General features: G+C 42.8%; 3 protein-coding genes across 3 annotated transcripts; 2 read left to right on the top strand and 1 right to left on the bottom strand.

The window, feature by feature from the left end:
• The first annotated feature begins 15,415 nt into the window (after nt 1-15,415).
• On the top strand, nt 15,416-33,721 carry LOC133386852 (armadillo repeat-containing protein 12-like). The gene is made up of 7 exons (XM_061630621.1): nt 15,416-15,459; nt 22,378-22,520; nt 24,517-24,674; nt 26,265-26,399; nt 29,011-29,184; nt 30,388-30,459; nt 33,083-33,721. Exons 1-7 carry the CDS (start codon nt 15,416-15,418, stop codon nt 33,719-33,721), a joined length of 1,365 nt encoding a protein of 454 aa, XP_061486605.1.
• Nucleotides 33,722-36,911: 3,190 nt separating this feature from the next.
• On the bottom strand, nt 36,912-43,881 carry CLPS (colipase). Its single transcript, XM_061630401.1, has 3 exons — nt 43,798-43,881; nt 38,173-38,295; nt 36,912-37,590 (listed from the first exon to the last, which is right to left on the bottom strand). Exons 1-3 carry the CDS (start codon nt 43,879-43,881, stop codon nt 37,465-37,467), a joined length of 333 nt encoding a protein of 110 aa, XP_061486385.1. The 3' UTR covers nt 36,912-37,464.
• Nucleotides 43,882-54,587: 10,706 nt separating this feature from the next.
• On the top strand, nt 54,588-70,628 carry LHFPL5 (LHFPL tetraspan subfamily member 5). The gene is made up of 3 exons (XM_061630620.1): nt 54,588-54,999; nt 69,274-69,510; nt 70,612-70,628. The coding sequence occupies exons 1-3, from the start codon at nt 54,588-54,590 to the stop codon at nt 70,626-70,628; spliced, it is 666 nt and encodes a 221-aa protein (XP_061486604.1).
• Nucleotides 70,629-71,820: the final 1,192 nt, after the last annotated feature.

Below are 71,820 nucleotides of genomic sequence, written 5' to 3'. Positions count from 1 at the left end.
TGCCAAGGTCACTCTGAGCCAGCCGCTGCCTGGGGCCCACTCTTCCCCATACTTACTGCCCTCTAGTCAGTTTGAGTTCCCTCCCTAGCCCAGGCAATCACATCAAATGACAGGAAAATGTTCCTAGATTATATTGCTCTTCACTGAATCTAAATTAATTGGTGGCCTGTATACTGGACAGAAATGCAATCAGGCAAGGTACAATTTGGTTTTTGCTCCTTTTAAGACCAAGTCATCCCCCTAGGAGATAGAAGCAGGCAGGCAGACAGACAGACATAACTGACAGCAGGATGTAACTGAGCCTGGAGCAGGGAAGTATAAATAAAGTCCAGCTTCTGAGTCCTGGATCCAAGCCACTTGTAACACAAAGTACATTCCGCCTGAGTGTAACAAACCGTACCAATCTCCTCCCAGGCTGTGACTTGGGGATTGAGAGTGGAGATCTGAGGGAAAGGCTTCCCATTGATGAGGTTACAGGATGCAGAGTGAGACAGTTCCCGGCACTGTACAGGGTAGTGATGATGGGAGCAATGAAACACAGCAAGCTGGTTTGCAACTGAAAGCCCTTGGCAAATTTTGGTTTCCTTTCTTCAGGGGACATCCTTTCTCTTATTAATCCATAATTAATCCATCTCATATATATATATATATATATATATATATATATATATATATATATATATATATATATATATATATATATACACCACCTTTCCCCCAAGGAGCTCAATTTTATCCTCACAACATTTTATCTCCATTTTATCCTCACAACAACCCTGTGACGTTGGTTAGGCTAAAGGACAGTGAGTGGCCCAAAGTCACCCAGTGAGCTTCATGGCTGAGTGAGGATTTGAATGCTGGTCTCCCAGGTCATAGTCTAACATTCTAACCACTGCACTTGATGCTTTCTTCAACAGGTTCCAAACAATTGAAAGAGAAGGAGCCCACCAATGCAATAGTATTTCTTTGGCTCCCTGCCCAGGGTTCCTTCTCTTGACTTTGAAATCATATTCACAGCCCAAACATCATCTTTGTGTGTGCTCAGTACAAATTTATAACATGGGTTCCCTCTCTCATACACACCACACTCCTATCCCCTACATTCACTCTCATGAGTCAGGAAAGAAGCTTTCTGATTTAATTCTGAAATTACATTATCCACATTTCTGAAATTACAACATGGCACACACTGGGGCATTTCTCCCATACCCCAATCCAACCTCCTGTTTTGCTATTTTTGTTCAGCATAACTTCAAGACTGGCTGGCTATTTTGTAACTTTTTGGTTGGTCCTGGTTAGTGTATTGCCTGAGTCAGACTGTGAAAAGTCCTGTCTGTTTTGAGAAACTAGAGGACTGAATGGTATCTTTTTGATTGATTGATTGATTAAATTTGTATCCCGTCCTTCCTCCCAGAAGAAGCCAGGGCACCAAATAAAACACTAAAAACACTCTGAAACATCTTAGAAACATAGTTTTAGTTTTAGTTTCTTTTAGTTCCCTTTGTTCTCTTTGCGGTTTTAGTCGCCTGATTTGTATTTATAGCCAGACATGGCAGTATTTGGTGTGCGTGTGTATGTCAGTGAACTAAACATTTACTCACATATACAAGTGTATAAATCCTTACGGGAACACTGGCTCCAGCTGTCCTTGGGATCAATGTCCCTGATTAAGGTGGCTTGTTCCTCCCACCAGCAGTCCCTTTCTCCTGCCTATGCACAAGGAATTCTGGGACTGGTAGTTCTTGAGAAAGCATGCCACATTGTATAGAGAACCACAAAACTCTCTGTCTCTCAGACTACAAGCCCTAATTTAACTGTGCAAGCTTTGTGTTCTAGAGAAGGGCCTGAGCCAGCAATTCACTGTTCAGAATATTGCTTGTTCTGCTCTGCTTCTGGTTGGCTCCAGCAAATCCCACAAGATCTGGACAATAGGGACATAGATATAGGGAAACAAATTTCAATAAATATCCTCAAGCACGGCCTACAATTCCCTCTTGGTAATGGGGTTGCCGCCTGAGCTGGGCCCTCCTTCATCTTCATACCCTAGTAAAGTGCACCTATTCCCACCCCACCACCATGCTTAAGATCCTGGTCATCTCCTCCCTCTCTTTGCTTATTTTGCTGCTATGAACCCCTTCACACATACCCAGTAGTCTAGTGGGCTAAATGTGGTGAGCCTCAAAAACCCAAACTGGGTATGACAAATTTGGGCTATTAGGCTTGGCTGTGGCTAGGCTTTCAGCAGCAAGATGCTGCTGGTATGACTTGCCTTTGTGATATGCCCTTTTGTGTTGGTGTCATTGTTTGCATACATGTTAGTGTACCATGTTAGTGAAACATGAAGCATCTTTCCGCGCCTTTGTTAGGACATACAAACCGGTTCTTCAACACCATTTGTGATTAAATTTTCTTCCTATCAATATGAGAGATATAGTAGAACTTAGAAGTCCTTTAGATGTTCTCCCAACCTTCCAGGAATCACTTATCCATGAACACTACCTATGCAACTAGGACGACATTTAAATGACTCAACCTCATGTGAAGTGCCCAATTGCATGAGAGGGTTTCTATGGATTTGTCACACATGCACACATGTGCGTGCATAGGGCTGATTAAGTGGAAAAGAGATGTATGATTTCCCCATGCTTGTGTGTGTGTGGGGGGGTATTCTTGCAATCATGTGGAAACAAGAATGAGGGGCTCCTACCAGGCTCATAGTCAGCCTAAGAGATGGGGGGGACACACAAAAAAGTAGGGGGAGGGGAGAGAAAAAAATCTGTAATAAATTTAATGATTTATTTTTTGTAAAACATTTGGGGAGGCAGAACATTTTTAGGAGGCACAGCCCCCCTAGCCCTCCTGGCTATGACCCTGGCTCCTATGTGACTGGCAGAACATCCAAAAAGCACTTAAATATTTCTGTAATGTTCACCACAGACAAAGCTCCAACAGTGCCAGGTAGTACAAGGACTTTCCATTTCAATAATTGTACAATTAGGCCCCCATAATAGTTTATCTGTAGAAATATCAGTGTAGATATACAAATGGGCCTGGATCACATACTGGGTCCTTTGACTGTTACTTCCCAAAGTGCCGTGTTTGATCTTGTGTGTGTACATGGGAGGATGGGAATGGTTGGAGGGCATTGCAGCTTCCTGGTCTCCCTGCAGAACCACAAACCATCCTAAGAGTACAATGGATGGACTGGTGCTTAGTGATAATAGTATGGTCGTAGTTGCGTGTAGATGGAGTTTACTTCAAGGCACTTTGGTTGGTCTGGATCTCCCACAAAGTAGGAGGGAGGGAAGGAAGGAAAGGTGCACTTTAAAACGCCTGAAACTTTCAAGTGAAGCTTAGCCAAAAATGATTTGGAAATTTCTTATCCATACTGATTCCACATAAACTCTCTAAGGACAAAGACTATCTCAAAAGAATTACATACCATACCAGAAAACCATGCTTAGATGTCTTTTGATGAAATCTCTGCATGGACTATCGGACTGATGTATTTATGGGGATGATGTGCTGATTCATGCAAGACCCACATTGGTTGCACTGGTTCACCCCACTGGCTTGGACTCAAGGGTAGCTTCACACATTTAGATCATGTGGTAAGGACAATATGGCGACAGTCAGAAACATCTGGTAGGCCAAGAACAGGGGAAATGTCCAGGTTGTGTTTGCAAGGAACGCATTTATTTATTTATTTATTATTTAATTTGTATCCCGCCCTTCCTCCCAGCAGGAGCCCAAGGCAGCAAACAAAGCACTAAAAACACTTTAAAACATCATAAAAACAGAACTTAAAATACATTAAAACAAAACAGCGTTAAAAACATTTTTAAAAACAACTTTAAAAAAGGGTTAAAAACATTATTAAAAAACATATTAAGCAATTCTAAAACAGATGCAGACTGGGATAGGTCTCAACCTAAAAGGCTTGTTGAAAGAGGAAAGTCTTCAAAAGGCGCCGAAAAGATTAGCAGAGATGGCGCCTGCCTAATATTCAATGTGTGTGTGCATCCATGTGTATGTGTGTGCATGTGCATGCATTCCATGCAAGGGAACACAAGATGCTAGTGAAATAACTGTTTGGGGCTCTTGGAAACCAATGCCTGTCAGTGTGTAACAAACATGTGTCCCAAGAGACTGTTTTATTGCCATGCTTGTAGCTATGTTGCAGGGTCTCATGCTGGTGAACTTTTTTGCCTCAGTACATTGACAGGGCAATGGCGATGATTTACATTCAGAAATAACACAGAGACAGCAACATGGAGATGACCTGAGTTAATCTCTTGCGAAACTGGTGGTTTGTTCCCCTCAGCCACCCCTGCCTTAACCCATCCATATGCGAGGGCTTCCTTCTGGCATAAAAGCTCCATACTCCCCTCCCCTCTCTGTAACGCTGAGGAAGGGGGTGGGTAGGGGAGGATTGCCGAGCGGCAAACCAGCCCTCGGTGCAAGCTGAGAACACAAACAAGAGTGAGAAGCTGATGTGAGCTGGGCTACGTGCCAATGAGGCAGAGCTGGAACACAATGTACAGAGCGCAAGGCAGCAAAGGGAACAGCCTGACTCAGCAGCCGGGGAAGTGGGTGTGCTGTGTCGCTAGATAAACCACTCCTGCGGGCTTGTGGTCAGCAGCATCAGTCGTCCTGACACACAGCACCAGGCTTCTGAGACTGCAAGGCATAAAGAGAGACATTCATGAGTCCGGCTGTCTGTCCATCTTTGCTGTCTAGCCTGCCGTTCCTAAGGGAACACATCCATAGTGCCACCATTCTGCACCTTATATTTCTCTGGCTCTGGTTTCTGTCCAGAGACCATACAGTCAGTTCGAAGCCTCTCACTTTGCCCATCTCTAAAATGGGGTTTGTGCTTGTTCAAAAGCACCACGAGGCTGCTTAGGCAATGCTGTTTTAAATTCATTAATGGTGCAAATATTACACATTGAATACTCAGCAGAAGTATCAGATCTCCTCATTTCCACTTCTTGGGCACTCAGGAATGATAGAAAACAGTTTATTAAAGTTCACTATTCATGATGTGTAATTATGACTAATCATTCACTGTTACAGTTAGGGCTGGGCAAAATTCTCACAATTCATATCCTTGAGTGCAATCTTGCTTTTCTAACCCAGTCTAAAACCCTTGAGACCAAATTCTTGCCCTGTCTACTACCACATTGGGTATTCCAGAATATGCAAAGGCCTGGCAGTGCATAAATGCACAGAACATTATAAGATGGTATTGACCTTGGGCAGTGGTTCTCAAACCTTTTCCCCCCAGGGACCACTTGAAAATTGTTAGGGGTCTCAGAAAACCATTTAATAAATCTTGTTCTACAAATCAGAGCACATCTTTTCTTCAGTGCAGGCATCATCATCAAAACAATTGCTGTATTATGAAAATCATGGGCATCGGAAACATAGGAAACTGCCTTTTCCTGAGTCAGACTATTGGCTTATCTAGTTCAGTATTGTCTACACTCACTGGCAGCAGCTCTCCAGGATTTCTGATGGGGGACATTCTCAGTCCTATCTGGAGGCGAAGGGATTGAGCCTGGGACCTTCTGCATGAAGGCAGATGCTCTACCATTGAGCTATGTCCCCTCCCCAGGCCAGGCCTCTGAGAAGGGGCACTTTAACTGGTAAGTTTTTAGGGATAAGTTAGTAGACTGTATCAGCACTGTATTATGAAAATCATAGGCCCCAGGCCACAAGACCTTGTTAACTTTTTGATAATCTGGCCCTAGTCCAAATGGCCTCCCTCTCCATTGTCAGAAAAAAAAGAATGTAAGGGCAAATGCAGATATTCTTGACAATTCTGCAACATTTCCACGGACCACCTAAAGTTTGAGAACCTCTGCTGTAGGGGAATGTTTCAGGCAAGAGATTAAATGATCCTGCCTGGCACATAAGGGAGTTCAGTGTGTATGTGTGCATTTCAGTCAGGTTGAAGTCACTGAAACAAGGCATTAGCCAGCCTCAACTCGTCCCAAATTTCTTTTAAGTTGGAATTCAAAATTGACTGCTTAGTTACAACTCGTCAGGTGAGTCCTAAAGTTCAGGTGCTTGCTCCTTGATTGGACATGGGTTCAAATACTTAGTAAATATGACCACTGCACACCATTGTGGTGCTAGTGAGGCTTGACTACTCCAATATTTCCTGCACAATTTCATGACTATTTGTGACAGATTACACACACACACACACACAAAAAGAGCGCAACTCCAGCAATTCCTCTCACACACATTAAGGATTTCAAGGCCCTTGGATGAGACACTCTTCAGCATGCAGAGCTTATCAGTGTCCTTGGCATACCTCCTGGAAGACAAACGGAGTACACAAGAACAATGGCGTTGAAATGGCAGCACAGCCTGGTATCTCGGGCTTCTCTAGTCTATCGGAACAAATGCAAGGGCAATTTGTATGCAAGACATGCTAACCAATTGTGCTCTGGATCTTCTGCAGCACCCTAGCGGGCATCCTGCCATTGTTCCTGCTAAATTAGATTGAGATGTGGGGTGTGGTGAGGTGGGGCAACTCACAGGTTTGGAGTGTTGAAAAAACTAAATTTTCCAGCTAAATCTCAGTGATGTAGAAATCTATATTTCACAGCAAAGCAAAAGAGATGAAAAAGCTGAATGGAGCAGATCTCTAGCTCAGCACAAAAAACAGCCTCTTTCTCCTCATTTATCCCTCTATCCCTGTAATAATCTATCTTCTAAACCAAGGGTGTGGTTAATTCTTTTAGGCCTGAGGGCCACATTATCCCTCCAGGAACTGTGTACCAGCAGCAGGTGTGGTCCGCATGGCAACCCCCACCACTGGCATGTGTACTATGCACACACCACACAGACACTCCATATACCCCAGAGCACACATCCACACATGGGCACACAGAGCCCTACAGAGCAGCTATGCTTTCTAGTCAGTGCTGTAACAAAAAGATATTTACTTCAGTTTGTAGCTAGAAATCCCTTAATAAATGCCAGATGATGTCAAAACATTTACCAGCAATGTTGACACCTTAGAAAAACTATTGGTTCCTCTCCAGCGTGTGCCTTTAACCATGGGCAACCCTACGTATAGGTCACTTAAGGAACCTAAAGCATTAATTCCCCTACCCCAACAAACTGTCACATGAATGCAACATGTGTGCCCTACAGAAGAAATCTTCTGAGATAATCATTGTAATCTCAACAACACAGGTCTCAATCTGAATTAGCCCCCGCCCCCGCCTACAATTAATAGGTCTGTAATTTGAAAGGATTCCTTTATTTCTGATACTGGAGTCCCAAGTGGCCTCTGTGGCTAGGAGTGCTTATGCTCAGCTTGGGCTGATTCACTAGCTACAGCCATTCCTGGACCAGGATAGCATAGCCTCAGTAGCAGGTGGGTTGGCACAGGTGGGGCCGTGTCGCTCTGTGCGGCTTGCTAACACTGTGAGTTGCTGCCACTCATGAAGAGTGAGAGGGGTGAGGTATGGGGAGTATGCTGTGGTGTGGCACATGGCAGCAGCAGTGTCAGACTGAGTCCACCACAACACACCATGCCAAGCTCCCTGCGCTTTCCCCTCTACTTCCCTCCCTCCCTCTTGGTGAGCGGCAGTGATCCACAGTGGAAGCCAGAAGAGCAAAACAGCCCCACCTGTGCCATCCCCAGGTCACTACTGCTCAGTAGTCTGTGCTCCAGTGACCTCCCACCTGGACTACTGCAATACACTCTACATGGGGCTGCCCTTGAAGACAGTCCAGAGAGTGCAGCTAGTGCAGAATGTGATGGCCAGGTTGGTAAATAGGGCAGCCCAATGAGGCCATGTATTATCGGTCCTGAAAGTGCTACACTGGAGTGTGTAAAAAGATGGCCTTACCTGACACCAACCATTTTGGGCCTTACAATCTGCAGGGGAGACCCAGTTGGTGCCACTGCAGCTACATGCTGCTTGGCTGACGCTGACCCATGACAGGGCAGTCTCCTTCTGATAGAATGTCCTTTCTGGTGAGGCATGTCAGTCCCTTTCACTATTAATGTTTAGGCCGAATTTAAAAACATTTCTGTTCACCCAGGCTTTGGGTGGCTGGAAGATATTGTTTCTGACAACTTTCAAATTATTAGTAGTGAGGATATTTGGTGTGTGTGTGTTTTTTAATTGTATAGTTTTGATTGCTTTGTTGTTTGCTGCCCTGGGCTCCTTTGGAGGAAGAGCAGGATGAAAATCTAGCAAGTAAATAAATACAGAAATAAATTGTATAGAGGGGAAAAGCTTCAATTTAAGTGAATGGGAGTCCCTCATCCCCTATGGAAATGGCAAACATATGGCTCCCAATCTGGATCAGGACCACAGTGGGGGTAAAGGGTTAAAGCCTCTTTACCCCCATGCTCAAGTCCCAATTCAGATGAGGTCTCTCCCTTGCCCTCCCTTGCCTTCCCCCTTGCCCTTGAAGACACAGGTATACAGCAAATGTAATGTGTTGTCTGATGAGAGGCATACTGGTGCAGTTTGAGTCATAATCCAATGAAGGAATTTCTTCAAGGATGTGAAAATGGAATGAGTCTTCGGGAGGAGTGAAACAGGGCAGTGGATGAAGGCAAACTGAAAAATGAACTGAGGGAAGGATGGAAAGTGGAGGGCCAGCGGAGAGGACGATATGTTGAGTGAGTATGAGTGGCAGGAAGGGGAGGCAGAAAAAGGAGGGAAAGACAAAAAGTGTTGTGTGAGGAATAGGTCTGTGAAAGAGGCACACAGCTCATCAGAAAAGGTTACTTAAAGAAACAACAAAGGTTTAGAGGGAAGGGAGGGAAGAGGAATGAGGATTCAAAGATGGGAAGAGAGAGTGTTAGGCTAGAGAAGGGGTGGGAATAGTTTTTAGCCTGAGGTCCACATTCTCTTCTCGGGAATCTATCAGGGGCCTCATGCCAGTGGTGGGTGGGGCCACAGGCAAAAGTGGGTGGAGCAATGGATGTGACTTTTACCTAGTAGTAGTAGTAGTAGGCTACATTCCGGCCACACAAAAACTGAGAGGCTTTTTAATGCACGTGTGCGCACGCACACACCTCATCTCTCCATCCTCCAACTAGGCAAGCAAGAGGCATTATTTCATTCCATCCAGGCAACATTCCACATGGACTCATTCCAGCCAGGTGAAAGCACTCTAGGAATATGTTTGGTAGGGCCATTGAGGGGTCTGGCCTGGTGGCAAGGTTCCTAAGGGCCAAATGGAGAGGCCGGGGGGGGCACATTTGGCTCATGGGCTGGAGGTTCCCCATCCCTGGGCAAGAGTGTAGGAATGGACAGCATCCAGCTCCAAGTGGGCTGCTACCTTTTCTTTATGTCAAGGGTCTTGTGACTAACAGCTGTAGTAACAATTGCTTTTTAAGATGTTTTAAAAACTTTTTTAAAAATATGTTTTTAAAGATGTTTTGTTTTAATATGTTTTTAAAGATGTTTTATTTTAATATATTTTAATGTCTGTTTTTATTATGTTTTAGAGTGTTTTTAGTGTTTTTGTTTGCCACCCTGGGCTCCTACTGGGAGGAAGGGTGGGATATAAATTTAATAAATAATAATAATAATGAGACACAGAAATTCAGCAGTGGAAACTCTTCAAGGTATGGAGATACACCGGTGAGATATGCTTTGCCAGCTGAATTTTCTACCTGGCATGTAGTGTTAGAGGAACCCTGTATATTCTTGAATCCCTCCTGCAAAATACTGACAGTCTGGTGGGAGCTCTAAATTTCCAGTATGCAACTGAATCCCTCCTGCAAAATACTGACACTCGGGTGGGGTGGGGGGCAACCATAAACTCTTCTGTTATATTATTTCTGTGTGGTCCTCTAGAAGAGATCACTGGCATTTAGGGCAGCAGGTTTCCTTTAACGCTTCATGGCAGGTAGAAATTAAAAGGCTGTGTCACCCTAGCGCAACAAATCCACTTAAAAAAAACAATTGGACTTTTTGCAGTTTGGAAAGTGACAGAGAAATGCATTGAAAAGTGTAGGATCCACAAATGACTAATGGGAAGACATGGAAACGCCCCACAAACACAACAGGATGAATGCTCAACAAAGTCTAACCTCTGCATAAGTTTTGTGCAGCCAATTAGGATGAGTGTTCAATAAATAGGCTGTCTGGGGGAGTTTGTGGAATTAAGTTGGTTAAAGCACTTTAATTCCACTTTTTGCACAACAAATCACTGTTTTTGTTGGAAAAGTGATGGGGAAATACACTAAAAAGTGTGGGATAAACAGTGATCAACAGGAAAATATACAGTATAACAATTGTACAAGCAAATCAGAATGAAATCAGGATGAATGCTCATTGCTGTATAACTTCCCTGCTAACAAATAAGAACGAATGCTCAATAAAAACTAGACATTGTCTAACCATAAGCTTTGTGCAAGTAAATCAGGATGAATGCTTAATAAACAGGTCATCTGGAGGACTCCTATGTAGATAAACGTGATCCTGTACAGGCACACACACTATTGCATGCAGTCTGCAGACATACACACAGTTCATGACAAGTAGTAGGCCTTGCAAGAAGATTTATTTTTAAGATTTATACTGGAATGCCATTATTTTTCTTAGTATGAGTCATTCAAGAGGTCTAGGGAAGCACAGGGAGTAGAATGGCCTGGAGTGGACTGAGAGCTCCCAGTCTCTTGCTTCATATGCTATAAGAATATGCTAACAGCAATATCTTTTTCTTGTTATCCATAAATAACAAAGTGTTTTACAGAGAAGGCAATGTGATTAAACCCATGGTACAGCTAGGGAAGCGGAATGGGAGCAGGACTTACCTAAGTCACCTTTTGATCAATAGCTGTGTTGGAAAGGGAGCCTAGACAGTCCCTACCTTTCTGACAATCCAGACCTGGCATTACCCATACTGCTACACCATGCCATCACTAGACAATGATGTCTGCCACAGAACCACAGCACTGCTAAAATGTTAAAACAAGCCTGATTACAGCATGTCACTACTAGACAACAATGTCCACCACAGAACCACATTGACCCCCTGAAGCATGAAAATGAGACCAGCTGGTTTGGACCCTGGGCTTGTGGCTTCATTTTCATGTAATGTAGGACTGGGAATGCTCACCAAGGATTCCTGCAAAAGCCGATTCATTTGAAGGCCATTTGACCCCATTTTACAGGGAAATTCATTCCATGCACATACCGGACATGCTCTCTTTCCTCCCTACCAAGGCTAGCTGTGGTGCTTCATGTTCTCTCCCATGGCCCCAGTTAGCACTCTCTGTCCACAGGAATGCACCAGGAATGGGGCCTGATCCTCCCCTGCAAAGCTGTGAGAATGGCTGGCAGCCTCATTATTTCTGTTTAAAAAAAAAATCAAGGTGGGGGGGAAAGTTGCTTATAGATGGCTCAGGCTTCACAGCTCTTTTCAAAGCTATGGTTCACAAGACCTGTGATCCTTACAAAAGCTGAGCATGGCATCATTTTGGGAGGAAAAGGAAGTTTGTTCCTGCTTGTGTCAATGGTAAAGTTCTCACTGACTTTGGCAAGGAGGATCAGGCCCCTCCAAGGTTTTGTTTGTGTATCGTTTATTCTAGGTCACATTGGCCTCCTGTTCTACAAAGCCCTCTAATTATTCCTGATGTTGTAGACGGGCTCAACTAACAGTTTGCTTCCTTCTGTGAAGGTTGAGCAATGTATGCAGAAGGTATGAATAAGAGCGCTCCCCCATGCCGTTCTCTTTCCAGCTGGTTCTGAATCAGTATTCAAAGCACTACTTGCCTCCTTCCAAAACATTGCTGATGATGGAAATGGTCCACAGATCCTCAGACCTGCATGGCCTAGGCTCTTTTCCAAACATTCTGGAATATTTGTAAATATCCCCATCCTCCAAACCGCAACATCATTCTAATGCCACTATTTATTAGTATTATCCTTCCTTGAAGGGCATAAGTTTACAAAGCAGGCCCTAGAAAGAGATTGTGCTTAGTATCAACCCTGCCCACTTCTACCCTCTGAGCATAAAAACTGTTGGAGGCAGTATGCCTCTTGAATGCCAATTGCGAGGAATCACGGGGGGAGGGAGAGGGTGGTGTTGCATTCTGGTCGTTCCTTCCGGGCTTTCCATTGGCATCTGGTTGATGATTGTGGGAACAGAATGCTGGACTAGAAGGGCTTTTGGCCCAATCCAGCAGGGCTCTTCTTGTGTCTTAACGTGGAGTTGATCCTCTGAATAGTTTGAGCTCTGACTAAAAAAGGTCCTCAAATGCAAAGATGTATCACTGAACACTAAAGTCAGGAACATTCAGATCATGGTATTCCCAATCTCTATGTATGGATGTTAAAGTTGGACAGTGAAAAAAGCGGATAAGAGAAAAATAAACTCATTTGAAATGTGGTATTGGCAGAGAGCTTTGCGCATACCATGGACTGCGAAAAAGACAAATAATTGAGTATTAGAACAAATTAAGCCAGAACTATCACTAGAAGCTAAAATGGTAAAACTGAGGTTATCATACTTTGGACACATCATAAGAAGACATGATTCACTAGAAAAGACAATAATACTGGGGGAAAACAGAAGGGAGTAGAAAAAGAGGAAGACCAAACAAGGGATGGATTGATTGAAGGAAGCCACAGACCTGAACTTACAAGATCTGAACAGGGTGGTTTATAAGAGATGCTATTGGAGGTCACTGATTCATAGGGTCGCCATAAGTCGTAATCGACTTGAAGGCATATAACAATAACAACAGTCCATGAGAAGTAGGTCCAGGCCTAGCAAATGAAAATTACAGCATCAGTTCATTATCTTTCTAATTACGTGGTTTAAGGAGATGGGTGAGTCACAACTCCACCGTGGGGTGTGTGATGTGTGTGTGCTCCTTTGCTTGCTCTGAAGGAGCTTATGAAACACTGTTTTCTACATAAGCATCATCCAATGTGGTTATGTGTATGAGACAAGTAGGTCACCCTTCTAGCCACCCCTACATTGCTGAATCCCTATGGTTACTTGAAGGAAAGGCACTTTTCACATACAAATTACAACTGAATCACAAATGAGAAATTCAGGCAAGGTTGTAGTCCTAAGCATCATAAGCACAGGTTCAGGTGGGGAACCTGTGGCCCTTCAGATGTTGGCGAACTCCAATTCCCATTAGTCTGAGCCAGCATAGTAAATGGTCAGAAAAAACAGGAGTTGTAATCCAGAAATATCTGCAGGGTCACGGTTCCCTATCCTTGCCCTAAACAGTTTGGGACCAAAGTATTTGAAGGATTACTTGAACCTCTATGAACTTCTATGAATACCTTGAGTTTGCCACTGGAGATGGTCTGCCTTTAAGATCAATTAGATATGCAGACTTGAGGGACAGGGCCTTCTCAGTAATGGTCCCTACACTGTGGAACTGCCTCTCGAGGGATGTGCGGTTGACTCCTTCATTGTTGAGGATCAAAAAGGTTTTGGAAATCTTTTTTTTGTTCCAAGTGGCTTTTAATTTATGTGATTTTATTATGCTTCTGATTTCTGCTTTATTGCTGTGGTTTGTTATCATTGTTTTTGCTGGCTGTTTTGTATTTTAGAATGTTGTAGCTACTCCTTGAATTTTGTAATTTAAAAATGTTATAGTGCTTCCATTTTGTGGTTTATATTGTGGTTTATTGTTATTTGTATTGTTGTGCACTTCCTTAAGTGGACTTCATCTGGAAAGTGGCCTAAATATGCTTAAAAGAAATAAGTATCTAAAGAGTGCAAGTAAACTCCACCAAACATCAATAGGACTTACTTAAGAGACAATATGTTAAAAATGGGAGTATTAGCATGAAGTGTACCATCATTTCCCTGTCAGAAATCTAACGTGTGAACAAAGGTCACCCCCTCCCCTCCAAGAACTGTAGTTTGTCTCTTTTATGCTCCCCGCAAATGTTCACCTCCATCCCTGGTTTTCTAGTTTGGTGTGTTCAGGTTTAGTAAGTAGTCTGATTTCCTGAAGTATTGATGTTTGCCTAATGAAGATGAGGGGCAAAGGCTCAGGTTGTGTACACACCATATATTTAAAGCACATGACTTCCTCCAAAGAATTGTGGGAACTGTACTTTGTTAAAGGTGCTGGCATCACTAGTTCTGTGAGGGGTAAACTACAGTTCCAAGAGTCCTTTGGGGGACATCATGTGCTTTAAATGTATGGTGTGTACACAGCATCAGAGAGAGACTCCTTCTCAGGTATGAAAGGGTGAAAATTTAGATTGTTTGCAAGTAAGGGTGAACCTACCTAATTTGAAATCCTTTGAAATTTGCATTTCTCCAAATTTTGCAGTGCAGTTCCCTTGCCATGCAATGGCAAAAAATGCATGTACTGAAGTGTGCATAAAATGCATACATTAGTGAAAATAACATACAAAATGCTTTATGCAAGGGAAAATTTCATAGGAAAATATGTATATATAATATGTATACAGTACTAGGAGGAATTCCTACTAAAATACTGATGAATTTTCATGGACGTCAAAAAAAATTGCAAACTCATGTGGAAATGTGGAGAACTGAACTTGAGATTGGAAAAAGGAGAAAAGTGAGAGAAACCAACATTGACAGATTTGCCCATCCCTATCTCAAGTAACCAGAAATGCCAGCGTTTCCCTTAAAGCGAAGCCAGCTCTTGCCAGATGGCTCTGCTTATCCCTGTGTGCTATCGGTGAATCCACGTCATCCTCTTTCCAACCTTGTTACCCAGAAACAGCCAACCTGTGGAGAAAAACCAGGGTCAGAAGGAGGGGCCACAGGAGACGAGACAACATGATCCACAGGGGCCTGGCAATGGGAGGGATTTTCTCGTTCTGCTGAATGTTGGGAGGAGAAAGAAAAAAAGGGGGAAAGGGGGAGGAGTAACGCTTTGCCTCTAAGCCACCTAATAAACCGCAAGCTGGTTACTGGCCAGGTGCCTCTCCTGCCAGCCATCCCTCTGTAGGAAGCCCCCTCATAAAAGTAGGCAGGGTTGCTAGTTTATGATGAGAGGCCAACGAGTTGGCTTTTTACTTCTGGGATGAGCAATTGCAGAGGCTCTAGAAGGGAAGGGGGGGAAGTGGAGCTGCAGTAGCAGCCGCTTTGGTATTGTTTGTGCACAGAGCTTTTGCAGAAGTGGCAGAGCAAGGGTTAAAAAGGTGAAGGCCACAGGCCTGAGAGTGAGGAACAGAAAGGGGGGGAGTGGAGAGAGTGTGTGCGTGTGCACGCACAAGAGAGAGAGAGAAAGAGAACAGAACATCCTGTACCCTCGAGCATTAAAAATGGCCCTGTAAGGGGGTGGGGGTGGGGGTGGGGGTGGGAGCAGAGGAAGGAAGGCAGGAGTTGTCTTTGGGAAATAGCTGCACAGAAGAAGTGTGAGGTCTTGGTGTGTGTTGAAAGTGAGATCGCAGTGGGGCTGCCTTGAGCAATGCGAGGCCAGGAAACGGCAGACAAAGCAATAACCCACACAAGGTCAGCCCCTCACCTTCCACCATCCTGGCCTCAGGCTGCAGCTAGAGCAGGCAGTGGAATTGGGACCTTGCTGGGAACTTGATGTGCCTGGCTGAGTGTAGGGCTTGCATGGGGGAAGGACTGTAGCGCAGTGGCAGAGCACGTGCTTTGCGTGTCAAAAGGCCCACATTGAATCTCTGGTGTCCCTAAGAAGGGCTGGGAGTGTCCCCTGTGTGAAAACCTGGAGAGCCACTGCCAGTCTGTGTCCAGAGACCAGGAGCAAGGCATCTTTGTCAGACCGAGGCCTGCAGCTCCATCTGGGCAACCTGCCAGTGGTGGGCAGGGCCAGAGGGAAAAAAAATTACCAATTTTACCTTTGTACAGAAGGCTTGTTTCTACGCACACTCACCCCCCATCTTCCATGCAGGCAACCTGGAGGCATGATCAGCCAGGCAAAAAACACTCAAGGAGGGTGTGAAACAGAGCCAGTGTGGAGACCAGCAGGGGAGAGGGTGTGTGGCCTGGGAGAGTTCAGAGTATGGATGGGGGAGACATTCAGTGCTGTTTGCCTTTTAATGAGACACTATCTAATTCACAGTTTGTGAATCAAAGGACAATTATCCTTCAAAATGTGCATTTCTCCAAATTCTGCAGGGCAGTTCTCCAACCAAGTAATGTGTACTAAAATGCATATATAGGAGAATGTGTGCATAAAAATGCACACATCAGTAAACATAACATACAAAAATGCATTATATCACAGTATATGCTTGCAAAACATGTGTATATCAGTCAAATGCATACCAAAATGTGTATATTAGGAGAAATTCACACTAAAATGCTGACGGATTTTCATAAGGTTTAAAAAAATCTCAGAGTGCTGAGGAAATGCGGAGAACTGCGTTTAAAATTAGAAAAATGAGAAATGGAGAGAACGAGGATTGACACATTTGTCTATCCCTAGTTCCAAGGGCCAGATAGATAGAGCTTGAGGGCCACATTTGACCCCCGGGTCTGAGGTTCCTGGCCCCCATTTTACTGATCTAGATGGGACAAGGGTCTGATTCAATGTAAGGCAGCTTCCGATGATCGTCCTACCTTTGGCCAGATGGAGCACATGCGCACACAACACACATCAGGACACACGGGAGTCAGAGAGTTGGTTCAGAAGCAACCTTAGGAGGCTATTGGGAGGCTATTGGTATTCACTGTGGCGGTCCCAGTTAGTTAGTCCATTAATAAAATGACTTTCTTCATGAATCTGCACAGGACGGAAACAATAGTTCTGAAGGGAGAAAAAGCATTTTGTATTTGTTTTTCAACGATGTATATGTACGTGTTATAGGAGGCACCATCTTAGAAAGGCTTTCCCTCCTGAGTGAGGGTGGAGTGCCTTTTCTAAGATGATGCCTGCCGTCTGCAGTTTTTATTAGAGAAAAGATGTTGGGTTATATCCAGAGCCTATGTTAGTTGAAGTCCCACTGAAATCAAGGGGACTTCATTTAAGTCATGACTAACTTGTTCCATTGATTTCAACTTACTTGACCCAACCTAATGGACTATTTTTTTAAAGTGTTGCCTGGTTAATCAGGGATGCCTTTTCAGTCAATTAAAAAAGGATTTAAACTGAGTAATCTAACCGATCAATCCATTAAAGCAGCTTCCGCAATGTGCTGGGAATTGTGGTCCAAAACATCTGGAGGGCATCAGGCTGGGGAAGGCTGCATTAAAGGTTAAAGCCCTACTGTTAATGACTATCAGTATTGGGGGAGGGGGGGTAAGGTGAGCCTGAGAACATTATGTCTTACCATGCATCTCTCTGTAGTCACAAGCACAATTTTATGGGGATCCCAGTTCTGGTTATCACCAAGTGTGGAGTGTCTCTTACAGAGCCAGCTGTGCAGGACCTGTGAAATCCAGTGGGGAAATTCTTACAACATGCAGTAAAAGGTGCATTCTGCCAAACACACTTACTAAGCCAAGTATGCACGCACACTAGAGCAGAAGTTGTCAATCTGGCTCCTGTGAGTGAAGTGGCACCCTTGAAGTCTTCTCCCCATGAAGCCTCTGAGCCCCCCCCCCACTGGCCCCTTGGTCAGGAGGTGGTGAGGGTCATTACCTTTTTCTCTCCCGAAAAGTAGATAGAGCTAAAGAAGGAAGTTAGAAAAGTGGTGCTCTTTCCCACTTTCTTTTCAGCTCTATGTGCTTTTCAAGACTCAGATTAATTCGATTACATCTGACTTTTATCCGAATCACTTAGGTAAGCAGTATGTGTGCATGCACACCCAGAGCAGGTGAGTCCCACGGCACTCACTCAGAAATCCAAATGTGCACTAGAGTGGCCATGTGCCCTGCTTTACAGAGTGCAGGCCTCTCTTTGAAGGAGTCCTGACCAAATCTGGTTTAAAGATAACGATCCATAAGAAAGGAGAGCAGGGCCTTGAAGTTGCCCATCAACAGATAGCACACAGCTGACTGTGCAGCAGACACACAAGCCAGCTGGTCATGGTTATCCCTCTATGATATTTTTATTTGAATTACAAACAAATTTCTAAATTTGCATTTATGCACATTTTATGCAAACCAGTGTCCTCCTTTGTCCTCTTTTTTTAGTGGTGCATTTCCTCTTTTTCTGGTGATGCATAAGTGGCCACCCTAACAGACACACAGGGCAATGAGAATCTTTGCAGTGGCAGGATTAGGAAAGGGAGAGACATTAAAGGATGAATAGCATAATGCTGCTAAACAACCCTTGATCAAAGGTTACAACAGATTTAGAGACATTACAAAGAACAGTAACAAAGATGATTATTTTAAATGGAGGACTGCAGTGGTAATATGATGACAGACAGAGAAAAATGAATAGCAGCTAATGTATGGATTTGGGTATGTGCAAGCAGAATTTTATGGGCAGATGCTATTTTTATCCTCAGTAAGATGTTCTGGATCAGGAAGGGTCAAGTTGCAGAGGTCACAGAGTTGTGTTTGCTTGCATGGTCTGAATCACACTGCTTTTTAGCTCCAACACAACTCTCTGCAAATCAGGTAATCAGAACCAAGGACTTGTGCATATGTACAATAATTATTGAGAGCCACTTCACATGTTACAGTCTTCTGTTACGGAAAGCCCTTCAGTGTAGGAGAAAGTATGAGACCCCTTGTGTGGATCACCACTTTGCCTGCAGCTCTGAGGATACTTGCCATGTCAATAATTCATGGGATGTGTTCTATCAAGACCCTTCTATGTCTAAAAACAAAGAGCAAAGAAAGAATTTACATGTGGCTACTTCTGAGAAAGCTTTGTGATATATGGGCTTTTCTTGCCAATAGTCTCAAATAGTTTTCAGTCAGGTCCAAAGCCCTGCATCTTTAAAACTGACATATAATGTCAGCAAATAAAATGTGGAAGCTGAAAAGTGCTCAGAATAAGTTGGTAGTGAAATGACTATGTTATTCTGTAAATGGGACCTGCAACAAAACGTTACAGTGCAAAGTGCTGCTGTCTAACATGCTAGTTACTGCATCCCCCTTATTTTTCCATTCCCCCTTCCTGCAACAGTCAGTCAGCATTCTATGGCCATTAAGCATGCTCAGTCCTCATTAGGCTGTTTTTGGGGTCCCAACTTAATTCCTCCCCTTATAGATACTTCAGCAAGCCTTGGAGTTCCCCCATGCCTGATGATACCTCCCTATTGTGCATGGATGTTGCCATGTTTAGCTACATAAGCAACGGTATTTATAGCCTGAACACTGAAAAAAGGGAAGGTTTCCATTCCTTTCCATTTTATATCGTTCTATGCTTCCATTGTGTCTCATAGAAGGAGATCCACCACCACCACCAATCACCATGATCTTGGGATTTTTTTCCAACTTCCTTTTCAGCTTCAGAGATTGCCAAGATGAGGGGCAACTCATGAAATACAGGATTTAAAATAACAAAAGGGAAGTGGTTTTAACGTGCGTGCAGCTTTTTTATACAATTTCTCATCCTTTCTTGACCTAACAGATGGGAGGTTAGATGGGCAATTGCTTTGATCCGATTGACTTGACACCATGCTTTTATAAGTCAGGGACAGAAAAAGGCCAGACTTTGGAGAGCAAAAGAAGATCTTGTGGGTAGGAGGCTAGTCTTTGCTGCAGCCTACTCAAAAGTGCAGTAGGTGAAGGACAGGCGTATCAGCATGCGGCTATTTCATGAAGAGCATGTGTGAATATGGCATAGCTGACCTTCGGATGTACCAAGGCTTCAGACTGTCAGTCCATTGCCCATCTACATAGCTGTAAAGAATGGCATAAAGTCCAGTGCAGACTACACAACCCCTATACAATTGGCTTCCCACTGTGAATGCAGAGATAATATGGGGGTGGGGCTCTGTTTTTCCACGGGACACACCATCCCATATATCTGATTGTATGCTACAGTATCACATGTGCAGATGTGGCCAAGAAAGCAAGCATGGCAAGTTTGGAACCCACGTTCCAAAGTAACATTCGTCACCCACAATCTCTGACGTTCCTTTCTGACTCACCAGGATGCAGCATGTAGAAGTGTCACATTCTTCATTCAAATAGCTGGAGAGGCCCTTGACCATCTTAAGGGTTTTGCTGCCCTCTTCTGGGGCTTGCTAGAGGTTCTTCAAGGCATCCTGGAGCAAGGATAATGTCTCCACTTCTAGCTCTGAGAACCTGACCTGAGCGTTCACTCAGCCTGAAATAATTAATCTGATTTGCTTTTAAGTAAAAGGGTGGTCATGTGTCCTACTTCACAATCCTTTATTTGAAAAGCTGCCTGGTCCAAGTCTGGCTTACAGATCAAACACCATGAGAAGAGCGAGCAGAGGCCTTGAGATTGCTCACTGATAGCGAGCACTTGAACAACAGACTTAGTAGGCACACACATCACCTCCTAGTCACAATCTTATTCCCTCACTGCGGTGAGATATGTGTTTATATTTAAATTATACTCATTATTTCTAAATTTGCAATTAGCACATGCATGTTTTATGCAACTCTGCACCATCTTTTTGCCCTTTTGGGGGGAGATGCATTTCTTCTACTTTTCTCTCTCTTTTGCAATACATAAGTGGCAATCCAACTGAGTAAGCATGGTTAGAATTGCTCTACACAAGTGTGTGTGTTTGATGCTGTACATATTTTACTTTTGGGGGCGCTACCTGAGATGAAGGACAAAATGATGTAAACACACACAGATCCCATTCTATGTACAAAAGCCAACTGGATTGGTAGTTGAAATCTTATTTTAACACTGATTACAAGATCATGTCCTCCAACCACTCCTGAAGGCAACAGGGTTGCTTAGATTCCATCAGGACCTATTCATCAACAGTTCACCAATGCTCACTCACTGATGCACCTGATGCCTTTTTGCTATCCTCTTGGACAAACGTTTTAATGCATTGCCAGCAACTCCTGCTGCAGTGTGTGGCCTAGGCTGGCTGCCTCTCCGCCTACTTGCTCAGACAGAGGCCTTTATCAACAACACTGCCTCTGTGTGTTGGGAGAAGGTGACTAGTTGAGATAGCTGACCAGCCCTGGCAAGCAAGCATCATTGCCACTAGAGTACTGGCTCAAAAGGATGGAAACAGCTGGGGGACTCTAAAGGGGGATAGCTACTGCCATGACCACCCCACCTCCCAGCATCTGCTGCCTGAGTCTGCTGCCTCACTCAGCATTCACCACGTCTTTTTTCCTTGTGGAGGAAAGACTGGTAAAGCCTCCCCCTCCCTCCATTTCCTAGTGTAAATCTAATGAACTGTTTCAGGAGAGTCCCCCTGTGTTGGGAGTCATCCAGTGAGGAAGCCACTGCAATGCAAATTACATCAACTTCATTGTACGCTGCTAAAGAACCCTTGGATATTTCTAGGTCAGGGGTGAGGAGCCTCAGGCTAGGGGGCCAAATGCAGCTACGTGGTCCTTGGGACTCTCCCTAGGCCACGTTCCGTTCCTAGACCACATCCCTTGCTGGCTTTGCTCCATCCCTTCCTTGAGTGCTTAACTTTGACAGTGCCTCTTGCTTTCTGGATGGAGAGGTCTCTGTATGTGTAGAAACCTCTGACATTTGCATGATTGGCATGTCGCCTGCTGTAGAAAGATAACAGCCACATCCATTGTTCCACCTGCTTTTGCCTCTGGCCTTGCCCACCCCTAGCTTGCTACCTGGAAGGTTGCCCATGAGGGAACATAGCCCCCACCTGTGCAGTAGGTAGTTATGGTGTGAGAAGACAGATGAACCTAAGAAGGACCCACAAAAGAGACATGTCCTTTGCAGGCTTCTCTATTAACTTTTCAGAATAAAATAAAGATTCTTAAGTTAGGAACATAGGAAGTTGCCTTGAACCAAGTCACTCTGTTTGTATATCTAGCTTGCCATGGTCTACTCTGACTGGTGGTGGCCCCTAGGGTCTCAGACAGAAGCCTTTCACATTGCCTAGTACCTTAGAGATGGGGAATCTGTGACCTTTCCTCCAGATGTTGTTGGATTCCACTTTCTATCAGCCCCAGCCAACATGGCCAGCAGTTAGGGATAATGGGAGTCCTATTCCAATAACATCTGGAGGGGAGCAGGTTCCTTCCCTGCCCCTATACTGGCGGATTCTTCTAAGTGGAAATACCAGGGACTGAACCTGTGACTTTTGGCATGCAACATGTTTGCAATTCTGGTGAACTGCAATCCCTCCCTGTTATTTTACTGTTCAAGAAGTAATCTGTCAACTTCTCATGGGATTTTAGTAATATCAGCAAGTGGGGGAGGGAGGACACAGAGGTCTTACCTCTCATATCCTGATGATGATGTGCCACAGTTGTCATGATAGATTCACATGACATCACAAACCATGCAATGTGCAGCCTAGTATTTCCACAGGTGGTGGTGGTGGGGTTGCCTGTGGTCAGTCAGATTCTCTAGTAAGCTCAAGGCAGGATGATTAAATACTATGAGCTGATTACCAGAAAAAATGTGGTAACTGCAGCTACAGGAGCTACAGCCATCTATCTGGTGTCCAAGACTCTCCTAGCAATGTTCAGAAGTCCCCCCTTCAATCCGGAGCCAATCAACTTAGCCAGTGAGTCATATGGGATACAGGAAGATGATGAAACATTTTCACACCACACACTTTTTGTTGTTCCATCCATCCATCCATCCATCCATCCATCCATCCATCCATCCATCCATCCATCCATCAAAATAAAAAAGAATAAAAGATAGCAACTAAATCATACTACAATAAAACAATACACTTAAGAGAGAGCCAGCACAAATAGATATCCAGCTTCATAAAATACTATATACAGCACATAAGTAAAACAACTGTTACAAACATATGTTAGGACCACCAGCTGCACATCACAACTAAATTTTATAAACCCAGGCCTGAGAGAAGAAAAGGGTTAACCTGGCACTGAATAGACAACAGTGTGGGCACCAGGCAGGTTTCCCTAGAGAGAACATTTCCTAGGCCCTAGTGTGTGTGGGTGAGGACACTACTAAAAAGGTTCTACCTCTTGTGGCCACCCTCCAACCTTCAGATTGACAGGGCACACAGAGAAGGGTGCTTGTAGATGACCTTGGTGTAAGAGCAGGTACAAATGGGAGGAGGCATTTCATAAAGTGTTGAGGTCCAAAGACATGTGGATGTCCAGTGAGCTCTCATCTATTTCCTTCATCATTGGCTGTTCACTTTAGTTGTATGATTAATGATGACACATTTTTGTCTTTCTGTAATCTTTATCCATGCTTTAACAACCTTTTACCTAGACTCCTATAAACTCACCATCACTGATTCCTCATTTTTATTTGATTTAGAATGCCTTTGCTAAACCAATCTCTCTCTTCCGTTTGTATGATCCCCTCTGCTTTCTCCGGACAGACATTAAGGGAGGTGGAGATAAAAAGAGAGATATAAAGTGGCTGGCTGGCACCTCTGGGGGTCACTGGGTGAAGGAGGCCTGCTGGGATCTGGCAAGTGACAGGGGGTGGGACCAAGTGAGATCTCTAATAAGAAGTTGTGAGAAACAGGGGTTGGGGGGAGGAGGGATGCCAAAATGCCTCAAGCTTATGATGCTATCAGAGCATTGCTGTCTGTTTTATCCTCCAGCAATTTACCCCAGCCATCATGATGATCGTGTCAGCCTGTAACAATTTCCAGGGAGGTAGCCATGTCAGTCGCTTGCAGCGAGGTGAAAAAAGTGGCACTTCAAACTGACACATTTATTATAGCACATGTTTTCATGAAGTACAGTCCACTTCTTCAGATATATGTAGTGTTTCCCTAAGCTGGTAGGTAGGTAGATACACACAGAAGAGGTGGGAGGTGGGGTGGGACCGTGGCTCAGTGGTAGAGAGCATCTGCTCTGCATGCAGAAAGTCCTGGGTTCAATCTCCACTATCTCCAGATGGGGCTGGGAGAGATGCCTGCCTGAAATCCTGGAGTGCTGCTGCTAATCAATGTGGACAATACTGAGCTAGATGGACTAATGGTCTCAATCAGGATAAGGCAGTTTCCTAAGTTCCCATGTTCCACTAACACCCATACACAAGCACACAGGCTGCTGAGTTTCATCTCAGAACAACCGCTTGAGGCATCACACAGGAGCTTTTTTGCCTCACAGGACTGCCAGTGCTCTCACAGCATATTAATTGCTTCACAAGCCCCTTCTGCTGTAACCCTACATGCCTGCACCAATCCTCCACTTCTCTGTGTTGCAACAGCTGTGAAACATAGCATGCTGTACACAAATTGCATGAGGGATCGTGGTCTCAGCACAGAGAACCCCCCATGTCGTACTTCTGCCATCTTGTAGGGCAGGGCTGGGGAACCCTATGACCCTCGAGATATTGTTGGACTCCAACTCCACCCAGGTCGTCAGGGATAATAGGAGCCTCCGCCAGCAAGATCTGGAGGGCCACAGATTCCTGTTTTTGGTGGTACTAAAATGTCCACAGGAGCTTCTCATCACTTCCATTTCACTGATGCAGAAGTGAAGTTCTGGTTTAAAAATGTAAGTTATACTTTTGATCTCAGCTGGGCAAGTGTTTCATGTCTGAATGATTGCTTCTAGGACTTTCTGTTGAGTATTATCCAATTTCATCTGCAAGAGCAAATGTTCCTGGAGAGCTCAGGCGGCTCCTGCAATCTCTCACTCCAAATCTAGATGTCAACTCCAAGAGGACAACGCTTCATACCATCACTCAGTGTATCTATCTCAAGGAATCAGAGGTGAAAGTTGAAAGTTGTAGGGCATAGAAAGCTATGTGAAAGGCTGAGCCTGATGCATACAACTGAGCACAGGCCTGCAACTCAAATCCAGGTTCACTCTTGAGGCTCCTTTTTATAGCATGGCCATATTCCACTATTGATCCATGTGACTTAGTCCTCAATCTCTTACGCTTGTTCTGGAAAAGGGGGTGAGAGAGTTTACAAAGACAAGCCAAATGTTTCTACTAGTTTGGATTTAAAGGGCCACCTTACATAGAGAAAAACTAGGCAGGAGTTTCAGCAGAAGGTGAAAGGTACATACAAGACACAGGTTGCAAGGCTGGGAATCTATAACTGAACTGGCCCTTTTGAGGGTATCAACATCTGATTGGAGCAGGCATTTAAAGTGATTTTTTCATGCTGTTTGCTGCTTGCTCCAATGTGACAAGTATGTTTGATCCAGTGAGGCTTTGTAGATTCAGAAAACCTGCATGTAGTCTGGCTGGGTTTGCCATTTGGTGAGGTCCTAGCTCTTATAGAAGGTTAATAACGTCTGATTTTTTAAAAAGGAACAACAAGGTAACTTGAGCTTGGTAAGTGCAAATGCAGCCTCCCCATTGTTCACTATGGAACTTTACAGAACCCCCTGGGCCTATGGAGCTCTTGGCCAGCAAGAGAAGCCCTATGTACATGTGACACTCAAATTGTGACAACTGACAGGGTGCATAAAAATGATGCTCGCTTTCTGCTTCAGTGCCACTGGGCATTATTTTTAGTGAATCAAACTAGATTAGATTCACAAAATTATTATTATTATTATTATTATTAATTAAACTTATATACCGCCTGACTAGCAATAGCTCTCTGGGCGGTGAACATCAAAAATGATGGCACCTTGAGCCCCAAAGGCATATTGTCACTATCTTAATATATATTTAACTCCAGGCAGATAGGGAATACCTAGCCGCAGCAAAACAGGAATAACCTTGGGGCTAATGTGAAGCCTGAGTATGCTTTCCGAGCATAATACAGGAGTCTTTTACAGTAACCATCTTTTCCGTCTGCCCCTCTGTAGGTAAGGACATGTTAAGCATCCATGTGCACGTTTTAGCTCCAATGACAACTGAAAAGAAAAAGCCACTCCAGGAGGAGATGATAGAGAGTGAGCTTAACCCTTTTCCTCACCTGTCATTGCTCTGCTTCAAGTTGCGCTTCCCAGTGGCTTTTCTCTCTGTACAGTTTCAAATTTGTGTTTGCCAATGCATTAGTGTTGTCAATCAGAGGCATCCACTCATGACTAGATTCCATGCCACAGTTGAATAACTGTCCTTTTGATTGTTGTATTTCAGTCTTAAGACATCATAGGCTCTGGCAGAAAGTGGGATTTGTAAAAGCCTGGATGATGCCATAACTGCACATTTTTAACCCCAAAACCTGAATCCCACTGTGAAAGCTAGTCGATGAAACATCTGTTGCACCTTGTCATGACCTCCCAGCCTGAACTGTTTTGTTCAGTGAATATGAAATATATGCAGCATTCTTATTCAGGTCTGTGGCCCATGTTTTAGTTCAGGCACATTCCCATTTGATGACCTGTTTCTTGCTTTCCAGGCAAACGCCTGCACCAATGATGATATTAAATTGCTGGCATCATTCCTGGATGATGGGGACAAAGTCACCAAAACTGAGGCACTGCATGCTCTCAAAGCCTTCACTGTCATCTGGAGGTTTAAAATCAAAATCCAGGTAACTGCATAAGGAAGCTGTGTATAAACCCCTAATTCTAGCATGTCTAAGTTCTTCCCTTAGGTCTTTTATATAAGGCTTCATTTATTAACCATGTTAGAAAACAGCTTTTAAGGATTTTTTAGCTGCCATACTATCCACGAGGCTTCCTGCCTCAGCATATTTTAACATTAATGTTAATTTCTTCTGTTTTATCACTGCTACTGATTTTGTGCTGATTGTTTATATGGTTTTTCCATGTTTTTACTGTATTGTATTTTAATTCTTTTTGTAAGCTGCTGTTTGGATTTGAGTTGAAGGATGGAATAAAAATACCTATAATAAATACTATCACTAGAAGCTAAAATGATGAAACTGGGGTTATCATTCTTTGGACACATAATGAGAAGATAAGATTCACTAGAAAAGACAATAATGCTGGGAAAAACAGAAGGGAGTAGAAAAAGAGGAAGACCAAACAAGAGATGGATTGATTCCCTAAAGGAAGCCGCAGACCTGAACTTACAAGATCTGAACAGGGTGGTTCATGACAGATGCTACTGGAGGTCTCTGAGTCATAGGATCGCCATAAGTCGTAATCGACTTGAAGGCATATAACAACAAATAATAAATACAATAAATAAATACTGGGAGCAAAAAGGCTGAGTGTCCTACCTCCATATGGTAAAATAGCTTTGTGTGCTTGTGTAGAGGAAAGGAGTTACACTGAAAGAATAGCACAGGAAAAGGATTAAACCGTCCTTCCCCAGCACTGCGGGCCCAATCAAAATTATAGTTTTAAAAAAACCAATTTTTTTAAAATGTGGATGTTTCTGCTTATGGATCTCCTTTATCATGTCTCATTTGGTCCTTAGAGTTGCCCACAGGAAGTGCTAATAGCAGAAGAATTAATTCAGTAAATTCTGACTTGGCCAGCAATGGGAGCCCTGTATATGCATTGAGCTCTGGATTGTGGCAGGTGGCAGGTGACATGATGTTAGGCTACACAACATCCTGCACTCTCTTTTTACTTCAGTGTAACAATCATGATTTTTTTGAGAGTCAAATCTGGATTAAGCTCACCAATGTTTAACACTGGCACCTTGAGCCCAAAAGGTGCACTGTCACTGTTCTAATATCTGAATCCACAGCAAAACAGGAATAATTCTGGGATCAATGTGCAGCCCTAGTATGCCTCCTGAACATAACTTAGGAGCCTTTTACAACTCAACCATCTGCTCCTTTCCCCCTTCTTTAGACTTAGGGACTCATAACTACATGTTAAGGACAAATTCATGTAGGACAGGGCTATCAATGGCTACTAGCCGTGATGGCTGTGCTCTGCCGCCCTAGTCAGAGGAAGCATGCTTCTCAAAACCAGTTGCCGGAAGCCTCAGGAGGGGAGAGTGTTCTTGCACTCAGGTCCTGCTTGCGGGCTTCCCTCAGGCACCTGGTTGGCCCCTGTGAGAACAGGATGCTGGACTAGATGGGCCACTGGCCTGATCCAGCAGGCTCTTCTTATGTTCTTATGTACATATTAGAGCTACAACAGCAATTTTAAAAAGCAGTTCATTCTGTCATCACAAGAGGGCACATTGCCCACTGAATATAGGATACAACTTTTGCTTTCTTTCTGTTTTTACTCAGAGTTTTTTTTTTATTTTGAACTGACAGAGTCCTTCCAAAGGCTGAGGTTGTCCTCAACAGCCAAAATGAAAGTGCAAATTCTGTGCCAGGCTTAGGTCAGAACAAATGAGAGGGATTTGGGGCCTTCCCTTACGTAATTTATTTGGGTTGTGCTGTTTAATTTCTTGCAGAATGTAACGCATTTCACAAGGACAGCTAAGCCTGGCGGTGTAAGGAATGAAAATGTGGAGTGGAACGTTACCCATGGTGGGCCATAAGGACTGGATAGTATGAGGAGGAACAAGAATCCCTTCCCCAAGAATTTAGGACCCCCCCTTCTCAACTCGGAAGGCTAAGGCTGCAATCCTACACACACATACACTAACTTTGGAGTAAGCCCATTGATTTCAGTGGCACTTACTTCTGAGTAGGCAAGCATAGGATTGCACTATAAGATTCTGTTTGGTTGCTTAGGACCTAGTAATTCTCACCCAGCCCTGAAGATCACTGGGTGACCTTGGGCCAGTTACTATCTCCCAGCTCAGCCTACATCACAAGGTTGTGAGGATAAACTAGAAGGGGAGAATCTATTACTCCGCAGAGGAAAAGTGACATATAAATGGACTGATGAAACCCTGTTCTATCCTTTCACATGGTTCAGAGCAGAAGCCGAAAAGCAGGTGCTTGGACTGAGTCCTGGGCTAGACAATGCCCTGGCATCATCTTGTTCTTCATAGCCATACAATAACTATTCATATCTCACCCTAAGAGTATATTGCTAAAGAGCAGTGATGCACTCAGGGCTGGACTTTGGGGCAGACATCCAGGGCCCTACTCAGGAGAATGAGCAGAAAGGCCCTGAAATGCAGCAGAGAAGACTTACCACATTTTTAAGTAAGTGGTACTTAGAGGCTAAAACTACCTACCTGCCTGCATTACTGTTGAAGGACAGGATGTACTTCTTTAAAATAAACAATATAAAATGCTGCTTTGTTTTCCTGTGCAGGAATATGTTCCCAAGATTGTTGAGCTGGTGATCGGCTGCTGGGATACCAACTTGCAGGTTGCTGGGTTGAGGTTGTTGAATGGATTGAATATCCCAGATAACACACATGCACTGCTGAGAAGGATGCTACCAAACTTCCTGGAAATTCTGCTCATGGCAAACACTTTGGCCAAGGTACAAAAATGCACAGGCAGGTACCTTCTCTTCCTTGTCAACCTTCTCTGGTACCGGATAAGCCTGGAGCTGGGCAGAAGTGCAGCTTCATGCTCACCTACTGAAGACCTTCCTGTTTCAACAAGCCTTTTAAGTAGAGACCTTATCCCAGACTGCATGCGTGCTGGAGTTGTTTTTAGATTTTTTAAAAGATGTTTTAAAGATTTATTTTTAAGATGTTGAAAAATGGTTTGTTTTTGAGATGTTTTAAAGATGTTTTTAGTGTTTCTGCTTGCCACTCTGGGCTCCTTCTAGGAGGAAGGGTGGGATATAAAATAAATAAATAATAATAATAAATAATAGTAGTTCCTACAAAACAGATGCTGATTACAATTGTTTCCTCTTTTCTCTAAATTTATTACAAGTGTCATCTGCAACCAAAGGTTGCAGTATGTAGTGCTATTGTTTAGAATTCCAGCCACTACATTCCATTTCACCCTTCCCCCCTGTTCCCTGCCCCACCAGTCAGTCTGCGTTCCATGACCACTGAGTATATTCAGTCCTCACTGGGCTTTTTGGAGACCCACCCTTAGGATGTCTTCCCCATATATTGCTTTTGTGCTTCTGCAAACCTTGGAGATCCCCCTCCCGAGCCTCCTGATACTACCCTCTTGTTCATGAGTGGCCTTTTTGGCTTCATAAGCAATGACACTCATTGCCTGAACATTGGAAATAGAGGGAATGCTGATTAGAATGTACACCCCTCCCTTCAGTCAAATGATTTTGATTTGACATTTGACCTCTGGAGAGCTACTGGCAGCCAAAAAGTAGAAAGCACTAGATAAACTAAATGCCTGATTCAGTATATAAGGTAACTTTGTACCTTCATATTTTTGTCTGAAATATTTCAGTACACTCTCTCTAGGGTTTGTGTTACCTGAGCCCTTGAGCAAGTCCAGCCTACCTGTAATCCAAGGAGGAAAAGATCAGTGTCAGCTTTGAGCTTGTAACCTTTTTTTTGTATGAGCTGAGAAACCCAAGCTTGTCGAAGAACATGATGTAGCCTGGAAAGTTAACTTCCAACAGTTGAAGGGAGCAAGTATCAGCTTACTTTTTCAGTGTTTGCTACCCCTCCCCCCAGGAGAACTTGAGGTTGCTTTGTTGTTGCAAAGGGGTCCAATACCCTGATATCCTCACACCCTGGCATTGTCATCTGTTGTCCAGGTGCAGGTTCTCAAGCTTCTGAGCACGCTCGCCCAGAAGGAAGACTTGCTGTATGACATTATGAACTGCCGGGTAAGGACCATCCTTGTGCCTGTTCAACAAAGCTTTGTGTTGGAGACAAAGAATATCACAGAGAGAGAGGTTGGGGGAGTTGGCAATGTGCTCTTCTAGCTTAGAGATATGTGAAGGCCCAGAAAAAAACACAAAAAATAAAAATATAATAAAAAACAATGATATAGTACAAAAATAATGAGAGAGATATATTAAAGCAGTAAAATGTTAAATAAAAATATCACATAACAGAGAAGAAAAAAAGAAAAAAAGATTCTGTCTCATTTCTTTAGTCATTTTTACAAAATTCCCAGTAATGTGTATGAGTTTACATTCTCCTGTACCTAATTTGCTCAATACATTATAAATAGGCTCCATTTTTAATGAAATGATTATCCTTTTGTCGCTCTCTCTATTGAACCACTTACAGAGGCAATGAGACAGGTTAACCAAATTACAGGGTTAACAGCGAGTGGAGAGGAATTTAAAATAAAGGTATATGCTGATGAATTGGCTTTAATAATTGAGGATCCAGAGACATCAATCAAAGATGTTCTTGTAATAATCTCTGAATATAGTAAGGCCTCTGGATATAAAATTAATTTTGGGGAGACTGAATGGCTGGGCTTTAACTTTACCTGAACAGATCAAAGAAAGGATTCCACAAGAGTGTAAAATTCCCTGGAGAGTGAATGCTATAAGATATCTTGAAATTTATTTCATTGAAAACTTGAATGATATAGCTAGATATAATCATAACAAACTCTTCCTCCACGTTAAAAGTGAATGATAGTATTGGAGCTCACTATCTTGAATGGGAAAGTTAGCAGCTGTGAAAATGATGGTACTTCTCAGGAGTCTGTTCTTGTTATTAAATATCGCTCTGGAGATACAAAACAATATACTTAATGAGTGGCAAAGGTTAATAATTGATTTCATTTGGGAAGGGAAGAAACTCAGTGGCCGCCCAAACTTTCATGAAATCTATGAAAAATGGTGGGTTAGCATTACCATCGATTTATTATGAAGCGGCAATATTAACAAATGTTCTTTACTGGTTCTTCCCAGATAGAGCAATGCTTTTCTTCTGAAGCCTTTTCCCCCCAAAAAAACTGAAAAAAGGGGGGGATGGGGAAGATGTCCCCCCAATTTTTCTGTTTTTTCTGAGCCTTCACATCTCTACTCTAGTTATAGGGATTTGTTAAAGCACTGTTCTTTAAACTTTAGTCCCCACATGTTGTTGGCTACAACTCCCATCATCCTTGGCTCTTGGCTAAGCTGGCTGGGGTTGATGGGAGTTGTAGTCTGACAATATCTGGGGACCCCACGTTGAAGAACAGTGCACTAAAACATAGGCATAAATGTTGCCCAGGGACCATAGCTATAGAATTAATTTTGGCTGAGCTATTACATGCCAATGAATGAGAGCCAGAATCTGTACAAGAGTCAGAATCACATCCTTTGAGGGTAAATAGGTATATTTCCCATCCTGCCCAATGTCTGCTCTTCTGGTGTGCCATACCTGGAAGCCCCGCCCTTTACTTCATATTGATCTTAGAAACTTTAATCCCCGGTCTAATATGAGTCAGGTAATTAATTTCTTACCATAGGGTTACTGATGCCCCATATGGTGGGACCTGCATGGATTTGGCCCTTGTGATGGTTTCCCACCTGGCTTAACAGCTGCCATCCTTTTAACATGCTCCCAAACAATCTGGCCACAGCATGAGCAGGCGAAACAAATCCCCATGGCATTGTGGGGGAACTGGCCATTTCTTTTTTTAACCCTTACTCTCTCATTTGGAGACCCACCTGAGAGATTAAAAAATTGTTGGAAAGCTGAAAGCATGGTTTCTGCAGTCTGCCTGGGAACAGAACATGACAGGAGTCCCTGGGAGCTCAAGCCAGGTTCATTAGCAGCAGCTTATGGAAGATTCGCATTTGGTCAGTAGGGTGGTCACTTGCATATTGTCAAGAAAGAGGGAACACATCATCAAACAGAGAACAGGAGGACAGAGATTTGCATAAAATATGCAGGTGCTAATTTGTATGTATAGATGTAAAAATGATTACAATCATTTAAAAAGAAATGCACTACATTTCAACATAGTGGGGAATAGGACTGTGACCAGGTGAATGATGTGCTTGCTCAGTCTGCTGTCCAGGGTGCTAACTGTTGATGGGCAACTTCAAGGCCTCTCTCATGGTTCTTTAACCCAGACCTGGAAAGGACAGTCCTTTAACTAAAGTACTGAGAGACCTTCAGACAGAGGGATGTCCTCTGGAAAGTAAATCCAAGGTCCAATGCTTGACCAGAATTCCATGAGGGCTTGGAACCAGAGCTTGAAAAAGTTACTTTTTTGAACTACAACTCCCATCAGCCCAATCCAGTGGCCATGCTGGCTGGGGCTGATGGGAGCTGTAGTTCAAAAAAGTAACTTTTCCAAGCTCTGCTTGGAACCAAGTTCAGCCTTTTGGTTTGGTGGCTCGCTCTTTTACCATCCCATTCCTCTGCCCCACTGGCATGCTATTGCCACAGGAATGGTAAGGAGCTGCACCATTCTCAGAACTCTGCTTTTTCATACATTTGGTAAAGCCATTTACTAATAGACATCTACTAAAGCCACATGTGTTTCTCTCCAAGGCACCTCCTGAGTTCCTGAGCCTCTTCCAATCTTCTCTACCTGGGAACTTGCTCTACGAGATGTTAGTGTTTGTGGAGCGGCTTAGTGAGGGGCGCCTGTCCCCACAGTACCAGTCAATGCAATGGCAGTACGGTGACAACTCCCTTCATGAAACCATCTTTGGTGACAACTCTCGTCTTTCTGACCGCTTGCTTGCTCTTATCATCCACCCAGAGGAGGAGGTGCAAGCTCAGGCCTGTAAGGTCATCCTCAGCCTCCGACTCAACAGGGAAGAGAGTAGGGTTGTCAGTGCACTGCCCTTTGGTGCCAACATCAGCGTCTACCCCCTTGAATCAACAAGAATTAGCCAAGTCAACAACTCCACCCTTAGCAACCACCCTTTTAGTCCCACCACTCTCTCCACTGAGCCCACTGGCACCAGTGTCTCCTTCAATAGCACCCATGACAACAGTGGCCACAGCTTTCAACCACTCCAAAGCACTGATGAGACTGGCCACAGCTTCTATTCCCTTCCGAGAGCTGATCACAGCTTCCATCCCCTTGAGAACATCAGTAGTCATGTCCTTGAGGACCCCAGGGGCAACAGCTTCCAGCCTCCTCCAGCTACTTACTCAGATGACAGTGACAACACTATTTAAAAAGCCAATTTATAGAGGAATGAGAGACTAATAAACAAGTTGGAGAAGAGATGACATAACCACTTGTCTGTTGCTGTGTAAGGAAAAGGTCTGACCATGTAAGCATCCGAGATCCTAATGTCTGTCTTCTACCAGATGTAAAAAGAAATGTGGGCTTTAGAAGCTCACTTTCCCCATATCACTCAACTGATCTGGTGCCTACTGATTATTTGCTCACTGCTGTATATTCAGCTCAAAGTTGAGAGCGCTCAGAAAATGATGTCAGTCTCAATGTTTGTGAACCGGCACGCACAATGGTCTCTGAAGGTGTAGCTCTGCTGGCATGTCTCTAGTTTTAGGTTAGAAATGTTAAGGCATTGCCAAAAGAATGGGAAAGGTTGCCTGGAAAGGAAGATCTGGTGTGATATTGAGAAGCTTGTATGGACATCACAACTGGTTTGAACTGCACGGTTCACATTAGATCAAAATTTCCCACAAACACCATTTGTGAGAAGAGACGGTTTGGGCTGTTGTGTAAATTTGTATAGATATATTAGCAGAGAACATCAACGGTCTGAGATGCGCATGTGCCAGTGTGTGCTTTTACCTAAGTAGCAGACTTTTACCCTGCATTGAGACTTAAGACTTAGTAAAATAAGAAAAGCTACTTTATTTATAGAAATACATAGTAGATAGGCATACCTAGTTCTAACTAACTAACTAACTTGGAGGCTCAACGCCCAGGGTTGGGAGTTGCCCTCATGGCTCAGGAGAGAGAGAACAGAGACAAAGGTGTCTCTTCTCTTTCAGACAGTTGAAGAAGAGAAGAGGGAGGAAAGGGCTGAAGGAGGAGGGGCAGATAAGCTTCCTTAAGCATATCAGTCTGCAAAGGAAGGAAGCCAGTCAGAGCATCACAGGTAAAGGTAGTCAAGCCTATCCATCTGGAGGACCCTAACTCTATCTCCCTTCTGGAACATAAACAAAAGAACAAAACAGGAGTTGCTCTTGCCCCACTTCCAACATGGGCATGTGTGATATTTGGAGATCATGTGAGCTAAATGAGCTCATCCAATCCGTCAAAGACACCCTCATACAGATGTGTTCAGGGCGATACTCTGGTCAGGGGTTCTTCAATTCAGTGGCTGCTACAGTGTATCCTGGTTCCTCTGGCATATGTAGGACTCTGAGTCTGATTCATGTGAGAACCTCAGGACTCCCCTCTCCCCATTAAATTGATGAGATTTGCATAAGAATGATAGTTCCCTTTTGCTTTTCACAAAAAACATTTCTAGCTCTTATAATGGCAAATACATTGCATACCAGTCTGGAGTGCGTGTTCTATAACTTCAGAAACTGAAAAGCAAAGCAAATGAAATTTGGTGGGACAGCAATTCATTTTGAAGCCAAGCTTAGGTACCAGGTGGTGGTGTTGTTTTCACTGGTAGCCCTTATGGGTTGTGGCCCTTACAAGCAATGACCAAATCAATTCTGCTCAAGCAATGGAACTTATCCTCCCTTCCCCTGCATGCCCCCCCATACTCCAAAATCTGCCCTGAGTTTTCCCCAATCCTCTGGAGCAGATTTGGAAAGGTGTGAGAGGCACATGGGGGGAGGAGAGGGAGGGTAAGTTCCATTATGCGAGTGGAAGTTGGAGTGATTTTGCTGGATTCAACCCTCTGTCTCTATAGCGCCAGGACTAAGTCATATATTTCTCCTACATACCTCTTTATGCTGCACCCCAGTGCAGATCTGGCTTCCCATTGGGTGAGTTCTATGACTAAGGAGGACCTAGTTTCTCATGCTAGTTGTTAGAGTACATCTGGGGAAAACTGAAGGGCTCCATGTCTTATGAAAATGGAAATGGACTGTCTTCAAGTCGATTCCGACTTATGGCGACCCTATGAATAGGGTTTTCATGGTAAGTGGTATTCAGAGGTGGTTTACCATTGCCTTTCTCTGAGGCTGAGAGGCAGTGACTGGCCCAAGGTCACCCACTGAGTTTCATGGCTGTGTGGGGATTCGAACCCTGGTCTCCCAGGTCATAGTCGAGCACCTTAACCACTACACCACACTGGTTTATAGGCAGAACAGAATCTGGTCATAAGTTGAGAGACCCCTCACTCAGGCCAGGCCCACGGAGAACAAGAAGCTCAAAGAAGGTGAGAGATTCCCTTGAATACTAAGAAGTATTACTTGGGTACTTGATATGCACCAAATTAGATGCAAAGGACTACTTATTTATTTTGAAGGTAAAGGAGGAAGGCCACAGGAATAAACAAGCAGATAATTCAGTTACATACACACTTTTTTCCTGGAGACACCCACATACAGCACTAGCTAGCCCTAGTCTCAGCTGCCTTACATATCATAAAATATCAAGACTCTCCCATCAGCACCACAGATTGAGTGGTTCACACAGTGTCTTCAATTTGCCCAGGAAAAGTCAGCATCTGTAGTTCGTCGTAATTGCAAGAGTCGCTATTTTGTGAAAGAGTGGTAGCGGTGGTGGTACTGAAGTTACATCTGCACAGCCAACCAATAATGGAAGAGAACCAAGGGGCAGCTTTCCCAGTGCCAAAAGAGGGTGTTGAACAGTAAGTCCCTCAAAGAAGAGGTACCAACTCGTACAAGGTTTGGAGCTACTATTGCTTGATTTGCATCACAGCGCCTGTGCTACCCATGCTGATTAGTTTAGTCCTTATTTGCAGAGGAGTACATGTATCAGGTGCACTGACTCAGTGCTATCTGTCAGTGCCCTAAGCCTAAGAATTCTGAACCGTGTGCTTCAGACGTCCCAAGATAAAAAGAGATGGTAGATAACTTGATCTGTTGATTGTCTTTGCGCTTTGTTATTATGCTCTACTAAGGAATATTCTCTGGGGGGTAGATGAACAACATGAAGTGCATAACCCTTGAATGTCAACTTGGACATGAGACTCGAGTTTAACTCTGTGCTTCCCAAATCAAGACATTTTCCTGAACCAATCTGAACTTGCCCCCTCCCTATCATTGCCCTATCCCTACCATCTTTGGCCCTCTCTAAAGGTCTCGATCATGCTGGACTGAATGGGAAGAGAGAAAATGACCACCAAGCACCACCATATTTCCAGCAATGCTTGCATATGTTTTAGTGAAAATACCAACACAGCCAAAGGAAAGCCACCCTGGTTTATATATAGCCATATGCAGTCAAGTTGGCAAGGAAGTATAATAGCCTAACATCTGAGAGAAGCCAGAACATTAACCTGGGATAACAAATATGGTGCCTTTGAATGCCTTTTGCCAGATGTCAGCTGGGGGTGTCTGTCAGACACAGGGAGTAGTAGTAGAAGGCAAGAGGGAGTGCGGGGGAGGGGGAGATTCATTTTCTAACGAAGCCCAGATAAGGAAAAGGGTGGTCTAGATCAGAGGGTGCAATGTAAAGAGTACACCAAGAAATAAAATGCTTTTTCATAAAATGGTGGTTCATGCGAATGGACAAAACAGGTTGGAGACCATGGCTGTGGAAATGCAGTGCTAAGCTGATGCATAAGGATGTTTTGAGAAAGTGGTGTGGCATATGACAAATAAGGTTGGATGAGGGGTATATTTGGAAGCATTTTCCAAGTAGTAAGTTGGATGAGGGATATATTTGGAAATATTTTCATTCTGAGCAAATGATAATGATGTGTGGGTTTGTTTAGAAACCTGTAAGATATGTGCAGAGATAGGTAATATCTTGGGAAGTGATGACCACTGCATAGAACCAGAGAGTGTGTGCATCTTTACTGTTTTTCCTTCTTGACTTTCGATTGTCTTGCTGAGTCATGGCAGATGCCAAAGCCAGTGTTGGCGGTTGTCTCACAGGTTAATCCGCTTTCACAGGGGCACTTATAGTAAACGCTAAGGTTCTGCAAAAGATACAAAGATACAGATCAGACTTTGCTAGAGCTAAATATGCTGTTTATTCTCTATTGTGCCAACCTGGCCAGGCTCAGACCCCACCCTGCATGCCTCACTTTTCACTGCACTTGATATCACCTCAGGATAGTTGTTACTTATATGAAACTGCTTTCAAATGAGCTATGGGTCCCCCAGATTTTATTTTAAAAAAACTCATGTCATGCCTTTTATTCTAAGTCCACCCTCCCGTACAAAATCTTTCCATCTCCAAAATTAATTATTTCATCTGATACATTCTACTTCAGTTTCAAAAGCATCTCTCATGTTCACATTTTTAATTCTCTTCCTCAGCATTCTTCCTTCTCCCTTCCTCTGCTTAAACTCATTTCCTCTATCCACAGCTCAGCTTCTTTTTTAATCATCATTGCCCACCATACTTCCTCCCTCCACTGGCTTCCTGTTTCTCATCAGATGTTTTTCTAAATCTCTACTAGCTTTTTTCACTGCATTATAATATGTAGCAACAAAGAAGATGCAGGCCGGCAGAACCACCAGTCCTCATGCACTAGAGAACAGGAAATGCCATCTACCTTCCGGGAACACTCCTGGAACTCAGCTGCTTTGTCCGCACAACGAGACAGGGTTAACCAATTCTCTCGGTGACAGCATCTGCTTTTGCACTGGAGACTGCTTAGGCATAGCTCTCCATTGTCCTAGAAGGAAAGCATAGTTAAATCAAATATGAGGACAGATGTCTATGTCCCCCACTGCTTTCATTCTTAGACTGATATATATGGTTTTTAAAACGATGATAATCGCACCATTCTAGAAAGAGGTTTTGGCCAACATATGTATGGTCCTCAGACCCCATGTTCTACCCCAATACTTATCTATGGGGACTAAGCAAGGTTCAAGTAGCCTGGTTTCAAGGGTAGTGCTGGGGGCCAAGAGGCTGATTTTGGAAAAAACGGAAGGCCTGGATCAGACCACCTATGGTCTTGTGATCTTTTGGTCCTTGCAGCCAATGAGAAAGTGTCTTATATGAAAAAAAGTCTGATGATATTTAGCAGGGCTTCCTTGACCTTTTGGGGAACTGAGAAGGGTGTGTGGAACCACTTCTTACCTGGGGCAGCTGATGGAGAATCTCAGAAATCTTGCCCTTCCTCCCCCCTTAAAAAAAAATCTTTTTTGCTTTGTCTGTTCTGTTCCACTCTCTTCTTTTTACTTACTTTAGTTAAGTGTGTCTCATGTGATTTGGGTGTCTTAAGGTTAGAGTTCTGGGAGAGTGGAAAAAGACTTAAAGGGGTCTGTAATTTTACGAGAAAAGGTTGGATAGGGTGGGGAAGAAGGGTTGATTTTTTTAATAGACCAAATATTTTGGAATATTAATTTTTTATTGTACAGCTACATTTTATTTTTTTAAATGTGACTTAACAAGCCACAGATAATGTTTAAGTTTTGGATGTAATGGCCAGTCTTGCAAATATCCCACCAGCAGATTATAATAACATTTGTTAATATCATACTCGCCACCTTCAATCTCAAACCACATTTGGAATGTTTGCTGATACATTTTCATAATTCTCATACTGTGGGTTAAGCCACTATTGTTACACTTATTTTTTGTATTGGAAAACTGAAGCTGAAAGTGACTTCTGTTTCTTTTTTAGACAGTCAGTCTTTAACATTAAAAAACAACATAATTATAAAAAATAATATGCACATTAACATAAAATCTAATTTAGACAGCACACTAGGAACAAGTAAAAACTTGGCTTGTGCTTTTGCAGCTGCCAGTCAAATCTTGCCACAGCTTAAGAAGTTGCTTTATTACAAGAAGCCAACAAGAAACCAATTCTTTGCAACTTAGTTGACTTTCCCCTCAAGAAATGAGCCTAAAAAATTATTTTAAATTACAGAGAATGTTGGGCATTTTTATTTTTTATTTTTAGCAGAAACAAACAACAATGATTTGGGGCAAGACTTCGAGACAAGTAGAATATACAACCAATGTCCTCATCAGTTTAACAAAGCCACAACAAAAACCAGACACTATTATCAACTTATCAAGAAAAGCACTAGGAAGTCAGTGAGTGCATTTCTTCTGTATTACAATTTGCATAATGGGAGCCATACTTCATGAAATTTATCCTGCTATATTTCCCGCAGACCACTCTACATCTGCCTGTCAACTTCTTAGCTAATGCCATTTGCCACATCCTATGGTGCTATCTCTGATTGGAAAAAAAAATCTTCTTTAGAATTCCAGAAATGTGCTATTTCCATAAGAGCTGCTATGAACAAGTGTATTAACAGAACATTATGCATTACCTTTTTGTTTTTTCTCTAAATGTAAAAAAAAGGTAAAGGTGTCCCCGCACTTGTAGTGCGAGTCGTTTCCGACTCTTAGGGTGACGTCTTGCGACGTTTACTAAGCAGACCATTTATATGGGGTGGGATTGCCAATTCCGTCCCCGGCCTTTCTTTACCCCCCAGCATATGCCGGGTACTCATTTTACCGACCACAGATGGATGGAAGGCTGAGTGGACCTCGACCCCTTTTACTGGAGATTCGACTTCCTCCTTCCGTTGGAATCGAACTCCGGCCGTGAGCAGAGCTTTCGGCTGCATTACTGCCGCTTACCACTCTGCACCACGGAGGATCTCTAAATGTAGCAAGGCCAAAATGTGTTCCAAAAAGACTTCACTTTACAACTTTGGCACCATAAATGGAATAATGTGCCCTGTACTGAGCAGCCCCTTCAGCACATAGGTGAGAGAGGTTTATTTATAGGATAGTGACTTTTGGTTTTATGCCCTTTGTTGCCCAAGACCAGCAGAGCCCCACTGCTCCCCAAACCAGCATAAGTGAACATCCACTTGCCACCCTCTAGATGTCAGGATCCCAGCTGCTCTGAAATAAGCAAGCTTTTTTCATGCCATTATCTGCTGTTCTTTTGTCCCCAGAGAACCACAGTGGTATCTGCCCCAAATACAGAGCCCTTTGGATGGAGTGCATAAGTAGAAAATGTACTAGTATATCTGTAGAATGGGAACAATCCAAAGGTTGCCCAACACAACTCAACTCCCTACCCCCTAACAATGCAGCACTTTGTGCCTAATTCTAGTGCACTGAAAGATGTATAATAAAACAGCTCTAAGAGGTGAGGGAAACATGTGAAACAAGTACAGCAAAAGGAATAAAAGAACACAAGCTTCTGGCCTTCACAATATTAATTGACCAGAAATAGTAGAATACCTACCTTCTGGCATCCCTGAAAGATGAGGGACTTCAGTGTTTGGATTTTCATTACAAATGCCAGTTCTGATCTAACGTGAAAAATCCAGACTGCCTTTAGTTCTGTCACAGCCAAGGCTTGTCAGTTCCTCATCCCCAAATTGGTTCTTTTCATGGGATTCCTTTGCTTTCTCCAAGGAATTCCTACTATGAAATCTCACCAATGTAGCTTGCTGAGTTTTCCCCTTTACTAGGGCAGACATGCAGCTGCCATTTCACCCTCTTTTTGGCAGAGGGACATCTCAGAAGAACTGAGACAGACAAGGAGAAAGCTTAATACAGCCCTACAAAATTGAGGTAGACTTCATGACCGATTGATACTGTGTGATAAGGCAATGTAAAAAACCCAAAACATAGGAGGGAACAAAGGCAATGAAAGGAGTTATGCCTAATCTGGGACTTGAACCCAGATCTCACGGGTCTAAAGCTACTGGATAGAGAATTTTGCTGCATCTTATGGGCCTTACATTTAAGTGGCAGAGGCTGCATTCACACCATACATGTAAATTACACCCCCCCAATAATCCTGGGAACTGTAGTCTATCCCTCACAGAGCTACAATTCCCTGTACCCTTTACAAATAACAGCTCCGGACTTGCGGGAAGGGTGACTTCGCTTGTGCCTGCTTTTGAGACGGGCTCCCGCCTCAAAAGAAGCTTATTCAGATATAAATCAGTCAGAACATTTTTTTTTGACTGATGAAATTTCTCCCGGGCAGGGAGAAACGTAGAGATCAACCTCAAAAGCCTGTTTTTGTTGGGAGGACTGGATTTCATTAATTTATGAGAAAAGGTCCAGCCAACAATGCCGGACGGACTTCCAAACTTTTGCTCTATCTGTTTAATGCGATACGTTTATCTTTTCTTCAAAGAGAAAACCGACTAACAGGCAAGCACCCTTCTTTCTATTATTTTTCTTACTTGGTTTAAATTGTTGCAGCAAAAGGAGATTTGTCAGATTGATCGGCTTTGAAGTACTTCTGGGTGAGCTATAACTCTTCTCTGTTATTCACGAAATTAACAGCTTATCTCTGTTTCTGTAGCAAAAAGCTGTCCTGGAAGTGCATTCTAAAGATATAAACAGAAGAGGGATTTCTATTCCGAGGAATGTTATATTGTCTGGGACTATTCTCTTTTTGGTCTATTTTACTTCGACGAATCTGCTTCTTCACGACGCCACTAACTGTTTTGATGCTGGGAACCAAATTTGTTTTGTATTCTTGAACATAGAGAGATAAGGCAGGCTGCTCTGTTTATACTGTGATGTCATCAAGCCTGGAATATTAACCCAATTGTTGCTGAAATAAGAAGTGGTTCTTCTTTACTTCTGTTTTGCTTTGTTTTCGTGGTTTTAAAAATGGCAATCAAGAAAGTGGCTGAGAATCTGGAAGTAATTATGTTTCAGAAAATAATGGATAAGATTGAGATAACGAAACAAACCCTGCGACAGGGCAGTAAGGAGCTGAAAATTGAACTGAGCAAAATGACGCAGGAGTTTAAAGAAATAGGGGATCCTGTGAGAGAGGAGAATGAGATCAGAGATGAGAAAAGAAAAAATAAAGGGAAGATACAAGCCCTGGAGATTGGAACAAATGTGGAATTGGAAAAAGATCTGGAGTTTATGGATATTAGAAATAAAATCTACTGTTTGGAATTTAACGTTATCTCTGAAGAAATTAATGAAGATATTAGAGATAAAGTTATCAATGGCTTGGATAATCTTCTGGACTGGAATGATGTGATGGAGTTTGATATAGTGAAAATCTATGGAATTAACTGCAGCCATGTGACAATGGAAAAACTCTCAAGAGATGAGCCAGTGCATTTTGTAAAAAAGAAGAACAGAGATATGACTTTACAACAGTACTTCAGCAACTTATTCAGAATGGATGGCAAGAAAATATTTGGGATAGAGGAAATTCCCATCAGACTCTTATTATACGACTATGGCTATGACAGCAAGATTATTATGGAATACTGATAATGGAAGATTGGACACTGAAATTACTGGACTTAACAGGACTATTGAAGATGGAAGATGAAATTAATAGGGATAATGGAATAATGGCTATTGAAATTATTGGACCTAACAGATTTTGATGAGATGGATTAATCGAAATGTTTATTTGGAGAAAAATTGATAGATATATTTCTTAAAGAATTGAAACCTCTCTTTGACTTTTTGTGGAAAGAATAAAGTAATGTTTATGAGATTTGATGATTAATTAAGATAACTACTGGAGGAAAGTGATTTTATAATATAATTTAAGAGACAGAATTGTTATATATTGTAGACCTATAACTGATTTGATCTGTGACAAATGGGAAGTCAATATTTTATTTTTTTGTTTAATCATTTTTGTTTTGTTTTGTTTTTTGTCTTTGAATGTTTTATGATTTTGTTTTGTATGTTTTATGAAAATTTGAATAAAAATTATTGTAAAAAAAAAAAATACAAATAACAGCTCCCAGTATTTTGGGGGGGGGGTTTGGGGGGGCGGTAATATGATTTAAATGTATGGTGTGTATGCAACTATAAAGTTCATTCAACAATACTTCCCTTCTTTCCAAGCTGTCTCCACAGATATTTTGCCCACAACCAAAAATAAAATTTAATAAAAATCCCACAGAGATGGGATTGTACCTTGTGTGCCCTGATTTTGATGCTGAGATCCTAGAGCATCCTGATGCTCAAAGCAACCACACTCCTGCTTGTTTGGCACTCCTATTCCTGAAATGGATCATGTGCTGAAATCAAATTAAGTGTGTGAACAACTGCCTCTAAAAGCCTTTCCTATAGCATGACTGGGAACAATCCCAGCATGAGAGAGAATACCAAGAGCCAGGCACCCAGCAAATCCCTCTTGTCAAAGTTGCCCCTGGAAAGGGTACAATAACATTACCCAGTGCCCTCTTACCAGATTAAGGATGATTCCTCTTTGGTTAGAAAAGGACTCTGCCAAGGCAAGGGTGAGCAGCAACAAAACACAAACTCTCTCCATTGGTTCTTAGTAGCAAGCAAATGAGTTGATCTGGTGTTCTTGGGATGAGCAGAACTAGTGGGATGTTGCAGGCTTATAAAGCCTGTCATCAAAGTCACATGAGCCCCTTCTTCCAATAAAATATGAATACATGTCCTTGTAATGGTAAAAATCTACCAAGGATAAAAACAACACCCAAAGCCTCCCAAGGCCACAGAAGATTGAAATGTTAGAAAGACTGGAGACTAAGACTGCAATCCAACACACACTTACCTGGGAGTAAGTCCATGAACACAATGGAGCTTACTTCTGAGTAGAAGTGTATTGGATTGCTGCTTTAGCCTTCAATCCTGGGCATGCTTACTTGGGAGCAAGTACCATTCATCTCAGTGGGCTTACTTATGAATAAACATGGATAGGTTCAGATTGTTAAGAGACATACCACATTACCAAATCCACATGGTAAATGGGTTGAATGGAGTGGATATGGACTGGATTAATCATATGGTTGCTTCACCTTCCACACAGCTTGCTACTCAATCCAAACTATTACTCACTTCACTGCAAAAGCTACTGAAAACAAACTCACCTGTATGGCAGAATGAGGACATTCTGAAGCTTTACCCGTTCTGACACACAAAGTGTTGGGGAAGCTGTGAGCTAGTGATGTGAATGTTTCCTAACAACCTCTATTAACTGTGAGTTTCCCTAACAGACACTGAATTTGGTAGCACTAGAAGCTACGTTTCCTTTGAGGGGAATATTCCAAAGACTCCAAAAATGCAGAAACGTAGCTAAAGTTGACTGAGCAACAAGTCTGCATGAAGCACTTTGATTCAGGTATTGCAATCCACAAGGGTAAGGCAGATACCAGCTCTCAGTAGCTGTCTGCAGCCCATATCACTGAAGGTTGATTCAGACTGTCCAGTTTCTTTTCCAAAATAAAGAAACCCCCAAACAGTATGATGTATAAATAACAAGACTGGATGTAAATGGACATATATACAAAACTATTGTGTAACAATTGCAACAATATCTCCAAATGCTTCAAATTAGGGATCCCATCCCATTCCATGCTTCATGTTCATGTTTCTTCCACAAGAACTTAATCAATGGAGCTACACTGCAAAGTGTTTGTTGCTCCCAAAGACTGTAGTCCAAGGCTATGATTTCAAGAGGAACCCAGTTTTTGGGAGCAACAAACCTTTTGTAGTGTAGCTTCATTGATTAAGTTCTTGTGGAAGAATCATGCCAGGTATTTGACTTACAACGGTATTTTCTTCTCTCTTAAATTTTGGATCTCGTGCAAATGGGTGACATATATGGTATTATATTTTCAAGATGAGCATAGTTTTGAAAAAGACAAAGATGAATATTATTTTGTAAAGATAAAGCAAGAGGCTATAAAGGGTGAATATAGCCGCCATCTGTGAGAAACTCTCCATTTGTTCTGATGAATCATGAAACAGGATGCAGTGCAGGACATCTCATCGTAATAATTTGAAATGTCCAGATAAGTTGTTGTAATAGTTGCAAAAGTTATGCAACAGTGGCTACCACTGTGTATATGTCAATTTTATATTCAGTCTTGTTATTAATACATCACTTTTATACTGTTTTGGTGTTTCCTATGACTTTGTTGTTTGTTTTTTTCATATCTTTGGGGATCTTCTTTTTTGTTGTTGTTATTTAATCTCTTTTCCAGCCATCTAGCTCCTATGTCCTGCTTGCAGTCCCTTAACACTTGTATGGGCTATGTCATCCCTCACCTTCTCGCTCCCTGTCCAAGATGTCAAATTTTCATGGCACATGAGTATGTTTCCCACTAATTTTCATATTATAAACTGCATGGAGCTTTTGAGATTTGAAAATGAAAATTTAATTTTTGTGTGTGTGTGTGCGTGTGCAAAGTTGCTGTGGCTCTCTTGTCCTTTTGTATGATCAGTACATTTGTATTCTTGGGAAGAGCTGGAGTACTCATGCAGATGCTTTGATAAAGCAGAACTAATTGCACCAGCGATGAATTGGGCAGGGCAAGCACTTTCTTCTTTGGCTTCCAAGGAAGTCTTATCCTGCAAGAAGAGGAAAGTATTATTTGGCTCTAGGTAAAAATAACAGAAAAGCCTCCTGCTCCCCATTGCACATGTCATGGCCCTTTCATCTTCTAGAATGTCTAGCAAGACTGTCAACATTATGGAAAGTAGGCTGAGTAGGATAATAATTGTGAAAAGCTTGCTCTTATTCAGCTGTTATTCAGATAGCTTGAGATATGAAATCACCTTGACTGCAATAACAGGTGCAGCCTGCGGGAACTTTCTCAGAGTTACAAGTATGTGTCCCTGTATAAATAGTAGCATACTGACAAATTTAGAAGTGCAGGGTCCCTTCATGATAGTCACACCATACCCTCTCATTTGCTTGCTTGCGTTCTGTCGTCATCTTCACACTCCTCAGTCCTTCCCGTGTGCACCTTTTCCCACAACAACAGAGGTTCCTAGGTGCCAATCAGCACGAAAGGGGAGTGTTAACTACTGAAGAGAGTCTCCTCAGTGGCTGACTCACCTCCTTTCACTCTGATTGGCTCCAATCAGCAGGCAAGGACAAGGAAGCGCATTATAAGATTCTTCTCAGTGGCTAACACGCATCCCTTTCATGCTGATTGGCTCGTAAGACACTAGAGACATAGGGACCCACCTAGCACCTGCTCCCAAAAAAGTAAGGGGTCTAAGACTCCCCGAGACCCTGGATGACTACACCCCTGCCCATAACACACTGGATTGTTGGGTGTACAAGGCCAGATTCAGATGGCTAGCGAGGTGACTTGTTGAGTGCTTTCAATAGTCTAGTTAGTTTCAATTTAGACACTCTGTGTTGTCTCCTCAGGCAGCTCATGACTTTAGTAGCTCATGTAGTGTCTTTCAATGGGCTTTCAGTAGTTTTTAATTCTGCTGATAAGTGTTCAGCTTCTCTGAAATTCAGTGCATGTATTGATTGATTGATTGACTGAGTTGTATTTACAGCCATAGACCAAACTGGTTCAATGCATGAATCTTTCTTGCTTAACATTTAAAACTCCAAGGATACTCCAGCCAGAGGCAGTCTTAGAAACTAGCAATTTAACTTGTCCAGGAGAAAAGTATGGGATTCCATGTGGCAGACGGCTCCTTGGTGTGGAGTGTTAAAATGCCAGCATGTCTAGACCATGGACCCCTGATGTGCTGATACTGCATGTGTAACAATGCAGTTTTACAGTGATTATCAGCCATGTGGAACCCTGTACATGGCTGATAATGTTTGTTTATTATGAGCTTTACTTTTGAATGCCCACCCCTGCAAAAAAAGTGGCTGTGTAAGCTGCCAAACAGACGTAACTAGAACCACTTATTGTATTATTAGCTCTTATAGGTCCTTTGTTTCTTTATGATCCAGAGCTGGCCATGCTCAGCTGCTCCTGTGTATATCTTATTTGGCTGGCTGAGCTCTTGACTGGCAACACTGTATGCAAGTACAACCAGATAAGATGTATTGGCCTTTGGAACAATTCAGGCAATGAAAATGTATGGATGCTGTTCAGAACTTCCACTCCCAATTGTATTGTTTGTACTAGGAACATATGAAGCTGCCTATATTGAGTCAGACCATTGGTCCCATCTAGCCCAATGTAGTCTACTTTGACTGTTAGCAGCTCTCCAGAGTCTCAGGCAAGGCGAGATGCACTGGGGTTTCTAGGGATTGGGCCTACACGTCTCAACTTTGCTGTACCTTTGAGCAATGGATCCTCCCCAAATAGATTAGATGTTGTGGCTGGTTATTAGATTAAAATGTCTTGAAATTTGGGGGAGAACTCCTGGGGGAAATGGTCTACTTGTTTTGTTTCTGTGTGAACTACATGTTTTATTTCATTGTAGCTTTGGTGACATCTTCGGTGCCGCCCTAGGCTCCTGTGGGGAGGAACGGTGGGATATACATCAAATAATAAATAAATAAATCTACAACATATGCTTAAAGCACTCTTATACCACTTTAACAGTCGTGGAGATTCCTGAGAATTGTAATTTGTTAAAGGTGCTGGGAATTATAGCTCTGTGACGTTAGCATCCTTAAAATATAATTTCCAGGATTCTTTGAAGGAAGCCATGACTGTTATTGGTATAAGAGTACTGTTGTGCACCCAAGCTCCGAGCGGTGAAATTTCCGGGGTCCCTGCGCTCATCCAGGGTTTGGTTTCCTTTGGGAGGAAGGTCAGCGGAGACAGCAGTGTCTTTATGAAATATGGTTTATTTATTTACACACATTCCAACCTGAGCTTAAGATGGAGGGGGTTCAAGGCATCAGCAGTCCAATATCCACCTTTTCCACCAGGGTTACAGGAGGCACCCAAGTGCCATGGTGCAGAGAGCCAATCTCTCTGCCTGCCACCAGTCCCCAGCAATTCTTCTCAGACAACTAAAACTACAAGCCTCTCCTGGGCTCCAGGGTGTGTGTATGCTCTCCTGAAGAGTTTCAATGACAATAGGGTCTTCCTGGCCCATTCACCAGTTGCTGGGCAACTGATAATCCCATTATCCTACCTGGCCACTCTATTTGTTTAACAAAGGAAATTCATCTGGCCAGCCGAGCTATCCCCAAGGCATGGAATTCCAAATCAGCGGCTGGAAAGGGGACTATATTGATAATCCTTGACAAATTCAATGTCCTCATTATCAACTTTGAAGTTACATAAATCTTCTGTTGTCATTGACGTCTTCTTGATGTTCAGCTGTAGTTCTGCTTTTGTGCTTTCCTCTTTAACTTTCCTCTTTAACTTTCATCATCAGCTTTAAATATGTGATGTGGATATTTTGTGCAAATACATGTTTTGCATGACGGCCAAGGGTAATGTGAAAAGCAAACATACTTGCTAATGACATGGGGCCTACTATATTCTCTGTTGGCATTAGAAAAGGAATTGCATTATACCTCAAGCAGATGCTGCTTACCAGTGTTCAGACAATGGTTATCCCATTAACAGTTTAACTAGCAGTCAATACAATTTCCTATAAAAGCTTACTGGGAGAGGATTGTCATTATTTCCAGATCAAACCTTCTGTTCTTAGAATCACTGTTTGGCTGAAAATAATAAGAAGATCCAGGGAAGTTGCTGAATAAGTGAGAAATTTCGCTCTGGAGACCAAATCAAAGGAAGGCTTTGATCTTCATACTCCTTAATCAGAAAACCTTCCATTGCCATCAGGGCAATCCCTTTGGCAAAGCTGTGTAAACAAAATGAATACAAATTAGTACATATGTAAGGGAACATAGATAAGTAAAAAGGCAGTTGTCCAGGAGAATATGAATTACAGTGGAGGATTTAATGAGTTTGGATGACAGTTTTGATCAGTTGTCTTTTGTTCTATAAACAAACAGGTGTGGTAGTGTGGGCTGAGTGACTCTGTGCTTGTGGTGGATTGGTTGTGTAAATGCTGCACTATCCTCCCAGATCCAAATGGATTCACTGCACGCCCATGTTTTATGTGATATTGCAAAGCTTCTGAAAGTAGTTTGAGTGATGGTGTGGTAAACAATGGTTGTGCTGTGAGCTGGGCTAGTGCTGTAGTGAAAGCTTCTCCCACTCCCCCCCCCCATCATTCTCCATCAATTGATGAGAAAAGAACCTGCATTCACAGATAATCAAAGGAGAAAAAAAAATCAGTTACATGCTCATGTGTGGGGTGCAGGGTTTTTTTCCACACTTGCTTTGCTTTTGGGATGGCTGAGGAGTGTTTGTGTTTATAAATAATTTCACCAGTAATCTGCACTCTGCTCTCTTCCTAGGGGCCCATCTTTCAGTTGAAGGCCAAGGGAAGACATTGTGTAGAAATTTCTCCAACTGAAGTACAGGCAGCTAGTGAGGCTGTAGAAAACAGGTTTACTGGAAAGAAAAATATGCACACCACCTTTGCTATCTTGCAAAGGTAGGGTAAGATAGGCACCCACAGAATTTGTGAAGTGCCCCAAGAATGGGGCAGAAAAATTGAAGCCTTTTTCATGGGAGAACACTTCTGAGAAATTGGAGGCAAGATTTGGGCACAGTATTAAGTTGGGCATCACCATGTCTATCAGGAACCGAGTATCCCAGCACCAGCAGCTGATGTGGTTAAGGCTGCAATCCTATACACACTTACCTGGAAGTGTGTGTGTGTGTTATGTGCCTTCAAGTTGATTACGACTTATGGCGACCTTATGAATCACTGACCTCCAGTAGCATCTGTTGTAAACCACCCTGTTCAGATCTTGTAAGTACAGGTCTGTGGCTTCCTTTATGGAATCAGTCCATTTCTTGTTTGGTCTTCCTCTTCTTCTACTCCCTTCTGATTTTCCCAGCATTATTGTCCTTTCTAGTGATCATGTCTTCTCATTATGTGTCCAAAGTATGATAACAGTTTCATCATCTTAGCTTCTAGTGACAGTTCTGGTTTAATTTGTTCTGAAAATGAAATGGACTGGCTTCAAGTCAATTCCAACTTATGGCAACCCTATGAATAGGGTTTTCATGGTAAGCGGTATTTAGACGGGGGTTACCATTGCCTCTGTCTGAGAGGCAGTGATTGACCCAAGGTCACCCAGTGAGCTTCATGGCTGGGTGGGGATTCGAACCCTGGTCTCCCAGGTCATAGTCCACTACCTTAACCACTACACCATACTGGCTCTCTAATTTGTTCTAACACCCAATTATTTGTCTTTTTCGCAGTCCATGATATCTGCAAAGCTGTCCTCCAACACCACATTTCAAAGGAGTTGATTTTTCTCTTGTCCACTTTTTTCTCTGTCCAGCTTTCACATCCATACATAGAGATCAGGAATACCATGGTCTGAATGATTCTGATTTTGGTGTTCAGTGATACATCTTTGCATCTGAGGACCTTTTCTAGTTTTCTCATAGCTGCCCTCCCCAGTCCTAGCCTTCTTCTGATTTCTTATTGTCTCCAGTTTGGTTAATGACTGCGCCAAGGTATTGGTAATCCTTGACAAGTTCAACGTCCTCATTATCAACTTTGAAGTTACATAAATCTTCTGTTGTCATTACTTTAGTCTTCTTGACATTCAGCTGTAGTTCTGCTTTTGTGCTTTCCTCTTTAACTTTTAACCATTACTGGTTTTCTGCTAGTGGTATGGTATTGTCTGCATATCTTAAATTATTGATATTTCTTCCTCCAGTTTTCACACTTCCTTCATCTTGGTCCAATCCTGCTTTCCATATGATTTGTTCTGCATATAGATTAAACAAATAGGGTGATAAAATACACCTGTCTCACACCCTTTCCAATGGGGAACCAATCGGTTTCTCCATATTCTGTCCTTACAGTAGCCTCTTGTCCAGAGTACAGGTTGCACATCAGAACAACCAGATGCTGTGGCACCCCTTTAAAGCATCCCATAGTTTTACCTGATCTACACAATCAAAGGTTTTGCTGTAATCTATAAAGCACAGGGTGATTTTCTTCTGAAATTCCTTGGTCCGTTCCATTATCCAACATATGTTTGCAATATGATCTCTAGTGCTTCTTCCCTTTCTAAATCCAGTTTGGACATCTGGCATTTCTCGCTCCATATCTGGTAAGAACCTTTGTTGTAGATTCTTGAGCATTACTTTACTTGCATGGGATATTAAGGCAATAGTTTGATAATTAGTGCATTCCCTGGGATCCCCTTTCTTTGGAATTGGGATGTATATTGAATGCTTCCAGGGCCATTGTTTAGTTTTCCATATTTCTTGAGAAATTTTTGTCAAAATTTGGATAGATTCTGTCTCAGTAGCTTGTAGTAACTCTATTGGTATGCCATTTGTTCCTGGTGATTTGTTTCTTCCAAGGATTTTAAGAGCAGCTTTCACCTCACATTCTAAAATTTCTGGTTCTTCATCATATGGTTCCTTCGTGAATGAATCTGTCATCCTGGAATCTCTTTTATAGAGTTCTTCAGTGTATTGCTTCCATTTTCCTTTTATTTTATCTTGGTCAGTCAGTGTGTTCCCCTGTGGATTATTCAACATCCCTACTCTTGGTTTAAATTTCCCTTTGATTTCTCTAATCTTTTGGAATAGGGCTCTTGTTCTACCTTTTTTATTATCCTCTTCTATTTTTGTACAATATTGTAGTAGTTCTCTTTGTCCCTACATACTAGTCGCTGTATTATTGCATCTAGGGTTCTAACTGTGTTTGTCTCCTTTTGCTTTTGCTTTCCTTCTTTCTTTAACCATTTAAAAAGTTTTGTCAGTCATCCATTAATGTCTTTCTCTCTTTTTAATTAGAGGTACTGTCTTTTTGCATTCTTCCCTGATAATGTCTCTGACTTCAATCCATAGTTCTTCTGGTTCTCTATCAGCTAGGTTTAAAGCCTCACATCTGTTCCTTATTTGACCTTTATATTCTTCTGGGATGTTATTTAAATTGTATTTTGGCATAATGATTGCTTTGTTGTTCTTTAGCTTTAGTCTGATTTTCAATATTACCAGTTCATTATCTGTACCACAATCTGTTCCTGGTCTTGTTTTCGCAGAAAGTATGGAACTTCTCCATCTTCTGCTACCAATTATATAATCAATATCGACCATTTGGTGATGTCCATGTGTACAGTCATCGTTTTGGTCGAAAAATGTGTTTGCAAGAAACAAATTATTGGCTTCACAGAATTCAATGTCTTTCTCCTGCTTTATTTCTGTCTCCTAAGCCCCATTTCCCCACAATTCCTAGTTCTTCTCTGTTCCCTACTTTTGCATTCCAATCCCCCATGATGATCAGAGCATCCTGTTTGGGTGTGTGATCAATTTCCTCCTGTACATCTGCATAAAATCTCTCAATTTCCTCTTCTTCTGTGTTTACCGTTGGAGCATAGACTTGGATGATGGTTATGTTGATAGGTTTCCTATTAAGTTTCACTGATATCACTTGCTCAGACCTTGCGTTATAGCTCCTAATTGCTTTTGATACATCACTTCTCACTATTAAAGCAACCCCATTTCTTCTTAATTTATCATTTCCTGCATAAAATATTTTGTAGTTGCCTGACTGAAAGTATCCCTTTCCTGTCCATTTTAATTCACTCATGGCAAGTATTGTAATATTGATACATTTCATTTCTTGCTTGACAATTTCTAACTTTCCCTGGTTCATGCTTCTCACATTCCTATTGTGTATGTTGTACAACTCCGGACTATCCTTTCGCATCTGTGCGCTTCAGCCTCTGGGCTTCCTTTCGGCTCTGACCCAATTGCATCATTAGTCACAGTGCTACTTGTACTTGTCCATTGTTCTTCCCCAGTTACTGAATGAGTGACATCTGAGCTGGGGGTCTCATCTTCCAGCACTATCTCATGTTGCATTTTGGATAGTCTATTCATAGGGTTTTCATGGTAAGAGGTATTCAGAGGTGATTTACCATTGCCTTTCTCTGAGTCTGAATGCATCTTATTCTGGTGTCTCAGCTTTGACCATTCCGCCTTGGGTGCCCCTGCTAGGAGCCTAGCCTCTTGGTCTAGCCTCCTGACAGCATTGCTCTCAACTTCTTCAACACTCTCAAACCCCCTCACCACATTAAAGTGTGCATCCTGGAGGGGGACCTGGAAGTACATCCCATTTAATACAATGGAATCTACTTCTAAGTAGATATGCGTAAGATTGAACTGTTAGTGGCCAACAGCTTGATCCTATGCATGATAACTTAGAAGTAAATCTCACTGTGTTCAGTCAGGCTTTCTTTTTAGTAAATGTGTTGGCAACTGAAACCTAAGAGCACTAGCAGAAAAGCCCCCAGCTCAAAAGTACATTTCAACCGTTAAGGTGTTTTAGGCAAGCCACAGTCTCCTGGTTTCATTCCATCCCTAAATCCATCCTTGCAATATGTGGATAATAATACTGACTTACATTACAGGGTCATTGTATGAGTGGCTGAAATGAATGTATGGGCAGTACGTTGAATGCTCAAAACATCCTATATAAAATAGAAGCTAGATTTTAATCTTAAAATCAACAGAAAAAATGGGAAATGTTAAGCATTAAAGTCAACAGAAGTAGCACTCAGCTCATCATTGACAATACACAAAAGGGCGTGTGAATCTGCATCTTGCTGTTTTTTGGAGGTCCAAGGAGGCAACCAATCTTTTAAGTTTATTCTCTCCACAAATTCAAGAAGATTTATCAGTCTAAGAACATGTTGTGTCAAGAGGAAGTAATGTGTGCGACGCAGCAAAATCCTTTATTGAAGGGCAGAGAATCTCCGTGCCGATCAATCCTAACCAGGGCAGTCCACGCCTGCCCTCTAATGCACAACGTAATGGAAACACCACCGACCGCCTTCCGTCTCTTCCTCCGTTCACCTTCTATTGCCTTTTCTCCCTTCGGCGTTCTCCGACGGCCGCTCTCCGTGGTGCTGAAGCAGAACGCGGAGGAAAGAAAAGCCGACCGCGGGCGTTGCTCTTCCACTAACACCGCTGGAAGCGGGAGGGGCTTCCCCTTGAGGTGGCGGCAGCCAGTTAGAAAGCAGCAGGTCTGGGAAGAAGAGCAGGAGAAGGAGGAGGAGGAGGAGCCACGGCTAAGCGCTCCAAAGGCTCTAGCATTCTCTCAATGAGCAGAACCGAAGAGAAACTAAGAGGCATTGTGGCGAGCCAGCGCCTGAACCCGAGGCACTGTGTCCAGTGCTGATTCTCACCACCTGTTTCCTAGAAGAGGCAACCCACCCTCGGAGTTACCATGGCGAAGATGCTACCAGCCCAGGAGGCAGCAAAAATATACCACACCAACTATGTCAGGAACGCCCGAGCCATGGGGGTCCTGTGGGCACTGTTCACTCTCTGCTTTGCGGTGATCATGGTGGTGACTTTCATCCAGCCCTATTGGATCGGGGACAGCATTGACACACCACAGGCTGGCTACTTTGGCCTTTACTCCTATTGCATTGGCAATGCCCTTACGGGTGAACTCATCTGTAAGGGTAGCCCGCTGGACTTTGGCACCATCCCCTCAAGTGCCTTCAAAACAGCCATGTTCTTTGTGGGTATCTCTACCTTCCTCATCATTGGCTGCATCCTCTGCTTCAGCCTCTTCTTCTTCTGCAATGCAGCCACCGTCTACAAGGTGTGCGCTTGGATGCAGCTGGCGGCATGTGAGTTGAGTATAGGGAACCTAGGGGATAGGATGAGACACCCCTCTAGGAGTCACACATCTGAGCAATGGTCATAGCCTCAAAGCCAAGGGATATCATTCTTTGGGACAACATTGCTCCTTGCCTCTGTCTTCCAAGGGTCACCTGTGTACAGATCATTCAAATCTGCCAGTGGCCGTTTTGGATTAAAACTACATTGGCAACAACAAAGGCAAGTTTTGAAACATTACATTACTGCTGAGGCTCCCAATAAAATACAGTGGTAAGTGAACGTGGTATTACAATGTAAGTATCAGAGGGAACAATACATCTCCAACATCTTATATAAGCTGTTGCCCATATCACATGGAGACAGACCCAGATTTGTCTCTGAAGGGAGCTGCAGCTAATATTACTGCCTGATTAGTGTACTTGTATGTTTCATATGATGTCAAATGCATCCTTCAACCATTGATATTTTGTTATTTTTTTAAATGTTCACTTAAATATGCAATATGTGAAGTGGCCCATAGGCACATCTTTGTCTTAAATTTCCAGAGGGGTAACCAGGTTAGTCTTTTTCAGTAAAAGCAACAAAGTCTTGGGGCACCTTGAAGACTAAGGCTGCAATCCAAAACACACTTATCTGGGAGTAAGTCCCATTGAACTCAATAGAGCTTACTTCTGAGTAGACATGTATTGGATTGCACCTGACACATTTATTATGGCATAAGTTTTCCTGGACTACAGACCACTCCATCTCTTTGTTGTTTTTGTCTTCAGTGCCCTGTGCTGGAGTAGGATACCAAACTATTTTTAAAGGAGAGAAATGAGCAAGATATCTGAGACCAAACAAAAAGAGAAAGCAGGAAGGCCAAACAGGAAGAGTGGAATATAATCACAGCAAGAGTGACATGATGAACTAGGTAATGTGGGTAGCAGAATTCTGAACAGAGATTATAGGTTAATGGTTTGGTTTGTCCAGGGTTAGCTTAAAATACCACTTTGTTATCAAGCAGAAACTGTTGAGAAATAGTAATCAGCAAATTTCAACACTAGAGATATTTATTATTATGATTATGATGAGAAAAAAGTGGAACAAAAATAAAGCTGGGTGTCTTTAAGGATAACAGACTGCACTAGCTGATGAGTTTACCAAGAGTGTAAAGAGTAAAAGGAAAGAACCAAGAACAATATGTAAGTCTGAGAACTTCCCCAAGGAGGGGTAGAGAACTCCAATTAAAGAACCCAGTTTCAAGTTTCAATATACAGAAGCATATTTGCTGATGCACATCTTAAAGTTAATAGTGGCAAATTCACTTTTGTGTGTGCAGTTATATTCCCCCCTCCACCTGTGGGACAAAGACAAATGAGCTGCAGTATTTAATGTAAATGAAGGAGAGAAAGGTATTGATAAGATGTATATTGCAACCTCCCATCTCTCTAACAAACACATTCAAACCAGGGCATGTGTTAGGTGGTGACTTTCTACTCTACCTAGATTATCCTGTTTAATCTGATGTTTACTTGAGGAATAAGAGTGATTGCCTAATGAAGACTTGTTGGTGATGGCAATGCCTGAGACAAGGCACAGCTAGGATTCTGTGCAGTTTTTATATATGCTCAGAATCCTGCTAGGTCTGTGTGATTCCACAGGAAGATGCTGAAATCTAATAGAGATACTTGAAACCTTTTGAAATATTTATGCCAAAGAGAAAAGTTGATAGGCTTGTTACATTGCCTGCAGAATCCTGATTCAACACGTAGAAAATGCCTGAGAAAATACATTGAGTCAAAGACACTGTCAGTATAAACCATGATGAACAACATTGTGGAAGGGTTAACGTTGGCATTTGAAATAAGCAATAAGGAAAGCAATGGCATTAGGGAAGGCTGTAATTCCAGCTGGCTCCAAAACAGTCTTGAAAAGGCTCCAAGTAGCTCGCAGTGGTCAAAAAGCAGAAACACTGGAGGAAAACAAAGGTACAGGTAAGTGGTGTGAGCAGGGTTGTATGTACCATTATTTCATGCAAGCGCAGAAAAGCCACATAGTGACTAGGTTACAGAGCTCAGCACTGGAGTGGTGGTGGTGGTCTTCAATGTTCATTCACACAATCTCCTACCTGAGGCAGGCCCAAGATATTTTGCTGCCTGAGACGAAGGACAAGTTGGTGCCCCCCTCCATTCCCCGCACCTGGATTGATAGCTGAACCTTACTTCATCACTGGCATTGAGACAACATCCTCCACCACACCAGAGGGCAACATGCTTAATTAAGGAGTGCAGGGTAGGTCATGGAGCAAGCACACTGTTCTAACACTGTACTGCTGATCTCCACCCCCTCCACCAGCATGTGCATGAGGTAGCTGACCCACTCTGTCTAATGATAGGGCCAGTCCTACTCCTCGCTTTCATAGAGGAATGGAGAATCTTTTTTCTGTCAAGGGCTGCATCCTCTCAGCAGTTATCTGTTGAGGACTGCATATCAGCAGTGGGTGGGGCAGGAGCTAGTGGTGGGCAGGACCGATGTCAAATGCAGGCCAGTGACAACTTCACAGAGGACGAGCCTATCAATGGCTACTAGCCATGATGGCTATGTTCTACCTCCACTGTTGGAAGCAGCATGCCTTTGAATAGCAGTCACTGGGGATCACAAGTGGGGAGAGTGTTATTGCACTCATGTCCTGCTTAGGGGCTTCCCTTAGGCATCTGGTTGGCCACTGTGACAACAGAATCTTGGACTAGATGTGCCTCTGGTTTGATCCAGCAGGACTCTTCTAATATAGGGCACTCCCCTTTCATGCTGTTTTTCCTCTTCTTTCCATCTGTATGAATTAAGGTGAGGGCTGTAGTGCCCCAGCTCTGTTTTATATCTTAAAATGGGTGGACAATGCCTGGTAAAGTCTCTGGGGCCATATACTGTATATGTCCTTGCATGATACTTAATAATCAAAGAGTTGTGACCAATTTTCTGTGAGCAGCAAACACTGGTTTTTATGGCTTTATGCCATATCATATAGTCTGCTTTTGAACAGGTCCACCCACCCTGCTTTCAAATAGAGTTCATCACATAAAGGTCCCTCTTCAGTTCACTCTGCAAATTCTCTTTCTAGTTACTGGCCAAAGCATCTGGCCCTTGCTCTCCCCGGGCTTTGGGCCTGAGTGTTCTACCCTGTGCTGATGGGCAGCGTTATCTATATTGGCTCACTGTTCCCAAATACAGAAGGGCCTTTACTTTGGCCCGTTTTGATACCCTTCCCTCCAGATTTCTTGAAGGTAGATTCAATAAGACTCCAAGAAGTCTTAGGTATTGTCCATGTAATGCCCACGAGACTGAGACGGTTTCCCACGTTTTATTCCACTGTAAATTTTATGATCATGTCAGAAATGATCTTTTATCTCCAATTTTTTTAACCTTTCCAGGCCGATCTAAAAATATACTGTTAATTCTTCTTCTACAGGGCACTGACAAATTTATTACCCTTTCTGTAGGCAAATTTATAAATCAGGCCATGTAGATAAGGAAGAATTTGCTTGGTACGAAGTCTTGATTTTATGTTTCTGTATCCTGTTATGTATGTATTTACTTACTTTTTTCTGTATTTTATCTTTTCGATTGCTGAGGTCTGTCGACTATGCAATAAAGAATTCATTCAAATTCTCTTTCTCCTCTCCCTCTCCAAACTTTGTTGGGAGATTGGTTAGGACAGTTTGCAGAACTGTCTTACAAGTGCTGGCTGGGATATGCAGCAATGACACACAGATTACACAGTCTCTCTCCATTTATCTCTTCAGCCAATTTGCCTCTTTAATGAAACAAAGGATTTGTATTTTTAAATTAAACGGGTTGGCATATGGCTGAGAGGTTACCTTTCCCATACTTACATGTCAAAGCAAGATAAGGTGGCTAATTGTTACCTTACAGTCCACTGTCACAACAGACCAGCAGTGTAGTGGTAAATTCAGCAGTGCAGGGTCCCTTCATGATAGTCACAGCCATACCCCTCCCCCTTTTTTGCTGCTGGGTTGAGAATAAGATCCTTGTTAATTTCTTTTCCCCAACAACAACAGGAGTCCCTAGGAGCCAATAAGCATGAAAGGGGAGAGTGTTGGCTATTGAAAAGAGGCTTCTCAGTGGCTGACTCGCCTCCTTTTACTCTGATTGGCTCCAATCATTAGGAAAGGGCAAGGAAGCATGTTAGAAGACTCTTCTCTGTGGCTAACACACTCCCTTCATGCTGATTGGCCTGTAGGATACTGGAGACATAGGGATCCTGCTGGGACCCTGCTCCCAAAAAAGGGGCCTAAGACCCCCCAGAACCATGGATAATTACACCCCTGTGTGAGACCAAGAATAATCTCTTCTCAGATCTGGACAGCAGGGCCTAATCATGCAACCTTTTAACTTTATTTTTTTAAAAGATAATTATTTTGCTCACTTAAATCCAATTCCCACTAGGGGGAGTTAAAGATTAAAATGAGCTGAAAGAGAATGAAGAATCCCTGGAGAGCTCAGGGACTCCTGGCTCACCTCCGTCTTCCTTAGTATAAATGATCACCTGATGAAGGGCAATGATGACATGCTGTGATGGGTGGGGTCTACAGTTCCATAGTGACACAAAGTGACCTATGACTGACTCTAGACATAGCCAGCAAAGGATGTGAGGCTGGCATACCTGGAAAAGTAGTTGTTTCATAGTGTAACAATCCCGAGATAACTTTTAGATCTTGTGTTAAGCATGTGTGCACAGTAATGATAGATGAACGGTGGCTAGAAACTGTAACTACTACCTTGTGAAAAGGGGTTCTTTTACTTTAGACATTACTCTAGCTTTCTGTTTAGGGACTAGGAATATCATTTCTGAAAAAGTCCTGGGCTTGGTGAGAAGGTTAAAGAATTATTGAGGTCCTGCTATTGAAAGAAATCACCCATGCTTCTACTCAGTAAGTTTTTTTTTTTAAGCAGTCTCTCATTGCTACCACTGCACCAGCATGCCACTAAAGAATTCTGCTACTACTCTTTCCCAAGCTTAGGTAGTCTTGCAGGCAGCTTATTTTAGCATGCACACTCAGCATTTGTCTGCCTTCCCTTCTCCTTGCCTTCATTGCACTTGAGTAGGCTGTCCTTTGGTAGGATTGATGGACATTGTTAAGAGTAGGAATATGGACCAGTTGCTGCCCTGGCCAGGGGTGGGTGGAATTCTGAGATACGTAACTGATGGGTGTAAAGAGAAGGTAAGGGGTGGGAAACTTGGGAGATAAATAACCACATCCATTATATTCAAGACCAGGCGTATCAAACAACAAATTATTCAGTTAAATAATTTGGAAGAGACTTATCCCATTTAGATGGCTAGCAATGATCAATTTACTCAGGACAAAACCGGTATAATTCATGAGTTGGTGTACAAAACTGCTGCCATGTTGACCTCCAAAGATTCAAAATAAGGAGTATTGATCTATTTATAACACTGCCTTGCGTCATGTTGGAAGTGGGCAAGAGCAGCTGCTGTTTTGTTATTTTGTTTGTGTTCCAGAAGGGAGTTAGGCTCCTCCAGATAGCTAGGCTTGACTACCTTTACCTGTGAGGCTCTGACTGACTTCCTTCCGTTAGACTGATATGTCTTGGGGAAGCTTATCTGCCCCTCCTCCTTCCGCCCTTCCCTTTTTTTCTTCTTTCGACTGTCCTTTGTCTCTGCTGTCACTCTCTTGAGCCATGAGGGCAACTCCCAAACCTGGGTGTTGCGCCTCCAACATAGTTAGTTAGAACTAGGTATGCCTTTCTATCTACTATGTATTTCTATAAATAAAGTAGCTTTTCTTATTTTATGAAGTCTTAAGTCTCAGTGATCTTAATGCAGGGTAAAAGCCTGCTACTTAGGTAAATGCACACACTGGCACACACGCATTTCAGACCGTTGACGTTCTCTGCTAACATTTATACCAATTTACACAACACATCGCTATAGGGGCTATTCAGTCATGCACAACTTTTCATCTTAGTCTCACACATCATCATTGAATCCATTTAACTTGAAGCAGGAGGGTCATTAAGCATACTTACCAAAGACTGACAGAATTGCAAGTGATCTCAGGGTGTGGAGCATGAGCCATTACTTTCTGAATAAAGAACATGAGCCACTGCTTTCTGAATAAAGAACATCTCTACATTTCAGTGTAATCTGGGAGAGAAGGACAAACCATCCTCTGTTTGTGGCACTGGAGATCACTTCCTAGCCATTAACACTTTCACACCTGCAAATTCCAGCAGGAACACTAACTAATATCTACAATGGCAAGATATAAGGATGGTAATAAAGAGGAACAATAAACAGGGACTCCTGTTCGACCCCTTGGCCATTGACCTATGGGGTCCCTCAGGGTTCAGTTTTGTCCCCCATGTTATTTAACATCTATATGAAACCGCTGGGAGAGGTTGTCCGGGGATTTGGGGTTCGGTGTCATCAGTATGCGGATGACACCCAACTCTATTTCTCCTTTCCACCTAAAGCCAAGGAAGCTGTCCTGGTCCTGAACCAGTGCCTGGCATCAGTGATGGACTGGATGAGGGCAAACAAATTGAAACTAAATCCAGACAAGACGGAGGTGCTCCTGGTCAGTCGAAGGGCAGATCAGGGAATAGGGATTCAGCCTGTGCTCGATGGGGTTACACTCCCCCTGAAGACACAGGTTTGCAGTTTGGGTGTGCTCCTGGACTCTGCTCTGAACTTGGAGGCCCAGGTCTTGGCCGTGGCCAGGAGTTCCTTTGCCCATTTAAGACTAGTGCGCCAGCTGCGCCCGTTCTTGGAAATGCCTGATTTGACTATGGTGATGCATGCCTTAGTTACATCCCGTTTAGATTACTGTAACGCGCTCTACGTGGGGCTGCCTTTGAAGACTGTTCGGAAACTTAAACTGGTACAAAGAGCTGCAGCCAGAGTATTAACAGGGGCTGGTTACAGGGAACATACAACTCCCTTGTTACAACAGCTCCACTGGCTGCCAGTTTGTTTCCGGTCACAATTCAAAGTGCTGGTTTTGACCTTTAAAGCCCTATACGGCCCAGGTCCAGGCTATCTGTCAGACCGTATCTCCCTATACAAGCCTGCCCGGGCCCTGAGATCTTCAGGAGAGGCCCTTCTCTCAGTCCCAACACCCTCGCAAGTGCGATTGGTCGGGACGCAAGATAGGGCCTTCTCGGTGGCTGCTCCTAAGTTCTGGAAGTCCCTTCCTAGGGAGGCACGAATGGCCCCCTCCTTGCCATCCTTCCATCGGCAAGTAAAGACTTTTTTATTCTGACAGGCTTTTGGGATAGAAGGTGTTTAGGTTTGGGCTTTACAAGGCTTGTTTTAATGTTTTATATTATTATCTGTATTATTTTAAATTGTTTTTAGATTTTTAAGTGCCTTTTATGGTTTTAAGGTTGTGCATAGTTTAATTGCATTTTAATTGTATGTTTTTCTATGTTTTTAACTACACGTAGTTTTATTTGTAAGCCGCCCTGAGTTCCAGTTTGGAAAAAGGGCGGGGTAAAAATAAAGTTTCAATTTCAATTTCAAGTTCCTGGGAAGCTAATAAATCACAGTGCTCCTGCTGTCTCTTCTCCCCATGCCACCTTAAAAGTCCATCACAAGGAGAAAGTGGTGCCAGAGAGTCGTCATCATACTATGGAAGTCTGTAGTCTAGGCTATCCCTAATGCCAGAGATCAATCATGTCTGCAAGAAAGAGGGCAGCACATTTATTGACTGCATGAAAGATAGCTCTGCAGCAGAGATTATACGGTCACTTGATGCACTGGTGTATAGAATATCATAGTACTATAAGAACATAAGAACATAAGAAGAGCCTGGTGGATCAGGCCAGTGGCCCATCTAGTCCAGCATCCTGTTCTCACAGTGGCCAACCAGGTGCCTGGGGGAAGCCCGCAAGCAGGACCCGAGTGCAAGTACACTCTCTCCTCCTGAGGCTTCCGACAACTGGTTTTCAGAAGCATGCTGCCTCTGACTAGGGTGGCACAGCACAGCCATCACGGCTAGTAGCCATTGATAGCCCTGTCCTCCATGAATTTGTCTAATCTTCTTTTAAAGCCGTCCAAGCTGGTGGCCATTACTGCATCTTGTGGGAGCAAATTCCATAGTTTAACTATACGCTGATAAGTACTTCCTTTTGTCTGTTCTGAATCTTCCAACATTCAGCTTCTTTGAATGTCCACGAGTTCTAGTATTATGAGAGAGGGAGAAGAACTTTTCTCTATCCACTTTCTCAATGCCATGCATAATTTTATACACTTCTATCATGTCTCCTCTGACCTGCCTTTTCTCTAAACTAAAAAGCCCCAAATGCTGCAACCTTTCCTCGTAAGGGAGTCGCTCCATCCCCTTGATCATTCTGGTTGCCCTCTTCTGAACCTTTTCCAACTCTATAATATCCTTTTTGAGATGAGGCGACCAGAACTGTACACAGTATTCCAAATGCGGCCGCACCATAGATTTATACAACGGCACTATGATATCGGCTGTTTTATTTTCAATACCTTTCCTAATTATCGCTAGCATGGAATTTGCCTTTTTCACAGCTGCCGCACACTGGGTCGACATTTTCATCGTGCTGTCTACTACAACCCCGAGGTCTCTCTCCTGGTCGGTCACTGCCAGTTCAGACCCCATGAGCGTATATGTGAAATTCAGATTTTTTGCTCCAATATGCATAATTTTACACTTGTTTATATTGAATTGCATTTGCCATTTTTCCGCCCATTCACTCAGTTTGGAGAGATCTTTTTGGAGCTCTTCACAATCCCTTTTTGTTTTAACAACCCTGAACAATTTAGTGTCGTCAGCAAACTTGGCCACTTCACTGTTCACTCCTAATTCTAGATCATTAATGAACAAGTTGAAAAGTACAGGTCCCAATACCGATCCTTGAGGGACTCCACTTTCTACAGCCCTCCATTGGGAGAACTGTCCATTTATTCCTACTCTCTGCTTTCTGCTTCTTAACCAATTCCTTATCCACAAGAGGACCTCTCCTCTTATTCAATGACTGCTAAGCTTCCTCAGAAGTCTTTGGTGAGGTACCTTGTCAAACGCTTTTTGAAAGTCTAAGTACACTATGTCCACTGGATCACCTCTATCTATATGCTTGTTGACACTCTCAAAGAATTCTAATAGGTTACTGAGACAGGACTTTCCCTTGCAGAAGCCATGCTGTCTCTGCTTCAGCAAGGCTTGTTCTTCTATGTGCTTAGTTAATCTAGCTTTAATAATACTTTCTACCAGTTTTCCAGGGACAGAAGTTAAGCTAACTATGATCATGTGGCTGCTTTAGAACATCAGTTGCTGCATGTCACAGAAAACAGCATTCACAACGTAGAGTAACACTTGCCAGTAGTGACTAATGCTTGCATAACCTGGAAGACCTTATGCTAACATACAAATAAAGATTAAATGTCAACAGAGGCACTTTTAAAAGTCTCACTCAGAAGAAGGCTGCATCAACACAGTGCTACATAAATATACTCTATTGCATAACTAAGCAGCAATCCTAGTTTATTTGGTTTTGTTTTTAGCCTGGATTGTTTGGATGAGTCAACTTGAGCTCTTTGTTCCATAAGGCACATCTGTTCTCTTTGTAGGGGAGACTGATGATCTGTAGGTGTCTTGTGGATGGATGGCTGATCTTGGTACAGGCTGGACTAGATGTCATTTTGATCCTATCCAAATCTTGGATTCTGTTTCTAAGGGAATATGAACACTGCAAGTATATGTTACTTTTATATCACTTTCAACTATCATGGCTTCCCCATAGAATAAAATGAATTGGAGTTTGATGAGGTGCCAAGAGAGATCCATAACTCTCACAGTTACAATGTCCAGGATTCACCAAGGAGCAGGAATTGATAAGCCCATCAAGTTAGCTTATATGTTTTGCCAACAGGCAAGAAAGATTTGGGATTTCAGAAGACAATGAATCAAACTGGTGGAAGAAGATTAACTGTTTTGTTGGAGATAATGGTATAACATTGAGTTGCAGGCAAGCATTAAAGCAATAAAACAGAGGTAAAAGAAGCTAATGAGTCTCCCTCCCTGGTCTTACGTTCGCCTTTAATTGCTGGAAGCCCCAGAAACAGCAACAGTGAGATCCCTGTGACCAATTTCTTATACAGCACCCACCAGTCTGTATCGAAGCTTCCTGATCAAGATCTAGGGGTCTTTATTTATACCCCAAAAGAGCAAGATGTGGGCACAGGATTGCACCTGGCTATACCTGTGAGATATTTATCTTTACATGGATCTCACACCTCTGTCTTTTGTTTATCACTTCTGCTGGGCAATGTCCTTGAGCTTTGCTGCAGCCTGGCCTGAAAACACAGCTTTGAGGCTGCGTTCCCAGCCCATGGCAGCGTATGTGAAAACAACTTCCTGGATGAGCTCAATGGCGTCCACTGTCTGTTTTGGCTCAGTAAAGGCCTTTTTGCAGCTTTTTGTACTGTTATGTTCAACATAGGCAGAGTGAGAAAACCTGCAAATTGAGTTTACTGGCTAAACAGAGATTCTGAGACTCCTGTACAGGCTGAGAAAGCAACAACAAACCCAAGAGCAGGGCAGAGCAGGGGTGTAAGACAAGAGTTTGGGACAGGGGAATGGAGCATGCCATGCTAATTCTCCTTGGTTACATTGAGATGTCTTACAGTTATTTCCCAATACGCTATACCACACACACATACAATGTAGATAATATGCCCTAACACAATTACTATTCACTAACAGGCAAAAAACCCTTGTGGTTTAAGAACGTACCTATAGCCAACAGATATTTCTATCAAACTTTAAAAAGCAGGGAAATTGGGCAGCTATAGTGAATGCACCAGAGGAGCAGGAGACCTGGCTGATTACAATATGTTGCTATTTAAGCAATGACTGTAGCTGTTGGAAAGAACAAACTTGGCCTACCCAAGATGCATGTGTCCAGCCTGCTATGTTTAAACCACTTCATTTAAGGAAAGGTGGGCATGGTCAATTAAAAACATACAGCACACCTAGAAATTTGCTAGAATATATTTCACCTCCCATTGTTTTATCTTGTGCAAACTGAGACGCTCTGGATGTCCACTGGAGACTATTCTGCAGAATAGTGAGTGCTATTACTCCACAATTGTTTTTGGAGTTTTTAGTGTATATTTTGCAAAGTGTTGCTGTGCTTCACATATTCACAGAAACAGCAAAAGAAACCTCATGATTTACCATAGGAAACTTCACTAAAATTGCAAAGTAAATCAAACATATTTAAAGTGACTATCTCACCTATATCAACTGTATTTTAATATTGTTGCTTCTTCCCTGCTAAAACAAGATCAGCACAGCACATCTTTTTTATTACATGGGCTGATTGCAGGTGTTGCCACCACTCACCATACGCTCAGAGGCACGTTACCAAATTCTTGCAAGCTACACAGGAAGTGGATTGGACTGTGAAAGACCAACCCAAATTGTGTTTGCATTTTGACAAATTTGTAGGGTAGAACAATATCTCAGAGAGGTCAGGTCTATATTCACTATAGCTGCCCAATTTCCCTGCTTTTTAAAGTTCGATAGAAATATCTGTGGGCTGTAGGTACGTTCTTAAACCGCAAGTTTTTTTGCCTATTAGTGAATTTCTCTGCTTTTTAATCTGGGATATAAGAAATGGGATCCTGTGCAAGTTTACTGAGAATGGATTGATCATTTGCATGCTTATTGAGTTCAGTGGGATTTACTCCCCTGCAATCATGCTTAGGATAAGTTAAATTGACCACAGGGGATGTGGAGGGGAAGAGGAGGAGGGAGGGAAGGGCAGAGGGGAGGACTGGGATGGGAGCAGGCAGGAGGGGGAGGGGAGAAGGGCAGGTTTGATTATTTGCATGCTTATTGAGTTCAATGGGATTTGCTCCCATGCAATCATGGTTAGGATAGGTGAAACTGACCATGGGGAAGGAGGAGGGGGGAGGAGAGGGAAGGAGAAAGGGAGGGTAGAGGGGAGCGGAAGGGGGAAGAGGAGGGGCAAAAGGGAGGTGATGGGAGGAAGGAGGGCAGGTTAGGTTTGATCATTTGCATGCTTACTGAGTTCAATGGGATTTACTCCTGTGCAATCATGCTTAAGATAGGTAAAACTGACCATGGGGAGGGGGAGAGGGAGTAGGGGATTGGAGGGGAAGGGAGGGGGAAGGGAGAGTGGGTTTGATCATTTGCATACTTTTTGAGTTCAGTGGGATTTATTTCTGTGCAATCATGTTTAGGACAGGTGAAACTGACCTTGGGGAGGGGCAGGGAGGGGAAGAGATTAGGTGGGTGGGCACTGGGCAGAGGGGAAGCCCCTTTCCTTTCCAAAAGGAAAACATAGTGAACAGTATCATTGCTTTTCAGCATTTCCCCCACCTTTTTATTCTACAGCAAACACATGTAGCCTCCCACCCAAATTTAAACAAAAGCTGCCCCTGGCCACATCCACACCAGACCTTTATTTCACTTTATACAGTCATGGCTCCCCCACCCCCAAATCCTGGGAAGTGTAGTTAGTGAAGGGTGCCGAGAGTTGCTAGGAGATGCCCTGTTCCCTTCGCGGAGCTTCAGTCAGAGCGGCTGTTAAACCACTCTGGCCACTGGAGCTCTGTCAAGAAAATAGGAGTCTCCTTTCAGCACCCTTCACAAACTACACTTCCCAGGATTTTTGGGGGGAAGCCATGACTGTATAAAGTGAAATAAAGGTCTGGTGTCGGTGTGACTGATTAGGCAAGCCAAGCAGCTGTGAGTCTGGCTTTTAGAACACACTGACAGTTGGTTGTTACTGAGCATACCCAACATAATCATTGAGTTCAATGTAAAATTTCTTAATTAAAAATCAGCTAGGCATTTTTTAAACTTTTAAACTGCAGTAGATGAAGGTCAGAGTATGGGGCAAGGTCAGTAATAGGATTATAGGTACACAGTGAACAAGTCTGATTTTTAATTAATTTCAACAAATTATGAGAACTCAGAGAAAAAAGTCCAAAAGGGCTCTGGGTTTCCCCCTCTTTTTACACTTTGAACTCTCCGTTCTCTGTTTTGTGTATCACCATGAAAATTTAAAGGGCTGTTAAGCAAGCGTATCTGAGTTCAGGACTATAAGTTTTGGAAGGTTTTATTTTGAAATCAGCTTATGGAAAGCATCAGAATGGCATGGGGGGTATTTTCAATTTAACACTGCGGAATGCAAAAAATCTACACTGGCTATAGTATACAGCCACTCATGGCTGTATAATAGGCGATATATAGCCAGTGCCAATTTGAATCTAGGGATCTCCTGTTGGATTAGAATGTCTATGTAGTGTTAGAAATATATATATGATTGTGCTGCAATTGACATTTTGCATCCCTCTTTAGGCTGGATCATATTACAAAAGGGATCTATGCAATGTGCCAAGTTGCCTCTGTCAACAATTAGTTGTGATGGCACAACTCAGATTCTACAATTGCCGAATTATCACTGGATGCTACTGTATCTGCATAGAGGGTGTGGTCCACACACTACTGCTCTCTATGGTGAATGTGCCCCTGGGCATTGCTGAAGCACATTCCATGGAGTCCTTTTGTAATGTGTAAAGTGGCCTCTAAGTTTAACAGTGACAAAATGTTATCTCAGATATCTAAATAAAATTGCCATGAATAATGTAAGTGGTCCCAAGGGAAGTAATTTTGAATTGAAGATCATGTTGCACATACTGATATTGGAATTGAAAAGTGTTGCCAAGGCAACAAAGAAAGAAATGTTGTAGAACCACATCTAGCAACTCAGTAGCCTGAACAAGGAAGACTGTTATTCTTAAGAGATGCTGTAACCATACCCATTAAATGTATAATATATGGGCAGATGTCACAGGCATAATAGATTCATACACGCTTAGGGAAACAGTTCAGATAATATAATGTATAAGCCATATAGGTTATGTTCTAGAAAAGCAAAGTGCATCCTACAAGGAGAATGCATACTTTGTGATCTTTGTGCCGCCCTGGGCTCCTACTCGGAGGGTGGAATATATATACAAGGGCTTCCAGAAACTGGACCTTGATTCTGAAATTCAGCTTGGGATTTCACACATTCAAACCATCACTAGTTAAGCTAACTCCCCTCTCAAAAACATTAACAAAATTAGAATTACATTCACAAGCCTGAGTAATGTGATCACTCTGTATTGACATCAGGCTTGAATGAGACAAGATGCCATCATGCATGGTTTGCAGTCATGTATTTTGAAATCATAAGACCATCTCCTCCTGCAGGTGCAGGCTTGTCAATAGGCTGCCTGCTCTATCCTGATGGCTGGGACTCCCCTGAAGTGAAACGTATGTGTGGCGAGAAGACTGACAAATACACACTGGGGGTATGCACCGTGCGCTGGGCATACATCCTTTGCATCATTGGGATCCTGGATGCTCTCATCCTCTCCTTCTTGGCATTTGTGCTTGGCAACCGGCAAGATAATCTCCTTCCATCTGACTTCCAAGTGGAAAATAAAGGTAACCCTTTTGTTTACATGGAACATCTCACAGGGCAGACACATGCCTGGTAGCACCCCGTCAAACTACCAGTCCCAGATAACAGAGTAGGCATGCAATAAGAACTGCCAGGACTATGGGAAATGACCAGGGAAAAACATAGCAATAATTGAGCTCAGCTATATGGTATTAAAGCCAGTAGCAGCATTCAGGCGTTATAACCTCTGCATAGCTTATTCAAATGAGTGCTTATGCAGAAACAGGAACCTCAGTGAACCTTTTGACTTGGTTTCAATTATTATCTTTCTATCCTATCATTCTTCCATGGTGAAACTCAAGCTGGCAGGTAAGAGTTGCCAGCTGGTCTTCCATTCAGATCCCGACCAGGTCTGCTTTACTTCAGCACAGTTGCTCCATCATGTGCCCTCAGATCAAGTGATGAGAGGCAGTTGTACTCAGTCTTTGTGCACTTAACTCTGATGGTATAGGGAGAAACCAAGAATTTAATGGAGAGCACTTGCTTGGTGTGCACGTCTCGTCTTCACAACCACACCACTGAAGAACAGCCTGTAATGCAATTGCTTCTGCATGAATGCCAAGAACGCAAGCACATGTAAATCCAAGCAAGCTTCTAGTACTTGTCGCTGACTGTCCCCTGAAAGATACTTCATTTTTGCTAGACTTTAAAAAGCACTGCAATAGCCCCATGCACATATGACCCTTTTGTCATCGCATGAGGCCCTGGCCATCCATAGAATTCAGGTCTCGTCAGTTGTGGTAAAGCCGATTCAGTTCCAGTCCAGTCCTTACTGGTACATTAGGTATTAAACTGAGCTGATTGTCACTAACTGCTAGAACCTGGCAGATAGATATAGAAAGAGTGACACACTCCTCTGCATATATAATTGTGGCTACTGATAGCTTTCAATTTAGTACTAGAGGTTCAGGCTGCGCATCACTCATTTTCTCCCCCGCCCCCCCCCCCCGGTAAATTCAAGCTCATGCATGACTTGCATTTAAGCCATGAAAGCAGATCTGTTCCCCAAGTATCAGTCACAAGGCCTGGACTATTTTCCTGGATTCTTTTCAGGTTCAACATTTGAATGTTCTTTTGTCTTGCAGAAGAAGGAAATGAATGAAGACTGGGTGATGTACACATTCCAACTTTTCAGCTGGATTCCAGAAGGCTGCTTGACGCACCTGGCCACCAAGCTTTTACTAGTTACCTATAAATATTCAACTGTGCTATGATGACACAAGAGCAAAGCAACACCACAAAAGGGGGGAAATGACCCCATTTGCAAAATTGCCCCTTTTTTCTCTAGAAAGATTAGACTTGCTAAGAATTATACCCAAATTTTCTCGGAGAATCTAAGATATACTATGCAAGAATCAACATATAAATATTTATAATGAATATAAATATTAATATAAGTTTTTAAACTGAGGTATCAAATCAAACAAGAGACAATGCAGGTATACAAAGTAATAAACCACCTATGTGAACTTAATTGTTCCCTCTCCAATAAGTCTTTCCACATATATACTTTTTACATAAATCCTGATGAATAGAACTTTTGCTTACATTGAGGATGAAAAGACACAACCCTATTTAGACCCACTGTGGCAGGTGTGCCCTGGGGAATAGATTTCCTTCCTCAAAGAAGGCTTTCTATCCTGCAGTACACACTGATTTTGAAACCCCCTTCCTGTCAAGTTAGCCATGCATCAAGAACTGCTGACCATGGAAAAGAAGTCTTGCTAGGTGCGCAGTTGGTTGCAGTTTTCTGAGTTTGGTCTTTTATTCTGTTCTTATATTCAGTGTAGCCTACTGAGGTGTTCCACAAAGTAGATATTAAAGAAACCTACAGCAAAAATGAGCAGCTCCAAAAAGATGCAATAGTACTGATATGCAAGAACAGTAGGCCTATAAACAAGCCCCAGCCAGAAAGTCCTGTTCTTCCCTGCCTTTACCAAATGAACTCCCAAGTCTACCTAGGGCTGAATCCCACAAAAACATAAACATACTAGTACCATTCATACCACCTCCAAATACCTCTTACCACGACAACCCTATGAACAGAGTAGAAATTGTCAAGCAAGAAATGGAACGTATCAACATTACAATACTCGGCATGAGTGAATTAAAATGGACGGGAATGGGACATTTTCAGTCAGGCAACTACAAAATATTGTATGCAGAAAATGAGAAATTAAGAAGAAATGGGGTTGCTTTAATAGTGAGAAGTGATGTAGCAAAAGCAATTAGGAGCTACAATGCAAGGTCTGAGCAAGTGATATCAATGAGATTAAATAGGATATCTATTAACA

Source organism: Rhineura floridana, chromosome 6, assembly GCF_030035675.1.
Source record: "Rhineura floridana isolate rRhiFlo1 chromosome 6, rRhiFlo1.hap2, whole genome shotgun sequence".
Taxonomy (NCBI): Eukaryota; Metazoa; Chordata; class Lepidosauria; order Squamata; family Rhineuridae; genus Rhineura; species Rhineura floridana.
Note: the sequence above shows the minus strand (reverse complement) of the source record. Positions and strands in the feature narration are given on the sequence as shown.

Excerpts from the sequence above, each read along its gene's own strand:
- LOC133386852 (XM_061630621.1), top strand. The coding sequence starts at position 15,416 with ATGCGAGGCCAGGAAACGGCAGACAAAGCAATAACCCACACAAG. Across the intron at positions 24,675-26,264 it reads TCTATCTCAAGGAATCAGAG|GCAAACGCCTGCACCAATGA; the intron begins GTGAAAGTTGAA and ends CTTGCTTTCCAG. Across the intron at positions 26,400-29,010 it reads GGTTTAAAATCAAAATCCAG|GAATATGTTCCCAAGATTGT; the intron begins GTAACTGCATAA and ends TTTCCTGTGCAG.
- CLPS (XM_061630401.1), bottom strand. The coding sequence starts at position 43,881 with ATGGAGAGAGTTTGTGTTTTGTTGCTGCTCACCCTTGCCTTGGCAGAG. Across the intron at positions 38,296-43,797 it reads GAGGAATCATCCTTAATCTG|GACAATGGAGAGCTATGCCT; the intron begins GTAAGAGGGCAC and ends CTTTCCTTCTAG. Across the intron at positions 37,591-38,172 it reads TCCAGGAGTGTTCCCGGAAG|AACCTTAGCGTTTACTATAA; the intron begins GTAGATGGCATT and ends TATCTTTTGCAG.
- LHFPL5 (XM_061630620.1), top strand. The coding sequence starts at position 54,588 with ATGGCGAAGATGCTACCAGCCCAGGAGGCAGCAAAAATATACCACACC. Across the intron at positions 55,000-69,273 it reads TTGGATGCAGCTGGCGGCAT|GTGCAGGCTTGTCAATAGGC; the intron begins GTGAGTTGAGTA and ends CTCCTCCTGCAG.